Raw genomic sequence first — 63,059 nt, forward strand, 5'->3', positions numbered from 1 at the left:
TCTCTTCCTCACCAATCTCACTTATTCCCAACTTTTTCCCTTTTCTTTTGCATTGAGCCTATCTTCATGCTTTTCTTCCTTTCTTTTCTTTTTTTCATATATTTTTCTTTCAAAACTTTTGAGCTCAATGTTTTTCAAGTGCCTTCCAATTTCCCCCAAGCAACCCCAAACTTGAACCTTTTCATCAGAAACAATTAAGCTCATCCCAACTCAAGGTACAGAATTTCAAGACAAGGGTTCACATCCTATTTAAGGCTAACGTTCAAAAAGGGTATAATATTTTCAAGCACTTTGGGTGAAAATTTGGCTAGAGAAGGGTTTTCAAAAGTGGCCTTGATCATATGACATTCACATGCAATAACTTAATTGCCATTTGATTTGTATATATTATTTTAATTTGATAGTTTACCTTTTTTTTGTTTATCTGTGTGGATCAATGACAGTCTTAAAGTTAGAGTTTGTGATTATGAAGTTAATTTCAACTTATTTGAAGTAATGAAAATCTTGAAGATAAACATCAATGCTTCATAATGTAGGGAGGTTCAACACACACATAAGTCTTCACACTGGTAAGATATTGTCCGCTTTGGATCAAGCCCTCACGGATTTGCTTTTGGTACCACTCCAAAAGGCCTCTCTTACCAATCGAGGTATCTTATGTGTATATAAACAATGTACATCTCTTATTTTATCTGATGTAGGACTTTGTTTGTACCCAACATCCTCCCCTCAAACAAAGGACTATGGTTATCCACCTCCACCTCCCCTACAGCGAAAGTATTTTCTTATCCTCGAGTACACCATGGCCAACACTTCTTTTTCACAGGATCTCTTGTTTCCCATCTCTCATGATCTATCTGGCTATCTGCCACCAGCCACTTGCCAAGGCTTCACCTTATCATGGAGAGTCATACTCGTCTAAGCCCGGTCACCAGACCTGAACCTTGGGCTCTGATTTCAGATTTGTGAGAGAAAAATTCAAATGCGGAATAATAACACTTCAAGTGGAACTTTTGAAATTATACTGCAAATATATTATTGATAAAGAAAATTTTAGAAACAAATTCACTTTTCTCTCTCTTAACTTATTCTTGCCTACGTTTCTTCTCTACTTGTTGGAATGAATTGCAAAGGAATACACAACATGTATTTATAAGTGTACATAAGCAATATTTTCCATTCACTTCGTTTTTCTATTTTTAAGCTTTCTAAAATATTGTTGATTTTCTCTTTTGTGAAACCAAGATTTAAGCATCCTTAATTTTCTCTCAACGAAGGATGCAATTCTCTTTGTTTAGTTGACCAATTCTAACAATCTCCCACTTGAAGACTGATTTTAATTTGTCTTCACACCTTGATCATTACATTAATCTTCTATAATCTATTATTGTAGCAAGCCAATTGAAGTTAAGCACAATTTCAATTTGTCAATGGTTACCACTTTTGTTAACATGTCTATTGGATTCTTACTTCCGAGAATCTTTCACTCTGACTATCACTATGCAAAACACTCATTAGTATGTATTACACTCTAACTATCACTGTGCAAAACACTCATCTGTTGGATGAATACCAACTTTGTTAACAATCTCTGAAGCCATATTAATTCTTTATTGGCTTATGTTACTGTTACACACTCAACTTTTGTAGTGGATAAAGCAACAATTTTTTGTACCTGTGACATCCAACTAACAGTTATAGTACCAATAGTGAAAATGTAACCAATAGTACTTCTTTGGTAATCTACTTCACCTCTAAAGTATGCATCTATGTAAGCTTGTACTTTTAACTCTCCTTTGCTAAAGTAAAAACACTTCTTTGTAGTGCCTCGTAGGTATCTCAAAATCCATTTAACAGCTTCCCAATAAGCTTTACCTGGATTTGACATAAACATGCTAACAACTCCCACTACATGACCAATGTCTGGCCTTGGACTCCAATAGTTGAAGCATACGAAATTTCAGCCATGGACTCCTTTTCCTTCTCTATCTGAGGGGACTATTCTTTGGATAAATGAAAATGACTGGCCAAAGTGTGATAACTACTTTGACATCTCTCATGTTGAATCTCTGCAAAACACGGTTAATGTACTCTACCTGAGGTAGTTGCAAAATACACTTTTTCTTATCTCTTGTGATTTGCATTCCAAGAACCCTTTTTGCTCGACCCAAATCCTTCATGTCAAATTCTTTTGACAATTGTTGCTTCAAACTTTTGATCTCGTCCATATCTAAACCAACTACTAATGTATCATCAACATAAAGTAGCAAAATGATACAATAGTAGTCGACATTACACTTCTGGAAACTTTCAAACTTCCAGAAGCTTTCAAACTTCTTATATCACTGTCTTGGAGCTTGTTTCAAAGCATACAAGTTTTTCTTTAATCTACACACCATGTTCTTTTGAGTTTTACTAATGGAGTAAAGATTTCAGTGTAGTCAACTCCTTCCTTTTGCTGAAATCCTTTGACAACTAGTCGGCCTTTGTATCTCTTGGACCCATCATGATCCTCCTTCACTCGATACACCCATTTGTTGTGAAGTTTCTTTTTTCCCAACAGGTAACTCTACTAGTTCCCATGTCTGTTTGGACATTTAAGACCTCATCTCATCTTTCATGGCAAGCTCTCACTTACAAGAATTTGTCATCTGACATGCTTCCTCATAATTTTCAGGCTCCCCTTCATCAGTTAACAATATATAATTCAGACATTTTCTATTAGGTACATGAGGCCGAGAAGACCTTCGCAAAATAGGAATTGGAATAGAAAGTTTTGGTGTGTCAATTTCTTCATTATCATTATTTTCACATGATTCCTCTGACTAAAGAGTCTCAACTACAGGAGTTTCTGGGACATTATCCATTTCCACATACACTGGTCTATACTGTTCTGAGTTGTTATTGCATGTGTTGTTCCTGTCCTTATACATCACTTTTTCATTGAATATCACATCTCTACTATGAATCATCTTTTGATTTTCATTATCTCATAACCTGTTGCCAAACTCATCTTCACTATAATCGATGAAAGTGCACTTCTTCCATTTAGTATCAAGCTTATTTCTGCCTTGATCACTAATGTGCACATGTGCTACACAATCGAAAATTTTGAGATGTGATAGTTTTATCTCTTTACCACTCCATACCTCTTCTAGTATTTTCCGCTCCAATGGAACTGACGAATCTCGGTTGATTAAGTAAGTTATTGTGTTGATTGTCTTTGCCCAGAACTGCTTTGGTAAGCCTAATTACAAACGCAAACTTTTGGCTCTCTCTGTCAATGTTCTATTCATACTCTATGCCACACTAGTGTATTAAGGCGTACCTGGCACGGTCCTTTCCATTTTGATCCCGTGCTCATATCAAAACTTTTTTAAATCTAGTGTCTTCATATTCACCACCATTATCCAATCTAAGCTTTTTTTATCTTTAATCATTTCTCATTTTCTACCATGGCTTTCCAAATTTTGAAAGCTTCAAATACTTTAGACTTATTTTTAAGAAAGTAAGTCCATACCATCCTAGAGTGGTCGTCCATAAAAGTCACAAAGTATCTCTTACCACCAATGGATGAGATGGTTGTTGGACCCCAAACATCAGAGTGAACAAGCTTAAGTCTCTCTTTCTTTGGGATTCTTCCACTTCTCCGAAAGCTTACTCATTTCTCTTTTCCAAGTATACAATCTTCACACATGTTAAATTCTATTGACCGGAGACTTGGTAGTTTCCCCTTTAAGTGCATGATCCTCATCCCTTTCACACTCGTATGACCTAACCTCTGATGCCATAGGTTAGGATTTTCATTCATTGCAACTGCAATCAAATGACAAGGTCCTTCTATCTTGTAGAGAGTACCACTCTTCCTACCACGAGCAATTGTCATTGCACCCTTTGAAATCTTCCAATGATCACCATGGAAGACTGTTGTGTAACCATCATTGGCCAATTAGCCTACTGAGATTAAGTTCTTTGTTAGGTCGGAATATGTCTAACATTTTTCAATTCCCATACAAACCCATTTAACTTAATCTTCACCACACCTCTACCAACAATCTCACAAGATTGCTCATTACCAAGGTAAACTTTTCCAAGGTTTCCAAGAACATAATTCTCGAAGAATTCTTTTTGTGAGGTGGCATGAAAGAATGCTCCAAAGTCTAACACCCAAGACTTTTCCTTATTCTCTAAATAACATATCAATGCATCTTCTCCTCTTGAGGTTGAAGGAACATTTGCTTCTGTTTTATCCTCGTGATTCTTCCAAGCACTCTTGCACTCGTTTTTATAGTGTCCCACCTTTCCACAATTCAAACACTCAATTGTCTTTGAGTTTTGGAAACTATAGTGATTCTTAGAATTGGACCTTCTTTCCTTGGATCTTCCACATCTATATCCTCTGTTCGAACTTCTTCCTCTTGACTCTATATGCAAAACTAAAGAGGTTGAAGATTCTCTTGACTCTTTTCGTCGAATTTTTTACTAAGAATCAGATCACGAACATCATCAAACTTCAATTTATTACTTCCTGATGAGCTACTCACAACTATGACTGTAGCATTCCAACTTTCCGGTAGAGAAGACAAAAGTATCAAGGCTCGTACTTCATCATCAAATTCGATTCCAACTGAACTCGATTGAGTTGTGACTATATTGAGTTGATTAAGATGTTGAGCTACCATTGCGCTATCTAACATCCGCAAATTAAATAACAGCCTCATCAAATGAACTTTGTTTGAGGTTGACGGCTTTTCATACATACTTGAAAGAGTTTCCATAAGACCCATTGTGGTATTTTCTTTTGCAATATTAAATGCAACATTACGGGATAATGTTAATCGAATAACTCTGAGAGCTTGTCGGTCAAGAAGAGTCCAATCTTCATCCTTCATGTTTTCTGGTTGATGCCCCGAGAGAGGTTGATATAGCTTTTTCTGATACAAATAATCTTTAATCTGCATCTTCCAAAAGCCAAAGTTCGTACCATCGAACTTCTCAATTTTTATCTTTCCATCATTTGTAACCATTTCTCCCACTTAAATCTAACTCCCTTTGAACCGTTGATTATAATAATAGCAATCAGCTCTGATACCAGTTGTTAGCAAATTACACACAATTTCTCTTAATCAGATTTGTGAGAGAAAAATACAAATGCGGAATAATAAAACTTCAAATGGAACTTCTGAAATTATACTGCAAATATATTATTGATAAAGAAAAATTTAGAAACAAATTCACTTTTCCCTCTCTTAACCATTGACAAAATGAAATTGTGCTCAACTTCAGTTGGCTTGCTACAATAATAGACTACAGAAGATTGGTGTAATGATCAAGGTGTGAAGAAAGATTAAAATCAATCTTCAAGTGGGAGATTGTTAGAATTAGTCAACTAAACAAAGATAATTGCATCCTCCGTTGAGAGAAAATTAAGGATGCTTAATTCTTGGTTTCACAAAAGAGAAAACCAACAATATTTTAGAAAGGTTAAAAATAGAAAAACAAAGTGAATGGAGAATATTGCTTATGTACACTTATAAATACATGTTGCGTATTATTTTGTATTTCATTCCAACAAGTATGGAAGAAACTTAGACAAGAATAAGTTAAGAGAGAGAAAAGTGAATTTGTTTCTAAATTTTTCTTTATCAATAATATATTTGAAGTATAATTTTAAAAGTTCCATTTGGAGTGTTATTATTCCACATTTGTATTTTTCTCTCATAAATCTGATTAAAAGGAATTATGCGTAATTTTCTTACACATAGTGCAGATGAATTGATTGTTGTAACAAGGAAGCAAATGCATAAATAAAGAGCCTTAGAAAAAGCATTAGTGACATAATGTGATGTTCTAAGTGAAATTAAAGAAACTGGAAATGGAAGAGAGGGTGAGAGAAGCACGTGGAGGAAGAGAAATTGGAAGTAATTCATATGGAGCAAGATCTAAAACTAGTAGCTCAATCTCCAAGATGTCTAAATCCTTCCGTGAAAATGGTTGTAAAGAACGAAGTTCTGAAATTGCTTAAAGCATGTATGATATCTTATTTCAAACAGTGCTTTGGTGAGTGTTTTTCAAGTGATTCCTATTGACATTGAAGCGAGGAATCACCATTTGAACAATATAATGAAAACACTTTTAGATTTAGAGAGAAAACAACCACACAATTCATAAACATATAATGAAATTATCCAAAATACATTTGTGGTTAGTAATCACCCAATTCATTTTCAATATCATATGCAATTTCCATTATCTCAAAAATCATATATGCAATCTCTTATCTCATGTACACACAATTTCACAATCACATTGTTAACACTTCTATTTTTTTTAAAAGAAAAAAGGTAATATTTGCTCTCCTTACTTAAAATAACGTGTTTATAAGCAAAATCTTTCTTCGACACTTTTGAAAATCTAATAGAACTAAGAAAATAACCAACTATCAACCATACATCAATATCTTCCTTTTTACCAAACACCCTAATAGAAAATGAAAAATAAACAAAAATCTTTAGTATGGATTCAACAACTTACCAAGACCGTGATTTTTATAGTCTACTTTGTTCTTCATCGAGTTATTTCCTCAACATTGTAATGTGGTAATACCTATAGCCTTAATTATTCTCTAAGTTCAGATAAAATTAAGGGAATATAAGTTCTAGGAAAACAGAATTATAAAAGAAATGGCATGCGGACAAAAGTACTTTAATTATGAAATTTCTATTATTTATTTATGTAAAATTTATCAGAAAATCAAACTCGGATATTATCAAACCTAAGTGAATTAAAATAAAAAAATGTAATTTTGTTAACAGTTTTTATATTAATTAGATTATAAATATCAATTAAATTTGAATAAATCACATTACATCAAATTATATATCAGAGATAATAACAGTCAACAAAAGTTTTAAAAATAATTTATTTTCAAATAACGGAAGAAAACAGAATGTAAATTTAAAAGCCAAAAATTTAATACATTTTCAATATGCATTCTATTTTTCTACTATTCATATGAAATATGCGGGTCTTGACCCCGGATTTAATTGGAAACATGTCGAAATTTAATAAATAATTTTAATCATGCGATAATTTGATTGTAAATTATAATTATTTATAATTTTTAAAATAAAAATTACGTAAAATTATTGAAGAAACATTGTTTCTTCAATATTATTTTAGAGAAAACAAAAATATAATAATCTCCACCATAAAGATATAATATTTATTGAAAAATAAATAACAGAGATATTATTTATATACTTAAACCCTTAAATAAAAATAATAATCTACTATGCAATATATTAAAAAAAATCAAATTGGAAAGGACATTCCGGAGCTTGCAGTATCCGTCCTTGGTTAGAAGGAAATTCATTTTATAATATGCAATATTAAATGATTATAATTTTTATTCCAAAAAAGAATTATCTCAAATATAAATCGAAAATATTTATTTATGAAAATAAAAATTTTGTTTTACATAATAATTTATACTTGAATAGCCATATAACAATATTCATTGGATATAATAATTTGTTAGATAATACACTTTTTTCGCTACTTTCTTTTCCATTTATCATACAATTTAGTTAATTGATTATCCGAGTATCATATCATATACGTGTGATCAATTAATAAGAGCGTGTGATAAAAGTGAATCGAGTATTATTAACTAAATAATTAACTAAAATACTAATTGAAATGTAAATATTCAATGAGAATCTTTAATTTCTTCAATGGTATCATTGTTTCAACTTTTAGAATCGCGGGAAGCCATATAATACATATTTTGTTATTTTCTCAAATGCCATCAACAAATTAACTGGCATAAGATACTTATAACTTAATACACTCAACCATTTAAATCTTTAAAATAAAGCTATTCTATAACTTAATAAAGAAAATATATTTTTTAATCATTTTACCGCGTCTAGATAAAATGAATTAATTCTGAAATTAAAATTTTCTATTTTTTAGTCATTAAATTATACACATTCTAATTAAATTGTACAAAAAGAGGACCATATAAGGTAGAAAGACATCCGTATAGAATTTAATAAAAACATATATAATTATTTTATATTTTTATATAATTAGCTAACTTACTAATGCTATCATATATAATCGTGTAAAATAACCTATAATAGTATTCAATCATAAATATATTAAGTTTCTAAATATTATATTAAAAATAATTAAAATTCAGTGCAGAAAATCATATATCCATATCAAAATAATTAACTTTAATATAAATTTTAGCAGACTTGGCTCTTAATTACATTTATACTTTTTTGATTCTCATAAAAAAGGAGACGCGTAAACGAATGTATTTTCAGTAGGTGTAGACACGTTTTTATAAAATTTTAATGATAAAGTTTCGTATATTAAAATTTTTAATTAGTAAGTGATTAAGAATAAGATATAAATAAAGCAATATTATCAATTAAAAATAGAAATATAGAAAAAGAAAAACATTAGACGTACCGTATGAATGGGCATGTAATGATCAGAAAGTGAGAGTAATTGGGTCCTCCTAGGCTACCCCACCACCATCTCCATCTATGCCATAAAACTCATACTCTTCACTTCTCCTTTTTTATCGTCACGCCGTTTTCCATTACTCTCTTTCTCAACAAAAGACACTCACACACCAACCACTCCTACTCTCCAAATTCAATTCCCCGTTCCCTCCCAATTCCAAACCCTAGCTCCATGGATTCCCGCGACTCCTCCCCCCGCTCCCGCGACCCCGACGCCGACAACCACCACCACCACTCCTTCGACGAGGCCCCGCCCTCCCTCCATTCCAAGGTCAAGCTTATGTGCAGCTACGGCGGCCGAATCCAGCCTCGCCCCCACGACAACCACCTTACCTACGTCGCCGGCGACACCAAGATCCTCGCCGTAGACCGCCACATCAAGCTCCCCGCCCTCCTCACCAAACTCTCCTCCCTCGCCAACGCCCCCGCCAATGGTACCTTCTTCAAATACCAGCTCCCCGGCGAGGACCTCGACGCTCTAATCTCCGTCACCAACGACGAAGACCTCCACCACATGATGCTCGAGTACGATCGCCTCTCGCGCACCTCGCCAAAACCTGCACGCCTCCGCCTCTTTCTGTTCTCGCTCCACAACAATAACACCAACAGCAACAGCAACATCAATTTCGCACTCACCGATCCCAAACCCGAGCGGCAGTGGTTCGTTGACGCCCTGAATTCCGTTCAGGTTCCGCTTGTTGAAGGTTCTTCGCCGCCGCATACGGCAGCGCCAAATCCAGATTTTCTCTTCGGATTAGATAAGCAGCCGTCGGCGGCTGCCAATGCTCCTACGAAGAATCCTTCGCCGGAAACAGAATGCATCTCCGAGGATCGTCCAGCGGTCAGAGATGCCGAAACCGAAACGGAACGCGCGCCCGAGTCCGAGATTCGGAGGTTGCAGATTGGTCACAATTCTGAGCAGCAACTCCTGCAACGGAAGATGAAAATAGAGGAAGATAATAACGGTAGGGTTCACGGGGTTAACGGCGCGGACGGTTTCTCTCAAAAGAACACGGAGAATGTGACGCCGTTAGTTACGCAAGGGCAAATGCAGGCGCAAGGTTTTCATTCTGGAACGGTGTCGTTTTTGCAGGAGAGGAATAATATGGGCTATTCGCTGGCAGTTCCTACGACCGGGAGTGAGATTTATCTCATTCAGACGCCTTCTGGAATCTTCCAAGCGGTTCGGCCCGTGACTGGACCGGTTGGGCAACCGGTTTATCTGGTTCCGGCGCCTAGTTCAGTTGGCGTGGCGGCGGAGCGTGGATATTCTGCGGGACAGGGAGGAGCGCGGTGGTGATAGGGTGGAGCTGAGCAGAGAGAGGATGGGTTTAAAGGTGGTTTGATTTGTTGGTTTTGTCGCATAATGAGCGGTGGTTTTGGTTTTTCAATATTTTTTAGTTGTTTTGAAGATTGAATATTGGATATTGGTTTGGAATTTGGAAATTGTTTCTTGTGCATAGGTGCGTTAGGTGCGTTATAGTTGAATGAATTGAGGAATTGTTTTTGAGAGTGTAACTACTTTCAAATCAGTATATTGCTTTTGGTGTCATAAGTGATTGATTGACTAATTGTCTCCCTTATTCCTGCACTGCTGTTCTCTCTCTATTCCATTTCTCCCTCCATCTTTGTGCTTATTCTTTACTGTAAATATTTTATATTCTCTGCATAGCCTGTTTAATGTTTATTACTATAAATTATATTTTCTATTAAAACACGGAATGTTTGGTTGGTACGAGAAAGGAGATTATTTCCATCAAATAATACTTCTTTTTCTCCTTAACTTTTTTTATAATTATTAATTTATATTATAAATTAACTTATTCAATATTTATTAGTATATATATAGTAAAAAAATGAATTAAAAAATATAGTTCCTTCGTAATTAAATTAGTAAAAATACATGTTATACCTATTTATATTACACGGAAATTCTTTTGTGATTGCTTTTCTAATTATATATTATATATATTATGTTACTCATTTTATGTGAATATTAACTTGTTATATTATTTAAAAAGAACGGTCTAATCATTAACAATAAAGATTTCTTTTAACCGTCTTTTTATTTTAATTTATTTTTCAATATAATTTTTACTAATATTTTTATTATATTAACTATCATAATGTTTAATTTTTAATTATATTATTTACTTTTTATTATATAATGGAACAAGTCTTAGGTTTGAAAGGTTATTTTGAAACCTACATTTGTCCTCTATTTGAAGGTCTTTTGATACACACATAAAAAGAAAAGAAAGAAAAAAAAATAATAATAATAATAATAAGAAAGCGAAAATGTATTTTCTTGTTTGTTACCTACCTAGCAAGCTTTTTCTTTATTGAATTCCTCGATAAATGTCAATTAACATTTCATTAACTAATTTTTTTATTGTTTTTTAATCATTTATCTAATCTTAATTAAGAAAATTAAGATAATCTCCTTAAATTGATAATTAAAAGAAATTAATCAAAAAATATTCCATATTCACAAGAGATTTACTTGTTTATGTATAATTATACTCAATCTTTCATGTTTAAATAGTATAAATAGTATATTTTTTGTTATATAATCTTGATGTATATTCTTGCATAATTATTTATGTGGTAAAAGATTTTAAAAGAATTACTTTGAAAATTGAGAAAATATCATAATTTTAACTTCTCAATAACCGTTACAGAAATACTGATCTTATAAATATTAAAATAATATTTATATTATACTTTAAAGTTTTTAAAAATAAATTATCCTTCTCATATGGAATTATTATATATACATATATATCTTCTTCTCAACCTTTGGTGTAATGTCACATAATATTGTGTGATACATTGTCAAGTTTAAAATAATAATAATAACAATTACAATACTTATATATTTTATAATATTTTAGAATGACTTGTAAATATACACTATATGAAATCTGAATGAATATAAAAAAATATATTAAAATATTAATATAATAGTAATGTAAACTTTTATAAATTGATATTTAAGAGAAAAGAAATGAAAAAAAAAACTCTTCTTGCATCTTCCTTCCTTTTTTTCTATTTTCATCTTCGTTCTATTTTCCATAAAATAAAATAAAACTATTGATTTAAATTTAAAATAGTGGGAGAGACTTCATTTATTGAGCAATAAAATCTAACTTGGAGTAGGAAGGGAGCTAACTAGTTTTCTATGTTTATCTTATTATTGTGTTAATTTTAATTAGATTATTGATGAATGAATTTATTTGTTTTGATTTAGTGATGATTATTTAATTATGACATTGATTTATAAGTTTTATGGAAGAAAATTATATATAAAATTATTACTATTTTTAGATTATTTATTTATATTTATTTATTGCTATTTATTTTAATTAATAAGATGTCCTTCACTTCATTTATTATTTATTTATCATTATTATTTGTATTTATTTGTTTAGTGAGTGGTTATAACCACAATTTTATTTACATTTATTTGTTTATTTATTTTGGAGTCTTTTAACTTTTTTATTTATTTTCTTCGTTATTTATATTTATTTTATTTAGTGAGGTACTCATAATCTTATTTTTATTTTTTGTTGGTTTATTTTATTTAATGAGGTATTTACAATTTATTTTTATTTTTATTTATTTGTTTATTTATTTTATTTAATGAAATGTTTTTAATCTCATTTCATTTTCATGACTAGTCTTGAGCATATATCATCGTACAAATAAAGTATTTTTGTGCTTTAATAATTCTCTGATGTGATGTGATTTAGTTATACTCTCTTGTAAATTTTTGTGATCTTATAAATTGAATTAACTAGTCTTGAACGTATTACCGCCATGTAAATCTAATATTTTTGTGCTTTAATAATTCTATGATGTGATGTGATTTAGTTATACTGTTGTGTAAATTTTCATGATCTTATAAATTGAACTACATTCAATTCATCTATCTAAAATATTATGTTTCTGTAGTCTAATTAAAGCAATTTGAATCTAGATTCCAATGCCATAAATTTCACCTCAATATAATTTTTGAGTAAAAAGTTATGATTGAAACCATCAATCAAGGTCAAGCATGAATATGTATTCCTTATGAACAACCTTGCTTTTATTAATCGAATTGCATTTGACTCATTTTTCTAAAAATTATGCTTTTGTAGTCCAATTAAAACTCTTTAAGTATAGAATCTAATCTCAAAAATTTAAGCTCAAACGAATATTTGTGTCAAATGTTATAAATAAAACCAGTTTGCTGTTTATTTATGAAAATGCATATGCATGTAATCTGTCCGATTTTTATTCTGTATTTATAAGTAAATAATTTGACACTTATGAGTTCACAAATGAATTCTTTGACTATGAAAATGTAGGGTTAGAATTAAAAATAACCTCATTTGAAATTTTGTATGAAAAGTTATAAATAAAACAAGTTTAACGTTTTATTATGAGATGCTATACAAAATTTTCGTTTTTTTTTTGTTAATGTTCTGAATTGAATTTTTTGTATTGATACTGTTTTTTTACATCAATCTTGCATAATTTCTTAGTTTAATTAATATATTGGGATTTTAAATGTAAAATAGTTTTATCCAATTTTTTTTACATGTATATTATAAGGACTGAGAACAATCGATTTTGAAGAAAGACAAGTGGTAGCTAATAAGTGGGATAAAATGTTTAAATAAAATAAAAGTGTAAATATATGTTATTTAATAAAACATAACTCATAATTTTTCTTCTATTTTAAGTTTTTCTTCAAAGCTCTATCCTTTTTCTCATATCTTCTTTTTCTCACTGCTTTGCCCTCTCTCTTCTATTACTCTACATTTAGCCTTTGCATATTTGTTTAGGTGGTACCTCAGCAACTGTGACGTAGAGGGCTCCGTTTTGAACCGTTCATTTTCCCCTTTCTTCATTCCAACCGGTAAGTTATTTTCTTTCCTCCTCTGTCGCTGTTTTAGGACCTAGAACATGTTGTTCTACTGGTTGCATGTATCTAGTGTTCCCTTTTTTCCACTCTCTGTTGAATCTTGAGCTCTAAGAGCTGTTTTCATCACCAATGTGGTGGTTGTAGGGTGTTGTCTAGGTTCTTGTTGAGTCAAGCACTGTAGAATGAAGTTGTGAGCTTAATTGTGAAACCCTAAGGTAAGGGGAGCTAGGCCTTTTTCTGACATTGATTGTCTGAATGGTGAATGAGTATATGCTGAATTCTGGGTGAGATGCTATTTGAGTTAAGCTTATGCTTTTGATCAGATTTTACTACATGAATTGAACTGTCAAAATTTGTGATGCTGGAATTAATGACTATGTAGTTGTTTGTATGAAGTGGATATCTGAATTTAAGTATGTTGATGTACATGTTCTATTGCTTGAGTGATTAAGTGGAAGGGAACGAAGGTATGCACTATACTGAGTAAACTGATGTTGGTATGGGTTCAGTTTAGTGGAAGTGAGGTAGTGTAATTTAGAATTAGGGGTTATGGGCATATTTGGGTTGTTGAGACATCTTAGACAAGTCATTTGTGACTTGTAGGGCGCATTAAACTGGTCTAAAACATGTGCATAGTAGTAGAATTCAACTTGAGTCATTTAATTGAACAATTTGGCGTTTTAGGGCTCGAATTGAGTCTTAATCATGTTAGAATTGTAGTAGGAGGGTTTAGAAACATCTAGACAGGTTTAATTAGGTCAAATCACGAATTAAGGGTTATAGAAGTTGGCAAAAAGGCTTAGAATTGGTTAGAGGTGTGTGAGTGCATAAATCTGCAGAATTTGTGTTCTGCAGATTATGCAGTCTCGCTATGCGAATTGTCTCACATAGCGAGACCTTGTAGGAGGGTGCCTACTGTTTGGTCATTCGCTGTGCGACCTTGTGTGTTGTGCGAATGACCAGACAGTCATGCTCTCTGTTTGAGCTCTCGCATAGGGACCTAGGTGTGTTATGCAAGAGACTTGAGGTCCTACACCTCTGCAAGCTAATTCGCTATGCGAATTTAGGAGGATGCACTGTGAAAAACAACCTTGTCTCACCTTGCGGAAGGAGGTGCGCTGTGCGAATTCCCCGTGTCTAGATTTCTCTTTTTGCTATTACTTTGGCTGACTTAAGTGTGTGAAATGATTGGTATGCATAGTATGATGGTGGTAATGTTATTACATTGAAAGTATGTGATTGTATGAGGCATGTTTGGTGGTTGAATGTAACAAAGTGTGATTCCATGATCCTCAAGGAGAGCATCCATGGTGGTGCCCTATTAATGTGGAGAATGATTTGCATGGAAGCTCAGTCTTGGGAGTTATCCTGAAACTACAATGACCAATCATTCTCACTTAGAGAGGATTGAATCATGTCGTGAGTAGTAGCAGGAGGTCTTAGTTTTGGAGGCTTCTAGTATGCTCCAAGGCGCGGTACAGACTAACCTCGTGAGTGTGGTAGGGTGAAACCCATTGGCAACGACTTTGCAAAGCAGTAGATGTCACCACGAGTGCATGACCCACCATAGCTCGACAATCATTCTAGTTTGGACGAGTCAGTTTAAGTGAAACAAAGTCATTGTTTGTGTAGCGTGACATATCTGTTTTAATTTGCATTATTGTGTATGGTTGACATAACATGATTTTTATACCTAGCTCACCCTTGCTTTTGTGTTTGTGCCTTGTATCTGTATGTTTTCTTTTGCAATGATCATTCACTTGGATGCGAGTAGATGTTGAGGAGGTGCCCTTGGAGCAGGTGCTGGAGGATGATGATGATGCAGCTTAGTTCCTTAGGATTTCCATATTCCAACTTATGTCATTTTGAAATACTTTATAGTACTCCTTTATGTCTTGAAGTTTTAAATTCTGGTGTTTCTTGGGATGATTGTAATCCTATACCTTATCTGTCATTTTACTCCTAACGTAGTTCTTTCATATCTCTATGTGGATTTCTATATTGTATTATGTTTTATATATAATTGGGATGTCACATATATGATTGATGTAAGCATATATGTCAAATCATTCTATTTGTAAAGGATAAAGTTAATGGCCATAAATTGTGTGCTACCTTATCATGATTTTTAAATCCATTACATGTGTAGACTTCCTTAAACCTAAAGAAAGAATTTCTTGAGTCACTTTATAGACAATCATGCTTTGATAGCATACATGGTAAACTCTATGTATTGTTCTTTCAACTTGTAGTTTTGATTGTTATTTGGTTGCTTTATTCTACAGTGTATGGGTCAAGCATATGATGTTTGTTTGTCTCTATGTAAGTGTTGTATCAGTTATAATTAGAACTATATGCATGTCAGAACTAGGCTCTTTTGAGTCTTGTTTAGACTATGCTCAAAGTGGCTCTTTGAGCGGTTAATTATATTGGCAGGTAGCTTGGTTGAATGGATGGTTCTTAAGGTGTTGAGTTTAGAAGATAGATGACTCTTGTCAGAGAACTCTGAGAACTATGTTTGGGCCTGCTTGATATTGAAGAGTCTTTAGAGTGTCGAGTTTGGAATACAAGTGTTTCTAAGCAAAAAGCTTTACAGACTAGCATTTGGTGTTGGTTTCTTAGATTGTCAAGTTCAAGATGGGTGTTTCTAAACAAAGATCTTTAGGGACTAGTATTTGATTTAATGATTGTGATATAATACTATTAAATGAATATTGCAAGATAATATGACATGTTGATTTATTTTCATGTTAGCTCACCCTTTTGTTTGTTTATGTTGTGTTTGACTACGATGATCATGATTTATTATGGGAGCTCAAGTGGAGATGTATAACGGTTAAGAGTGAGAAGAATTGAGATAATAAAGTTTAAGAACTATCTTTTGGATGGTGTATTGTATTCTACTACAATAAAACTTGATGTAAAAAAAATTATTCTTGTCATTTATGAAATTTGAATTAGTTTGATATATCATAAGTTTTATTTTCTTATGTGAATTAAGGTTAGAAGTAAATACTTGTGTTTGTAGCACTAAAATTTTGTAATGTATAATTGTTTGTTGAGGATTCAAGGGATTGAAACTTGATGAGTTATCATAGGTTTATTGTCATTAAGGATAGAGTTTGAGTAAATTTGTGAATTGATTTTGATATGAAATTAGAATTCAAATGATTCTGAATGCATGAAAATGAAGTTGATGAAATCTAGTCTTGAACATTTTAAATACTTTATGTTAAATTTTAGATGCAAACCAACTTCATGATGAAAATACAAAAAAAGTTTTGTTTTTTTTTTTTTTTTTGTAAACATTATTACCTAATTAAGTTATGGATTATACAAGTTGTAATGTATTGTATAAGTTTCTTGAAAAAAAAAATATATTTATCACTTGTTACATCAGAACTCATGCACTTGTTATTTCATACTAACACTCTCACTCTTAATAATATAATCTAAATATCTCAACATAATATTTGATTCCTTCCTAAAAATAACTATCTTTGTAATTCATCACATTAAATTCATACATAACTGTGTAATCAATATTCTACTTACATTTATGTTTAATATTCACATCCAATAAATTAAAGTGACATTTTTGTTAACTTAAGCAAAAATTGCTCAATTTGATAGAATTTCTTTGCTTCGAAAATAGTACTAAAAAAAAAGATTGATTTTCTACTCCATTTTTCGATAGAGTGAAAAAATTTAGCTTAGAGAAAAAATGGAGGTGAAAATTAATGTTGACTTCCTGAATTGAGCAAAACTAAAAAAAAAAAAAAAATAAGATAACAATTTAGAACTTCTATACAAACTTAAACGGACAAAACGTACTATAATTTACTTAACTTGCACTTCATTAAACTCATAAATAAATTCATGATAACTATAAGAAATTTATTATTCTCATAAAATATCGTCTCTACTGCAAAATGATTATTGTACACATTGACAATTAAAATTGGTTTAAACGCAACTATTATAACCAAAAACATATGGTGATATTTTAGTAATCACAGTACTATCATTAATAGCTTCATTGAACTTACACTGGCCAAAAGTACTATAATTTACTCAAATATAACTTGCACCTCATTGAACTCATAAATAAATTCATAATAACTAAAAGAAATTAAATATTCTCATTCAAAAACATCACTACTACAAAATGATTATTTTACATTGAGAAATAAAATTAGTTTAAATGCAACCGTTGTAAGCAAAAGTATAGTGCTATTTTTGTAATTACAATATCAAAAAATAAATAGCTTTCCTTACTTTTCTTTTAACATGCTAAATCAAATTTAAACACTAATTTCATTACTTTAACAATAAAATTAAACATTACATAAAAGACTTTGATAAATAATCTAAATGTAGTCTCATGTTATCTGACAAAGAGAGATTTACCTTAACCTCCAAAATTAACACATGCGAACACTAAAACATAAATATGCAATAAATAAAAAACTAACTTAAGAAAAGAGGATAAAGAGAAATTTACTAAAAAATCAGTTCTAATTAGTCGATATCACTAAAATGGGTTTAATATAAGAAAAGATGAACAAATTCTTCACTATTTTATAAAAAGACAGAGAAAAAGTACTTTAAAGAGATAATATTTGTTTATAAAATAAGTTTAAATACTTATATTTTTCATATTTATAAGCTTTTCAATTTAATTAATAACATTCATATTTTATCTACTTTAAAATATTTCTACTTGTAACAATGTACATACCTACATAACAAGATTCCTAGGTTTTATAATATTTATAACAATATATAACAATATTCTTATATTTTTATTATTTATAATATTTATAACAATATATAGCAAGGTTCCTACATTTTATGTATAATTTTACTTTTAACTATATTTTAAAATAAAAAAAAAGAAAAATATATAGAAACCATCTACAGACAAATTATTTATTTCTTCAATGTCTTAACACATTACAAATCACATTGTTATTTTTATTCTTTCTTGTTTTCATTATTTTTCTCATTTATGTGTCCAAAACAACTTTTATTTACATTCCTTTTGTAAGACTCCTTAAATTCTCTCCTTTGTAATGGAGACAGAATGTCACGTTTCCTTTTAAATTTTTTAGGTTAGTGAGGACAAACTGTCATGTCCATTAATTTCTCCGTCCATTGATAACCATGTGGGAGGCAGTAGGGAGAGTGTGAGTTTCCAGAAAGTGGAAGACATGTGGCAGGCAAGGAGTGAACTTAATTTTTTTTTTTGGAGGCAGTATTTAATGTGAGATTTCCAAAATTGGTGCCACTTCTCTGCATGCAAAACTTCGTCTTCAACCTTCAGCAAGCCATTTTCTCCTCCTTCTCTCTAAAACTCTCCATCTTCTCTCTAGATTTCTGACCTTGTTTCTTCTCCGATCATAAATCCGTTTCAGATTAAGTCTTCTCGGTGACAAGCTCTTTCAGTTGCACCGATCAATTTTCCATTTGAACCGGTAAGATCAAATCTCCTTTGTCATTTGAAGTTCTTCACCTTCCTTGCATGCAAGAACCGTTTCAGCTTGCATGTGTTTGTTAATTCGCTCTCTGAACCCGTTTTTGTGTGTTTGATTCTATGGGGAATGCTTTTCACCGATCAGACCTTGGATTTGAAAGCCATAGAAGTAGTTGAAGTAAAAGACTTAGAAGAATAGCTGGATTTAGAGGTAAGGGAAGCTTATAATTTAATTATGATTTTTGTTCTTTGGATGTGGTATGCCGGAATGATTTTACATGTATGAATTGGTTGAAATTTTGTGATCTTGCATGTCTGATTGAACGTATTGATGATTGAAAAATGGATAAGACTTTGGTAGTAATAAGGTTAAGTTGAAAACTCTGTAAAATTCTGTAACTGTAACCGAGGGTCATTAGGACTGTTCGATTTTCCCCTAATACGTTCGGTCTTGACTGAATCCTCTTCTGTAGGGAATCAGTTGATGATCGATCGGTCTTATAAAAGCTTATATTGATTGTCTTATTACTTAGTTTAGTCTAGCCATTCCAAACAAGTTAAGAAAGTTTCATTCTTAGTTTTAATATATATATATATATATATATATATATATATATATATATATATATATATATATATCATCTATTTAAAACGTTCGGTCATAAACTGAGTGTTCGATCACTTAAGTACTCGGTCTTATATTTATAATATTTATTGTTGAGTGGTCGGTTTTGTACTGACACTCGATTTTGAAGTGCTCGGTCATAGACTAGCATTTCTGTCATTTAAAGTGTTCGGTCTTAGACTGACACGTAGTCTTTGAAGTACTTGGTTTTATATTAATACTATTTCTTTGGAAGAGTGCTCGGTCTTACACTGACACTTGATTTCCCAAAGAGTGTTCGGCCTTGTACTGACACTCGGTTTATTGAAGAAAACTTCTTTTATTTTAAATCATTCGGCCAAAGTTGTATAATATTCGGTTTCCCTAAAGTTAACCAGTTGTTGATCGTTCGGTCATTTCCATAAATTATCTATATCTTATAAGATTTCTCGGTCTTAAATAGTATTCGGTTTTCCCTTGAGTACCTTTTTATATATTCGATTTTCCCTTCAGTATTTGACTGTTCGGTCATTTCCTTAAAGTACCTTTATATATCTTTTAAGAATTATTTCTGAGAGAAATTGTGTGTTATACAATTGGATTTGGATTATATGGAATGGGAAAGATGAAGAATATTATGATCGTTTTAAGAGAATTCCAAGGAGGAATGTCTCATGATTGAAATTGAATGGTAAAGTATGAACATGGCTAAGTTAAGTTATCGCTTATCCTGATATTCCGTGATTACTCCTCCTCATGTAGAGGAGGGTAACTCATGCGTGGGAATGACAAGAGGTCCTTTAGCCTCAGGGTATTTCAATACCGAGGTAGCTCCACTGGACTAACCTCGGGTGGCGGTCTATTGAGTGTATCCCAGCCAAGTCCACCCGGGTGCAAAAGAGTCGTAACTACATAGTTCATACAGTCTGGACAATGTCTAAAGTGGTCGATTATCATAGTTTATACGTTCGGTTTTTGATTGTTATACATGTATAATGATTCTATGATTGAAATATAGTTTTGGATCATTCAACTATTATGTTTAAATGTATGTTGGAATTGATTAATTAAATTACATAAGCTTACCCTTATTTTTCTTGTCATGTCTATGTTGTCGTTCGGCAATTGTCGTTCAGTCGTTCTCTTCACTGCAATGATCATCCAATGGATGTGAGCAGAAAGTGAGTTTGAAGATTCGTTGGAAGAAGCCTTGCAGACCATTCAGCTTGAAGATAGTGTAGGACCATCTGGTCAATAGATTGTAGATAATTTTATTTCCTAGATATCCGTTCGGTATCTTTTTGTATATGTTGTTTTGTAAAATCGTTCAGTATAACTCTTCTTTTGTAGTACCGTTCAGTCTTAATCTGAACCCATGACTGTTCGGTCTAAACGTGTATATTCTATCAGACTTTTAGTTCCTTGTACAGTTTTAAATTCTCAATGATATTTCATTTCTCTTCTCTTTATTTGCTTCCTCTCTACTGTTTTATCTTATTGTTTTTGTTAACTCTTTAAAATAATTATAGTTTTCAACCTATATTTATTGGGATGTTATTTTTTTCCAGTTCTCTATTAGTCCTTCTATTTCTAATCTTCTCTACTAAACAAAGATTAAAAGGCATGCGTGAGTTTTAGTGGTGACTTTTTACTTTACTTTCTTTATCTATTTTTATACTCTCTTTTTTTTTTACCTTTTTTCATTTTTATTTTATTTATCATTTCTTTCTTTCTCGTTTACCAAATAAGCAATATGTTTAGTTTTTTTAAAAATCGCTGAAGAGAGTGAATATAAGAAAACGAGAGTGTTTTTAAGTAGAAATAAGGATTAATGTATTATAAATAATTTAGTGAAATACTAAAAAAAGAAAAAGGCTACACAGAAAATAATATAACACAATTAATTATTTTAGTGCATAAAAAGCAAATACGATGTAAATTATGCTTCCACGGTCAATGGTGGAATAATGGAAGGTTGATTAAAGTTTTTAAATTTAAGTTGTCCTTATTATAATAACAGCAACAAGAAATTCTATTACTGATAAAATAAAAATAGCAAACAAGTAATATAGTAATATTTGTTTATTTTTAAATTAAACAATCTTAACAAAATTAATTTTCAATCATTTTCACCTATTTCTTTATTTATTTAATTTTTTTTTTACCAAAAACCCTTAAAATAGTCAACACACAAAACAAAAAGGCATTTAAACTTGTGGAGAACTTACCTATTGATTGTTCGGAACCATATAAACAAAATACTTGCCTAAAATTATTTCTTGCCTGTCCTTGTTTTCTGAAGTATTGTTATTACTTTAGTTGAAAGGATACGAAAGAAAGAGATAGAAAATATAAAACATCTGACAAAATATTAGTTTATAATGAGCAATATGTTCGTGCTGTCCAGCAGGTTACCCCTTCTAAAAAACGAATATTACTTTTATTTAAAATTCTCGTGACACTTTAGTTCTTTTGGCACATAATTGGGTGAGTGATCTAGGTATATTATAATCTAGGTGAGTTGGTCAAATGAAAAAGTACATTACAGATTGTTTTTCTGAAGCTAAAACTGATTACAGCAAGGTGTCAGTTCCTTAAAAAGTTGTTCTTACCGTACATACACACAGGTCTAAACTTCCCAGAAATATTTTATTGTGTAATTGTGCTGTGCCGACAAGTGAATTGCATGAAATATTAGAAACTTATTTGGACAAGTGGCCTATACTGGGGCGTTTTTCTAGAGGAAAGTGACATAACATTTGCCCATCTGCATTTTTCTGCAGCTTTTTCATCAAATCACCTGTTTCTATTACGTGCCATTTTCTTCCTTACTCTCATTAGTGAATTCTGGAAAATTAGAGAGAATAAATGCAGACAATATCGCAGGCAATACCAGCCACTCCTCCTTTATCTGTTCACCAAACAAACAAATTTTAAAGCTGACACAGACTAGTAATGTTTAGGAGCAATTGACATTAATGAAGAAGTGGAGCTTTTTTGCTAAAATACCTCCAGAAATCCGTATTCTAAATCCATCAAAGCCACTGCTTTTCCATAAGGATATTTTGGAGAGAATTTTACTGCTGTCATCAAACAACTTTCTTCATCATTTCCATAGTTTCTAGTTTCATACTCCAATTTTCTCCCAGGAAAAATAACCAACTGCGAAAATTGAGTGTTAAGATTAACAACATTGAACCTTAGAAGAATGGATCTCTAGCTCAAGCCCCAAATGAACTGAGTGAGATTAACTCAACAATCGGTAATAGATTAAAGAGTATATAGAGAAAAAGAAGGTTACATTCCGAGTGCCTGTGAGCTCAAATAGCTCAAATAAACGTTTATCTTCATCACCGGTCTTCTTTATCTGTAACACCCAATTAGAGTTCATCATAGACCAGACTGTTCCTTTTAACTCGGCAAGAAGATGGGTGTTACCGGATGCAGTCCGGCCAATAACTTTTTTATTGATACTACTCTTTGTGTTCTCAGTTGACAGGTTCCTATATGCAAAAATAACATGAGAAAATGGCAAGAAAAACTATATTTGTTAATTATGATTGCTATGAGAAAACGGCAAGAGAAAGCATCAAAGCTTGTGCTTGGCACTTTTAGCAGAGTGCGAGAAAAGCCCAGTTTTAACTGGTTCAACATTGTTAATTAGTAAGCAACTCAGCTCATGATATTCTAAACTCCACAAGCAATTTGACTTACCCTGTCTGGATGTTGATTATCTTATTGCGTGCTTCATTCACAACATTTATATTTGTCCAACATTTAATTTGCTGGGACCTTCTCGGAAGTAGGAAGGAAAAATAACTTTTTTTGAAAGGAAGCATAGAAACAAAGTGCAGCTCATACGGTACTGAAACTGGAGGAGTTAAAGACAAACCAATGCGAATGCTAATAGGCTTTGACCGATTGACTTTACATCTCAAATCTAACCATTTTTCTATTGGCAGTTTAGATGCTACATTTTGCAAATCCTCCAAATTGATTGAAGTTTTTCCCAATACTTTGTGTAGCTTTAGTCCTCTAAAGTTAAAACTTGGGCGAGAAATGAGTTCAAGGAGTAACTCTCCATTACTTTCACATTGGAAAACAGCAACTTGTTTCCCTTGTGACTTTGAGGAAATGCTTAATTGCTTCTTGGTATTGAAAAGCGCATCTTCCTGTTTCTTGTGGAAGGACACAAATAGCTTGCCTTTATGCTCGGATGGTAAGTTTCTCACGTCAACAATCTCAAGCATCACCTGAATAAGAATCATGAACAAAAAATGTTGCAACAGTTGTCCAAAAAACATGACAAGTTACACTTGTTATTGAAAGGGATCCTCTCCAGTAAAAAAAGAAAACCTTAAGATGGTCAAGTGTTTCGATCTCACCATTTGCTATTCTAAACATCTACTTTCAATAAAAAAAATATTATGTTAATAAAATTATTGAAAGTCTAGGATCTCATGCAGTGGTAAAATAATTAAGCAGGATCCATTTCCCAATTGCTAGTGTCTTCTCCCGCAACAAAGAATATAGAAGAAATAAATATTGGAGGCTACCTGCACAAGCAGTTTCTGTGGAAGTTGAATCAGATTTTGGTTCGTGTTATTGGATGGAGCCGAACAGAAGTGGTGAGTACCAACTATCTTATACTTATCAACAGTAAGAGGAGAAGGGGGGTTACCCCTGTACATTGCTCCTGCTTTCCAGTATCTTGAACCAAATGTCTCTTCCCACTGTCTGGTGGTTTCAGAAAAGCCGACATCCAGCTTTTGGCCCTTGGTCCTATTAGAATCTGTGTCATCATGTTCTAATACTTTGCCCATAATTGTCACTAGATCGTTACAGTAAGACACGGGATGCAATTGGTGAGAGTGCCATATGAGGTCAATGTCATAAGTTGGAACACTGAAGCGGCTTACGTGCCTCTCTCTATTCCTCTTTATCAAATGCAGAAACCCCTTGTATCTGGCCACAGCTCCTTCAAGAAAAGTATCCACTTTCCAATAAGGCCTGGAAACCTATCATTGAAGTTGGAGACCAATGGATAAGCATAAGCTGGTATTGCTTTCAGACATTTTATTCATTGAGTAATTTCAGTATATACTTTACTTGAATACAAATCACCTTTACTTTCATTGAAGTGCTAGTAATCACTTTACCCATAAAATGTATGAACAGCAAGTTAAAATAGCATGACACTGGATTATTTGTCTATACTACAGATTGAAGGCTAGGTAGGTATTGACAAGGCAGGCCACTCCAATCTAAATTTCTTAATTACCTGATAGAAGAAAGTTGTCTGTCTTTTAACTGCTGAAATCAGATCATAATTGATGGTACTTTGTTTGGCTTCCAAGAAGTTTTCAGCAAAACCTTGTAATGAGTGATTGTTTAGACCAACAAGTTCATATGGCTCACTTGGATACATTGAATCCCAGACTTTCTCACTTTCCTCTTTGCTGGTTCCCTGAGTTGAAGATAACACATTCGAATTGCCTAAAATTCTCCCATAAAGTTCCATGCAGTCAGTTTTGTAACGCACCTGACATAAATGTTGGAAAAGGGAGATTCCAGAAATACAACTTCAGAAAACAAATTCACAAATAAAAAGAAAACTTGTATGTAATTTTGACTTCAGTACTCAAGCTTACCGGATTAAGCCTATGACAGTGCCAAATCCATTCACAATCAAGAGGCACAACCAAAGGGATTTCTGTCACAGGTGACTCAGTATGTTGGGCCAGTAAAGGAAGCCAACAATATTTATACCTAAAGACACGCACAAATACTGAAGATTAAAACACAATCTATTTAAATAAAAGGTGAATGAATATACAACACAGCAAACATGCACATTGCAAGCACTAGCATACATCATAGGATTTTAATTACACTTGGTAAGAGCACGATTAAATAGTTCCTTAAATTACCGAGAGCTAATTAACTTTGACATAAAGTTACAAAAATATTAAACAATTAAAATGATAAGACATCAATTATTTAAATCATCAGTTTCATAATTTTAGAATTAAAAAAGGAGTGTAATCTATAGCATAATAGCTATAAATATTTTATTATGTCAATTTATTAAAAACTACTATAATCACAAATTTTAAAATAATTACAGACAATAGAATCCATGAGTAAATGGAAATATAATTTTTTATAAACTGTAGAACTTTCTAATAAAACTTCCAAACTGTCTTGAATTAACATTCTCTCTCTCTCTCTCTCTCTATATATATATATATATATATATATATATAAATATATATATATATAATTATCTTACATGTTAATTATTTTTTTTAATAACTTTTTTATATTTGTAATCATAGATTAATTTGAAAAAAATTGTTAAAATTTCATATATATAGAAAAATATTTTTTTTAACAACTTTTTTAAATTTATCATTAGTGTGTTTGAAATATTTTTTTAAAAATAAATTCAAGCAAACAGTGACACCGGTATCAAAAAGTTGTTAATTATCAGCATCGATACATATACATAGAGAGAGACAGTATCTCAAAACCGACGAAGATTAATAATATATCAAGATTAATAATATATGTTTATCAAATGTTTCCATCGATCCTTATTGGTGTCAATTAACAGTAAAAACACCAAGAGAATTGTAGTGTAGTAGTTTTAAGAGTTAAACTAAACGAATATTTTAGATACTAAATTTATGGATTTTTAAAATTTGAGGAAATAAAAGATACCTGTAAACAGCCATGCGCAACAATGGGCCATCATCATAAAGGTCACGATTTCTATCAACCTCTGCAAGAAACTGAAGCTGTTGTTTAGCCGTAGCAACGAGGTTTTCGCTTAACACGATTTTCTGTGCTTCAGCCCACTCCAACTCTTGCCGTGTCTCCATGACAGTTGCTCAATTTCACCTTCAAAGCGCAGAACAAATTATAAATATAGCTATTTAAAGCTTTGAATCAAGTAAGAAACTATGATTCCTTTCTTTTTCTGCCCTCAATCGTGATGATTTTGAAAATTTTCCTTCTCATTCGGAAGCGGTGACCCAGTTATAGGGAAGAAAAGTAAAACTCTGTTGAAACTTCACACGCTACGCGGATACTTTAGATTAGATTTTGAGAAGAAACCTGTGATTCAACTTCGTTCATTCTGACTGAGAAAACTACTGAGGTGGGTTTTATTGTGGGGGTTTATAACTATGAAATAATTTTTAATGAGTTTAAAACTGTCTTCGCTAATAGATATTAAAATTTAAAATTAATTTTATATCCAAAAGAATAATTTGATTAATTTTATGAGGTTTAAATATAAATTTAGTTCCCATATATTTACTGTTCAACGTCTGTTTACTTTTTTTAATTTACTTTTTTAATTTTTTTAAAATGATTTAATTTGATCAATACCGTTAAATTAACCGTAATGTCGTATCAATGTAATTTTTTTTTCATATATTTAAATTTTAAAAAAAAAAAACTTGAATGTTATGTGTTTGTTTTTAATTTAGTTCACATATTTATAATTTAGGTTTTTTTATATTAAAATGAAATAATATGGTCATCAAATAAATATCTTTTTTAAAATTTATACATAAATTCTTTAAATATTCAAATTAATTTATTTTTTATATAAAAAATTTCTATTAAAACTTATAATTTTTTAAATATATTAAAAATGTAAGTGTTAAATAACATTTGTAATTTTTAAATGTTTAATTTAACAAATATGTTTAATGTAATAAATGTCACTTTATATTAACATTTTTAATATTTTAAAAAATTATAAGTTTAAATTGGGATTTTTTTAATGTAAAAAAAATTGAATTCTTATGTATGAATTATAAAAAATAGGATTAAATGTTTCCTTCGTCTCTAAGGGGGTAAAATTTTATTTAGTATCCGGTTTTAAAAATGAAGTTATTTTGTCTCCATGTTACGAATTTTGTAAGACTTCAATCCTTTTCATTTAACGGCGTTAGAATTGAAAACGTTGAGCTGACTGTGGATGTGGATGTGATGTCGGCAAGAAATGTGGTCATGGCAGTAAGGTGGGCTACATTACTTGACGTGGCAGCCAAAAGAATACATTACGTGTTTTTAAATAGATGAAAATAAATAATTAGAGTTTTAAACCGTGTAAATTAAGACATTACGAAAGTTAGGTCATAAATTGGGGATTTTTCAATTGTTGAATTGGTTGATAGTGTGGAAGGTATGAGGTTCTCAGAGGATTGACGTTGTTGAAGGATTGACATTCTCGAATCGAAGGAGATTGTTGAGCGAAAAGGATTGGTGAAGGAGATTGTTCAACGAAAAGGATCAACATTGAGGTGGTATTTCTTCGAAGCGAAAAGGTGGAAAGTGCGCTTTTTTTTTTCCTTCTTTTATGTAGTTTCTTTCCCCATAGAAGTTGTCTTCTTGTTCCCTTAGTATGTTGTGTTGTGGTTTCCCTAATAACGTTGGATTTGTAGTGGTCCTGTTATTGACTGCTTTTGTTTTTGTTGTGCGTACTGTTTGTATGGTTTTGGTCCCCAATTAGTGCAGACTGTTTTATGATATTGTCCCATTAGTGCGTACTATTTTGTCTTTTGTAATGTTGAATTTGTGGTTGTTGTTTAAGTTGTGGTTCATGCATATTGATTTAAGCTTTAAGACAAAATGGAATGTTGTAGGAGAAACAGTGATTGCATGTGATAAAGTTTAAATTTCTATGCCTACATGTGTAACAGTTGTTAGTAACGTGGCATGTTTACAATGAAGATGCATGTGAAGATCATTAAATTATGATAGTAGATGCATGTGAAGGTCATTAACCAAGTGCATGTAGTCTGACACTTACTTTTATATAGGCTTATAAATAGTTGAGAATTAAAGAAAATGTCAAACTCTGGTATTGAGGTGGTGTTTCACCATGGGGGTAAGTTGTGAATGATGGGTCATTTAGATACCATGGAGGTGACACAAGTACCTTGATCATAGACACAAACATATGGAGTTATTTTGAAATCTTGGTCATACTGAAGGAGATGGGATATAGAAATGTTAAGGAGTTGTGGTATTTCGTGGGTGGTCGTGTATTAGAAGATAGGTTGAAATTGTTAAGTGATGACAAGAGAGCAATGCATGTGGTGAGCATTGCGTTTTTGAATGGTAAAGCTCATTTGTTTGTGGTTCACATGGTGTCAGAACTTGATTATATTCATATGTTGCAATATGATGTTGGTGAACATGGTGAGGACAGTGAAGGTGAAGGTAAACTTGGAGAAAAAGGGTCAAGAAGAACATGGTGAAGGTGTTAAAGATGCTGAAGTTAGAGATGTTGGTGAACATGGTCATGAGACAGAAGATGCTGAAGTTGGTGAAAATGGAGAACATGGTGAAGGTGCTGAAGATACTGAAGTTAGAGATGTTGGTGAACATGATCATGAGACAACAGATGCTGAAGTTGGTGAAGTTGGAGAACATTGTGACGGTGCTGAAGATGCTGAAGTTGGTGAACATGGTCATGGTGCCATTTGCCCAAAAATTTACAAGAGACTACAGAAGGAGCTACAAAAGACATAATATTGGATACATAAGTAAGTAAACTAAACAATGAGTTACTCATTTTCCATTTTACTGTTTCCATTATAAATTTGTTGTTAATATTCATTTTTTATCCTTCGGTAGTTGGTCAGGGCTGCAAGTATATGAGATCTGCCATACATTCAATATTGCTGAAAAGTTTGTGATTGATGTAGAGAAAAAAGATTGTAGCTGCAGGAAGTGGACTGTCATAGGAATCCCTTGCTGCCGCGCACTCAACCATGAGGTTTTTAAACATCAATCCAGAAGAATACATCCCAAATTGGTTTAAAACCTCCACTTTCGAAGAAACTTACATTCCAATAATTTTCCCTGTCAATGGACCTGAACTATGGCAAAGGACATCATATCCTGATATTTTGCCTCCTCCGAATAGGGTGTTGCCAGATAGACCAAGAAAAAAAAAAGAAGACTGGAAAGTTGGAAGCAAAAGAGGGATGATACACAACTTGGACAGACTGGAATCCCAAAGAGATGTGACATTTGTAGACAACTAGGGCATAAAACACCTAATTGCCCTCAAGCAAGTCAAGAACAACACCAGCAAGCTACATCATACCCCACTCAAGCAAGTGAACAACAAGACCACAAACCTACACCACACCCCACTCAAGGAAGTCAACAAGAAGTCCACGAAGCTACACCACACCCCACTCAAGAAAGTCAGATTACTGAATATCACACTACAACATTACTTTAGATATTGTTGACATTTCTATTGTATTTTGGATATGTACTTTAAACTTTAAGTACTGTTGCTTTCGAATATTGAGGTCATCTTTCACCTTCAATATTATTTTGGATATGATGTATTTTGTACTTAATGACTTTAACATTTTGGGTCATCTGTGATGTATTTTGTTAAGTGATGTTTAATCATCAATATCATATTATTTAAGGTTTTTCATCTGATATTGTCATAGCCATATTACTTTGCCTTGTCTGATATCAAAGTTAAGGACATATAATGTCTCATATTCTATTTTCATATACTAGTTCATGAAAGCAGAACCTCATTTCATCAATATCACAAACACTTGAAGAATAACACAAACATCTGATACCAGTAACAACTTCTTCATTAAGTACAATCTCATTACACGCACAATGTCATTACAACCAGAATCTTCATTAAGTAACAAAATTAAAACAAAAGACATACAAAGATGATGTTAATAAACCCCATCAAACATAAAAACCCCAACAACACCTTCTCCTTTTTCTGATAAACCAAAAGTGATTTTTCCAAAGTAATAATCTTTCTCCTTTGCCATCCAATTGTATTATCCCTTTCATCTATATAATCTTCAGTGCGCCATTTGAAGTAATTACATCCTCGCACTTCTTCATTTCGACTCCAATGTTCCAAACATCCAACCAAAAGCATGTCAGGATAAAGCAAACTAATGTACCCCAAAATAAAAACACAACGAAGATAACAAACCTTGTAATTAGGACAACCCCAAAAATGGTTGCCCTCATTCTTAGCAGTTTTTGCGACTCTTAATACGACAATCTCTCCACAATAGCATACATGGCTACCAACCATTCCTCTTGATGAACCACCACGTGAGGTCCCTCATGAGCAAGACGAACACTAATTCATTGACATTGCCTCAAGGAAGGACACAATAATGCTTCGTCCACACCTACAAAACAACCTCAATCCCAAACAGCCAACTTAAGGCAAAGGAGAACTTCAAACAATGAACTTCAAAAACAACGAACTTCATGTGTTAGAACGAAGAACTTAGGGCGAAGGAGAAATATGAGCTCACCTGCTTCACATGAGCTCCTTCAGCTAAGCTCCTTGGAGATCACCTCAGCTCACCTGCTTCACATGAGCTCCTTCAGCTAAGGTAAGGTCCTTCGAGATAAATATATTAGGGAAAATCCCCTTTTCCATATTAAAAAGATACTTTCATATCTGTCATTGCTAAAAAATGTGTTTTTGCCATGCTGGATAACTCATTTGCCACATAAGTTAACATTTAACGTCGTTCCTACCACCTTTACAGAAAGAACTGAAATCTTACACAATTCATAACATGGGGACAAAATAACTTCATTTTTAAAACCGGATACTAGACAAAAATTCATCCTAACTTGGAAACAAAATAAAAATTTAAATTAAAAAAAAAAAAAAATATATATATATATATATATATATATATATATATATAAATTGTAATTAAGTTTATTTATAAATTTAGTCTTCAAGAACGACTAAATTATGTTATTTAAAAAATAACTAAATTAAATTAAAATTATAAATATGAAAATTAAATTGAAAATAAATCATATGATAATAAGAGTGACACATGTATTGTTACTATCATATGTCGTGACCATAATATGAAGTAGTTTTTGTTTTTTAAAAATAATTAAAAATTCCTTTTAAAGGAATAATGAAAAATTTTACTAATTCACATTGACACGTGACATGTATGGCCATAATGTTAATATTAGTCTATTGAAAAGAACCAAAACCGTTTAAAAAATAAAAAAGAAATTAAATTGAATAAAAAAAATAAAGAGACAAAATTGAATCAATCAAACAGATATAATAACCAAATGTATAATTAAATCATTTTAAAATTAAGCAAAAATGTTAACTTGATATGGTTGATTGTAATCTAAGTCTTTTCTTAAACAAAACTGTGTGTAATTAATCTATAATTTTTTTTTCTAAAAATATGAAAGTTTACTTTAGTTTAAATTATGATTAGTAACATTATTTAAAGACTAGAGCGGTAATAAATAATAAAGTTTAGAGATAAAATTAACAATACATAATAATTTTGGATTCCTTACCTTGAGAGACTAATATAACAATGTTTAAATGTTTTAAATTAAAATAATAGTTTATCCTAAATTTTTGATTTTTTTTTTAATTTTAAGTTCATTGATTATCATTATTAGAATCAATCCGCATACATATGAGGTATTATATACTTTTGAACTTAAAACTTTATCAAGGTTTCGTTTTCAAAAGACAAATCGGAAAGTGAAAAAAATATTTAAATTATTTTTTACCTCAACTCTTAAATGATGTGATACTATTGAACGTATCAGAACATAAGTTTCCTAGTCGAAGTATAAGAGTAATGAAGGTTCATTCCTAATAGAGAGTTAAGGAAATTGATTATTCGTCCTTAAAACCTCATTTTCGACCTCACAGTGGGCGTCAATGTTCCAATCCCAAGTTCATCAATTGTCATCCTTAAGGTGCATCTGAGATATTGTTCGCTTTGGACCTCAAAGTTCCATCATGATTTTGTTCTTAAAAGACGTCTCTAAGAGTGGAATGAGTATTTAAAATGTTTTTGGCCTCGACTCCTGAAAGATGTGCGACTATTGGACACACAAGAACATAAGTGCCACCGTTTAGCCCCACATGGAAATCAGCCTATGTTCTAGCTCCTAGGAGCAAACGTCATTGTTCCGGTCGGGATTTCGTCCAAGCTCCCTTGCACAATTTCCCACTCCGAACCGTCCGGTCCTCCGACTCTTGTTTAATCGCTCTTCCTTGTCCAGCCGTCTGGGTACCTGCTAATGATACTCCGACGCTCAAGTCAGTGTTCAAGTTCTTTTGCAATAAAGGTAGAGATAGAGAGAGAAAGAGAGAAATAAATGAGCATTCAATGTGTTCATACCTCTTACCTTTGACTCCTATTTATAGTTTTCCTCATGGGCCAATGATTAGTGGGGACTTAATCAAGGCCCAATCACAGGCCTGTTAAGATTAATTTTGGCTTTACCTTAATCTCGAATACTTAATAACCTAACTCGAAAACCTTACCGGCCGTCGAGACTGGCCATGATTTCTGGCAGTCACACACACGCCATTGGTGAAGGTTCCCCACTTCGGTCATACGTTTTGCCTTGATTCCTTCGGATTGGTTCCGGCCGCCACAACCGGGCCTCTCACCATTTCCTCGGGTGGTATGACGGTCGTCCTTCCCTCACCAGGCCGTCCGTCCTACCCCTTACAGTACAGTCATGATTCCTCAATTCACTCAGATTTTGTCACTTGTTCAAATATCCATACCCGAAATCTTGGTATGAACATCTGGTGTCCATTGTGGAGTCCTGAAAAAACTTTGCCTATGCTTCAATCTTTCATGGTCACTACCCCAAGTTAAGCTTAATTGTGACACGTGATGGAGCCCAACCCTCTCACAACCTTTCAAAATCAAATGCAAATGGTGATCCAACAAAATGAGCAATAGTGCAAGCACTACGATAAGGAGCTCACGACCCTCCGTACCCAACACTAGATGGAGCTTTAAACATTAAACCAGAAGCTGACCAGCCTAGAGAATGAAAAGCCTCCTCCACATCCCTGTCCTCGGTGGAGGACCTTTGAGTCGATAGTGCAGACATGACACTCATCCGTAAGCAAAAGTCTCCCTCGTAAAAGCATTGTGGCAAGAGTCGGACTTCGACACAGAGGGGAAGCCATCAAAAGGAGGGTTCGCGCAACTCCAAGTCATAGTGTAGCCTGTAACCTCGGCAAGACTCTTGAGATGCAAACCCGAAAAATACAAACAATAAAGACGATACCAAAAAATAACATAAACCACTGTCTTCATGAGGTTGTTTATGTGATTCTAAATTCATGAGCCCTATTATTGAACTTTCTTCACAACATTCACACGCAACTCCAACACCCTACTTATTCCACTTTCCACCAACATTATATGTAGGTTTAATTTTAATTTCCTCTTCACTTTCATCATGTTTCATTTCCTTTTTTAATCTCATTCGACCAAATTTATTTTACTGTTTTGTTTTGAATAAAAATAATTAAGGTCACATTATTTTATATTTATTATGAATCAACATCATTTATATTAAACACAAAAATTTACATTTCTTATCCTCTAAACATAACTAAACAAGATAAATAAAACCATGTCATTTACATAATGATGATATTAAAAATATATTCAATTAAAAAATATAAAATATTTAAATACCCAATACGATAAATTAATTAAAAATATCAATAGAAACTTAAAAGTTATTAGTCTTTGATAGATCTTGTATATGCCAAAAAGGACAGAAGATTATATATATATATATATATATATATATATATATATATATATATATATATATATATATATATATATATATATATATATATATATATATATATAAAAGGATAAAAATGTTCTGACTTTTAATTTCAAATTTCCATATAAAAAGGAAATCTTACTAATATCGGTAAAAAATATATTTATTTATTAAAAAAACATATCAGGATATATTAAAAGTCACGATAAAATTTTTTGTATACTACCATTTCAAGGAAAAACATATTTATAATGTTATTTATTTCATCAAAAAACAAACCTTTAATCAGTATTTAAAAGAACCACTTAAGATTTGAAAATCATAATACATTTATTTGACCAGTACAAAAAAAAGTTCCAAATAAGACAACAGTTTAAAATCTGTATTTAAGAGAAAGTAATATAAAAACTCAACTTTTATTTCCAAAAGTCAACTTTTGTATTTCCTTACTTTTAACTCTTCAATAATTTCTTTTCATTTTCATTTTCTTTCCTCTTAACCAATCATTTCATGTATGTCAAGCACATAAGATATAAACTTATACAACACAAACACTATATCATGGTTGAGAAAAAACTTTCAAATATGTAGTTAAAGACGTCTTCTTTAGATTTATGTGTATAAAAACACATTACTATCCACGATATTTTATTATACATAAATTGAAATATTGGTAGTGATAAATAAAATAAAACACAATTCAAATAATTCATTTTAAATTTATTTTTATATTCTCAATTTAGCGTGAATTAATAAAAGACGGTATAAATAATATATTAATAAGTGGCTAGAAAGTACCAAATTTGAAAATGGAAGGACACAGTGTTTTCATTCAAATGGAAGTGTAGCAAAGAAGATAAAGCATAGCAAGTAACCAAATATTTGAAATTCCAATTTTCAACTTTGTCCCCTCCCTTTCCAACAGGTTAGGCCTAGCTCTTTATTCCCCTGACCTCCTCTGCTACCCAATCACAGTTTTTTCCTCTCTTTCATAATTTCATTGCATTCCTCATCAATAGCCACAAGGATAATAGTTGTTCAATTAATCCATTTTCTTTAACAGTATAAATTAGAAATTGTTCTGTTCACATTATTTTGGTTGTGAGAGAGAAGAGAGAGCGAAATTCACAAGAGAAAGAGGAAGATGGTGTTGAGGAAAGTGGGGAAATATGAGATTGGAAGGACGGTTGGAGAAGGAACCTTTGCGAAGGTAAAGTTCGCTCAGAACACGGAAACTGGTGAGAGTGTTGCAATGAAGGTGCTCGACCGTAGCACCATTATCAAGCACAAAATGGTCGATCAGGTACTCTCTCTCTCTTTCTCTCTTGTTTTGTTATTCATTGAATCGATTTCTGAAATTCAAGCATCGTCAGTTAATTTAGTAATTATAGTCTTGAATTTACGAAAATTGAATGTTCTGTTATGCTGTTATGGTATGGCTAACTCGATCTTTGTTCCAGGGACTAGCAATTAGTTTAATATCTGACTTTGAAATTTATCAGTCAACTGAGTTCGTGTTTGGATTTATGTTGAATCATCCAGAATCAGGTTGAAAGACTGGTTAACTTGGTTTTAGTTAAATTTTAGTGTGTTTGGATTCACTTTCAATCATTCAGAATCTGGATCAAAGATCAGTTAACTTGGTTGTAGTTAAATCTTCGTTTGATTTCATGTTGGAAAATTAATTTTAGGTTTAGAATTTATTTTGACTTGAAGCCATTTTAGATAACTTTTGTGTTAGATGGGATAAAAAAAAAGGTTATACTCGATTTCATTATTGTTTTTAGACTGTAGCAAAAACATAATAAACGTAAATTGAGATGAATTTTAATGGAATTCTAGATGTAACAGAAAAACAAGAGATGAAAGAAAACTGTCTTCTATTATGAGAAACTTACTTCTACAAGAATTACAAGTTGCTTCTTTTATAGAAGCTTATTAACATAACAAAGTGACGGCTGTCCTATACGTTAATAAATTTCACCAAATCAGTTTCGTTCAAAATTTTTTATGGACTCATACACACTTAATTCTTAACATGCTATTTTTGGGGATACGATTATATGCCGTTGTGTCTGCGATCGAATCGCCTGTTAGTTTTAAAAATCAGGTTCAAATTGATTGATAAATGATGGCGCAATTTGCGAAATAAAATTGATTGACGTTGAAGTTCCCTTTCTTAATTTCAAGAACAGGTTTGGAATATTCCTCTTTATTTTGCAGCGTAAAAGGGATGACAAATAATCATTTCCTTTTCTGCAAGTTCTTTTAACAAGCTATTAAAAAGGGTTCTTTAAAATAAATTAGTTCTGATATGCAATTTTTATTCTTTTCATGTCTTTTTGGTATAGTAGAAAAGCACAGGGCTTAAGCGTCTTCCCTCGTCAATTCTTAAGCGAACTCGTGCATGGCTTAAATGCATTTTTGGTTCCTACAATTTTGCGAATGTGTAATTTTGGTCCGTGCAGAACTTTAATTTCACATTTGGTCTTCTAGTTTTATAAAATTAAACAGTTATGGTCCAATGTTAATATGTTTTTCAATATGTTAATAACAAACTTAGTTACCTATTTTTTTTTAACGTAGAATATTAATAATCATGTTTAATTGTAAGCTTTAACATTATTAAAGCAATAAATACGTTATTTCTTTGGTTAGCAATTAGATGGTAAATTATGGTGATCTGAAATTGCTTAATTCTGGAAATTTGGAAGACTAAATGTGCCATTTAATTTTATAAGGACCAAAATTGCACATTAACCAGGGCCAAAAGTTTATTTAAGCCTTAATCCTTTTATGATGAACTATGAATATTAATTAATTTCTTTGATGCTGAGTGAATACTTTGATTGGATTAGACTTCATGCGAGTGAGTACGAGTTTAAGACGTTTTAGGCCTTGGTTTCTTCCTTTTTAAGATATGAGAGGTTTTTGGTACAATGGTGGCAAGGAGGTTTAAATCTAAGAACTCATATTAACTTTCCAAGCCCCTCACTAGATGCTAGAGGTTTGATAACTATATTTGTGAGTTATGATTGCTATGTATGGTTCCTATTTTTGTTTTGTATTTTATTTTTATTTATATGTTTATTTTTTAATAATGCAGATCAAGAGGGAAATTTCTATTATGAAGCTAGTCAGGCATCCATACGTTGTTCGTCTGTATGAGGCATGTGATATTCTTTTTCCCTTATATAGTATGTTTGAAATAAGCTATTTCTGGGCAAAACGGCTTTTAATTTAAGGATTGCTCCAAGAGATTGTGGTTAAGAAACTCATTGAAGTATTGGTACTAGAGATTTTTTCTTAAAGGGTTATTAATTACTTGTTTTCCACTTCATGATGAATTGATGATTATCATTGGAGTGTTAAATATGGTATCAACTATCAAGTTTTAGAACTCTTTTCTGGCAAGTAATGTAAAATCAAAATTATAGAAATCTCCGTTCATTAATAGATTGAGAGAGGAACAATATTGGAAAATCATTTCAGAATCTGTCTTGGTTTTCTGGTACACTTTTTTCTCCTGGAATGTTACAGAAGAAGGTGCACAATGTCTAAATATTTTCTGTGATAAGTCTTTTAATGTTTCTCTGTTGTTGGCTATCATCACTCAATACTCAACTCATTCTTCTTTGATATATGACTTTTTTTCAGGTTCTAGCTAGCCGTACTAAGATTTATATCATATTGGAGTTTATTACAGGTGGTGAATTGTTTGATAAAATTGTGAGTAGCTCAAGGTGGATTTATGACATAAGCTTTTAGTGTGACTTTTATCAGTAATTTTCTCAGTATTAAGGTTGCTAATAAATAAAGTAATGGTGTAGGTAAGCCATGGGCGTCTCAGTGAAGCTGATTGTAGAAGATACTTCCAACAACTTATTGATGGTGTAGATTATTGCCACAGTAAGGGTGTTTATCATAGAGATTTAAAGGTTTGTGTTGAATGGGATCTGGAATTCTGTCTTCATATTTATCATGATTTCAGCTAATTAGTATTGTTTTTTGGCTGCAGCCTGAAAATCTTTTACTTGATTCACAAGGAATTATTAAAATTTCAGATTTTGGTTTGAGTGCATTTCCAGAACAGGTGAGAGATTGCTAACAAATAATTCTTAAAATTGACATTAATTCATGTGTCTGATATCAAATATTCAAGTGTTTTCATACTCTTGTTCAATGTTGTTTTTTTGGAAAATCTCAGGGGGTCAGTATGCTTCGGACAACTTGTGGGACTCCTAATTATGTAGCTCCCGAGGTAATACGTGATTGGTTTTCTTCTATTTTAATAACATGTTCGTATCAAACTTTTCCATAAACACTTCTAAGTAGGGGTGGCAAAAATGGCCAAACCCAGTAGCCTGGCCAAAAAAAGTGGGCTGGGACGACCTCTTCAACCGTGTAGTCTGACACAACCTATCCCGACAGCCCAATCCAGTGGCCCAACATCACTAAAAAAACTAAATGTGAGGAACTTGCCTTCACCCAGCTCGACAGGCCACAACCCTTCATCATTAAAAAAAGGCTTAATACCTCTATTGGTCCTCATATTTGTGTGCAAATTTCAGTTTGGTCCTCAAGTTTTGAACTGTCTCAATTAAGTCATAATTTTTGTAAAAATGCACACATTTTATCCTAACCGTTAAGTTGTCTCAAACGGCGTTAATTGATGCTGAGATGATTTTTTTATTTTAGGCTTAATCCCTCTCTTGGTCCTTATGTTTGTGTGAAAATCTCAGTTCGGTCCTCAAGTTTTGAACTGTCTCAATTGGGTCATAATTTTTGAACTGTCGACAACGGCTACATTTTTTAGTTTGAGAGGGAGAAAAGGTGTGAGTCGGGGGGTTTGAGGGTTTGAGGGTGGAGGAATGAGTGAAATGTGATAAGTGATTGGAAGGAAAAAGAAAGACCATAGCCACGTGGATTTAATGATTTTAAAACATAAAAAAAAAATTATAGCTCAGTTCAAAGTTAACGTCGTCTCAATACACTTAACGGTTGGGGTAAAATGTTGTAAGATGTTTACATTTCATAAGGACTTGAGGAAAAAGTGTGATAAGTGATTGGAAGGAAAAAGAAAGACCATAGCCAAGTGGATTTAATTATTTTAAAACATAAATAAAAAATTACAGCTCAATTCAAAGTTAATGTCATCTCAATATACTTAATGGTTGGGGTAAAATGTTGTAAATTGTTTGCATTTCATAAGGACTTGAGGAAAAACTTAAGGACCGAACTGAGATTTTCACACAAACATAAGGACCAAGGGAGGAATTAAGCCTAAAATAAAAAATCCATCTCAGCATCAATTAACGCCGTTTGAGACAACTTAACGGTTAGGGTAAAATGTGTGCATTTTTACAAAAATTATGACCCAATTGAGACCGTTCAAAACTTGAGGACCAAACTGAGATTGACATACAAATATGAGGACCAATGGAGGTATTAAGCCTTAAAAAAACCCTAATTGTAAGGAACTGGCCCAGCCCTACAGGTTTGCTCACCCAGCCTGGTAGGAGTTTCCTGATTTATATGATGATGTTGATGAAGATGGAAGAGTGGTGGAGGGGAGTTCTTCTAATGTTGCATCTAATAATCCTGAAAAGGAAAACAATGAACACTGAAAGAAGAAATGACGATGGAGCTGATTCTTAATTTTTAAAATTTTTCGTATTATTATAGTGATCGAATGATTGTGCGAACTCATTTAATGTATGAACATGTTTTAATATATTATGAGAAATTCAAATGTAGATAAGAATGTTATATTTAATTGATAAATTATTCAAATGAAATCTGACATCTGACAACCTACCTAGTAGCGTGACAACCTACTTAGTAGCCGGACATCAGCCTATCAGCCTGCCACGTTTCAGTCTGCTACTCCATAGCTCGGTATGTCAGGTTGTAAAAGTCAATCCATTATTAAGTGACGGGTTGTCCGTTTTTTGCATACTAAAGTCAGATCAGACTTAAATGGGTCGAGTTGACCTGTTTTGCCACCCTTCTTCTAAGAAAAGAAAAAGCGAAATAATTTTTTTCATAATTTAAATTCAGCATATAAATGAACTAATTTGTGTAAACTCTCTCAAATTTGATTATGGAAAATCATATTTTTAATTTATGTATAAGCTAGTTTTAGTTTATGGGGAAGTTTTTAATTTTTTTTCCTTATTTTTTTTAAAGTGCCTGCAGAAAATAATGACTCAAATAGATGTAAATGATTCCATGTCATTGTCTGCTACTGACTATTTTTTGAGCTAGGCCTTTGCATTGAAAACTTATCTTTGTGACTTCAGGTACTCAGTCACAAGGGTTATAATGGTGCTCCAGCAGATGTTTGGTCCTGTGGAGTTATCCTCTATGTTCTATTGGCTGGATATCTTCCCTTTGACGAACTTGATCTAACGACGTTGTACAGTAAGGCATGAATTTTTATACACCGAAAATATATGTTTTACTGCATAAGATTGGATCCCCTGTTGTAAATGTCTTTTCTTGCTCATAGTCACTGCTGTTGCTGCAAGTTCTTGTGATACAGACTTTCTTCACGGTGTCAAATGCTCAGGAAACACTGCTTTGTCTAACAATTTCTTTTTATCAAAGCTTTTGTTCAAAATGAAATCTTAGATCATTATGAAAGCTGCTGAACTCTTTTTCTTATTCTTGTGTAGATTGAGAAAGCACAGTTTTCATGCCCTACTTGGTTTCCGGTCGGAGCAAAGTCTTTATTGCACAGAATTTTGGACCCAAACCCTGAAAATGTAAGAATCGGCTTTATGGAGTAAATTTTATTTTTACTTTGTCAGAAGAACGTTGAGATACTGCCTTTCACTGTTAATTTATAATTAATGTTGTCTGTCTGATTACAGAAGCAGAGAAAGAGTTTCGTCTCTGTGATTGTTGTATTAGGATTAGAACGCATCTAAGAAAGCCTAATAGTGTGATGGTATGTAGTTGTCAAGCCTGAATATGATCTTGACTACGTTCCTTCAAAATTAAATGAAAAAATGTTTATCACTAATAAGTTTACCCTATGGAAATAATAACTTTAGCTTACGGAGTAATCAGGACGAAATGAAAGTTGCAAGGATCTGATTTTATAAATTTAAGCTAGTATGGAAAATGCATAGAAAAGTAATATACTACTAGTTTGTTTTTTTTTTTTTTTTTTTTTTTTTTTTTTTTTTTTTATGTTGAAGGGAAATAGTTTTTGGGGCTCAACCTTTTAGTTTTCATTATTAATACGTATGGGAGGAAAAATGATATTTTGTTCTTCTGCGTGCACCAAGTGGTCATTAGATATACATAACATTTTCTAATTTTACTTTCTGTTTTCTCTTTTAACTACTAAAATGTCATTTTGTTTGACTTTTTGTTCTTGTTTTTAAAACCAAGAATTGGAAACAATGAAAAAAACTAACGAAAAGTTGTTTTCATAGTTTTCTATATAAACTTTTGAAAACTGAAAATAAAAAAAATATATGATTATATTTTTGTGATTAAAAAGTTTAAACAAAAATCATTTTTTTTTCTAACCAAACGGCTTCATATTGTTACTGAGAAATCTGTGCTCTCTTATAAATAGAAAACGGAAAAAAGGGAAATAATAGATGTTTTCTATTCAATTAAAAGAAAACGACAACGAATAAAGATATGTGATGCTTTTTGTAACAAAAGTAAAAATGCTTTTATGAAAGGCCTTATCCTGGTGATGAGTAATATTTAGGCTCTTCGTATAGACAAATTAGAGGAAATTATGTTTCACAAAATACTTCTTGTTCCTGTTCTAGATTATTGGTTTAATTAATATCAAGAACATGCTCGATTCATTTTTGCCTTTCTAGGATGTTTTTTTCCATTTTCTGTTGCAGGGTATGCTTTAGTTTACATGGATATGATAAGTCCATAATGTATTAATCATAATATTCTAGTGGATTTATTTTTCCTTCTAATACTTGTTTGTTTCTCACAACTCTCTTTCCCATTCTCATTGCTGTTTGTGCTTCAGCGTATAACCATTCAGCAGATAAGGAATGATGAGTGGTTTCAAAAGGAATATGTTCCAGTCAGTCTCCTCGAGTATGAAGATGTAAATCTGGACGATGTTAATGCTGCATTTGACAATGTTGAGGTCTGTCTACTCTTTAATTCTGCTTTAGGTCAAGTTTAATTTTATAGGAAACCTGTCTATTTAAGCTAATTCACCCGAACTTTTCCAAATGTACTCAATGAATTTGGAATCCTAGAATGTACTTATATTAATATAAATGCTCTGTTCTTCTATCTTTCTATATACTTTTCTAGAGTAGTTCAACTTACAAAATAACAGTATTAGCAAATAAATGGTAGAGTATTAATGTACTCAAATTTACGGTGTAATCAAATATCAAGAGATCAATGATGATGGAAATAACAGAAAGGAACTGATTCAAATGCAAAAACTTTTACACTGTTTGTCTTTGTTAATTTTTCTTCTCTTCAATTCCGGAAGCTTGCTTTTTCTTTATACATTCATATGGAATGTATCTTCTCAGTCATGTTAACATATTGATTATTTTGCCACTGTAGGATCAGATCACTAATCAGCAATATGAGAATGACGACATGGGTCCTCTAACTCTTAATGCATTCGACATGATAATTTTATCTCAAGGCTTAAACCTTGCAACCTTATTTGATCGCGGAGAGGTATTTAATCATGATATTGTAATTGTGTTTATGCCAATTTCTGAATAATCATTTGTGCAAACAGCCAAATAATTGCCGATGTTAACCTATTAATAAAACTTTGCATAAGCACTGCTTGTACTTGTAATCCCGACCAAGTATAATAAAGTGCATTATTGCACATCCCATCTTCTGTATTTTGATGTATGAATCATGTTTGTTTCTCTTTTATCCTTATAGGACTCTGTTAAATACGTAACACGCTTCATCAGTCAAAAGCCACCAAAAGTGGTTTTATCGAGTATGGAAGTTGTGGCACAATCAATGGGGTTTAAGACGCATATTCGCAACTACAAGGTTTGTAACCTGTAATGCTGTTTAGTAAATTGCATCGGTTTACTGCTCTTACACCCTCCCAACTTAGTTGTTCTTAACTATTTTTGCTTGTTCACTTGTTTACTCTGAAAGTCACTGGTAGATATTATTATACATATTTTGATAAAATGTACTGCTACTGCTTTCTACCAATTAACTGCTATAACTGCCCCTTACTCTTGGTTCCCATCTACAACCTAAATACTTAAAAAGAGCTAATTCTTTTGAAAGTAAAACTTCCCACAGTTTCTTAATTTAATTAATCTGAACCGATATTTCTCTACATTTTCAGATGAGAATAGAGGGTATTCCAGCAAACAAGGCTTCTTATTTCTCCGTTATACTAGAAGTAAGTTCCTATTTTCTTCTAGATTTTCAGACTCCCTAAACACTGTGGCTAATAAACCAGTTCATTTCCTGGTCGTTTTTTCTCGTTGTTTAAGCAGGTTTTTGAAATTGCTCCTACTTTCTTCATGGTGAACATCCAGAAAGCAGCTGGAGATTCCAATGAATATCTCAAGGTCAGTTTTTGAGGTTATCATTGTTGGTGGTCTCACCCTTCCCCCCCCCCCCCCCCCCCCCCCCTCTCTTTTTTAATTTGTACTTTATGACAAAAAAGTAGCTCGTGGATGTTGCAGTTCTACAAGAATTTTTCTAACAATCTTGAGGATATCATATGGAAACCATCCCATGAGAAAAGCAAATTAAGGAACTTCAAGACTAATTGCAAAGAGCAGTAGTTCCATCACCTGCTGTATCATATTCTATGATTGAAAATTGGAGAAAAATCAAACAGACAAAACATGGTTATAGAGAGCTCCTGAGCCTTGCACGTCTTCGAGGTTAAAAAGCCAGCTCTGCTAAGCCCCCTCTTTAGTATTTTTAACCATTCCAACCCTTTGTTATCCCTATAGAGATAGATAGCCAATAGAAAATAGGAATCAGGTATAAAAAACATACATCTAGAATTTTATAATGTTAATATTTGTAAATTTCTTTTTATCTCCCGTTTTCTGGCCCTGCCATTACATTGTAATATGTTCGTATAGGGAAAATAGTGCTAGAGATTATTGAATTGTAATAATCTTCTTTTCAATTTCAGTTACCACTGTTTTAAGTATACTGATTTCAAGCACAACTTATGCTAGTTCCTTACCGAGAAAAGAGATACAATTTATTTATCGTTGTTCTGTATGGATGTAAAATTACAGTACTGAAACTACTTCATCGTGGAGGTTCTTCTGTTGAAAATGCATATAACTTTACTTTACCTTAAGGTAAATTTAAAAAGACACTTAAAATATTAATTAATTATAGAATATATTGTTGTTCATTATATACTTTCTCTATGATTAACCCATGTTTTAAGTATCTTTTTTTTACACTTTAATGCTAAGTTATATGCAACTTTTTGACATTGCCACTCTTGAACTACGCTTTGTAACACATTTTAAGTTGATATAATTTATTATTATGCTGGTATTTTTTTTTTTTTTTTTTATAAATGTTACTCTGCAACAAAAGAGAAGAGATCTAAGTATAAGTGCAATGAGTGATGCGACGAAGAAAGAGAGAAAAAGTGTTGTATAAATTATGATGGATAACATAACTAGATTCACAAATTAGATTATTTTAAATGATTTGGATTCAAAGGACTAGTTATAATTAAACTTTCGAATATCATGACCATTTTGCAAAGTGTAGTATGGCTTTCGATTGAATGTCTATCAACTCAAGAAAATTAAACCGTAGTTTCATAAGTCATGAGAGAAAAGGAAACTGATGCAGTATATACATTAGTGGCAGTTATTGTGTCAGCTGTAACTGAATTGATGTTACATAATTAGTTTTTGGACTATTGGACATTCTATTGAAGCTTTCATTCCGTACATTCTCAATCAAATAACATACGTGTTTGGGTTCCATTCAATTGTTGGAATCTCTACTTCATTTGATTATTCTTCAAAGACCCTCTCCCTTCCTAGAACTTCCGCAACAAGTGGTATCAAAAATTAAACTTCGCAATCGCTAATAATACCCACAATCAAACACTTTTTCAAGAAATTGAGGTTTTTGTACTAGAATGGGACAAATTTGACAAGGATATTACGGAAATAGACAAATTTGTCATAAATTACGTAAATGGGAAGTCGGGGGGGGGGGGGTGCACGACTTCTAAAGAAGAAGCAGGAGGGGCACAACTTCACATTGTTCACATGAATAGTAGTGAAGTTGTGCACCCAAAAACGACTTCTGGGCCTGGTAATCGATTACAACGTGGTAAAATCGTGTCCCCCCTGCACGACTTCAGCTTTGTAGGCAAATATGGGTCTGGTAATTGATTACAGATCCCCTGTAATCGATTACCAGTAGGATTTTCTGTAGTAACAGCCCTGGTAATCACTTACCAATGTGTGTAATGGGCAAAAAGTCCCTGGTAATCTATTACGAGATAGTGGTAATCGATTACGAGAGTAATTTGATTGTTGAACAACATTTTTATGAGATGTTTTAGAAATTTTTATCATGTTTTTTGTGTTAGACAAATAAGATATTGTCCTTAATATTTATTTAATAAAAGAAGGAAATTAAAATGTAGAATAGAATTTGATATGAAATATTAAAAGTACTAGATTTATTATTGATTGGATTACAAAATTAACTATTGACGAAATGGACAATTTCCCCTATGATGACCTTCGTTGCGGCAGTAAGAGCATTTTTTGGGCTGATTTGGAGTGGATTGATCCATCTCATTAGGAATCCTTTTTGTAGACGGTCTTCCGGATGCCTTGCGTCGCATATGAGGATCTGGTATGAAATTTGGACCTGTATACGCAGACCAATAATCTTCATTTTGGATTGGGTGAAATTGTACTTCGTATGACTTGTAAATGTTATTAAGGCTATACACTGGATCAATTACTTGGGTTAGTGGTATATGCGAATTTGTGCAAATGGCAATGACATGATGACATGGGAGACGAGTAGCTTGGAAGTTACCACAATCGCACCACGATTCATTTAGCCTGACCTTATAGGAAATTGGATGTGGGAGATATTGGTGAGGTGTTGAAATTTCTTGAACATCAAATTCTGAATTTTCACGGTTGTAGCAATGAACATGACAAAATGCTGATTTTTGTTGATTTTTCCTAATAATGTCGGCGAGAAATTGGTGGCCTGCTTGTAGCATGTACTGTGCTTTTAGTCCTCGTTCAAGAAACCATGATTGTGTCCTCTCAAATGTTGTTTTGATGAGTGCACAAATTGGTAATGAACGTGCTCCATTTAAAACGGAGTTCATGCATCAGCAAGATTAGTGGTCATATGTCCATATCTTCTCCATCCATCAAAAGCTTGAGACCATTTATTTAATGGAATTTTATCTATCCAAGCAACTTGGTATGGGTAATGGTGTCTTAGTGCAATAAGCTTTGCTGTAACAGTAGGTTGCTTGAACTCGTAAGCTATACGGATGTAGTAATTTTGTACAGTTATGTTAACTGAATATAAACAGTAAATTGGTAGGAAAAAAATATAGTAGTACCTAAATTGATGAATTGCTTTTTGAGGTCGTGATTTTTGAATTTGTTGTTGAAGTTGNTATAAACAGTAAATTGGTAGGAAAAAAATATAGTAGTACCTAAATTGATGAATTGCTTTTTGAGGTCGTGATTTTTGAATTTGTTGTTGAAGTTGGAAGCTAGATGACGTATGCAATAAATAGAGTTCAAACCATCTTCTTCCCAACCAACTTCTTCTGATCTTAAGGTGGATAAGATACCCTTTCCTCTGTCAGTGATGATGCAAATATTTGGTTGAGCGCAAACATGTTCTCGAAGTAGTTGAAAGAACCATATCATGGCCTCTTTTGTATCACCTTCTACAATTGCAAATGTTACTGGAAAAAGATTTTTATTGCCATCCTGACTCATGGTGGTGAGCAAAGTTCCATGATATTTGCCCGTTAGAAATGTCCCATCGACTTGGAGAATGGGTTTACAATATTTGAATCCTTGTATGCAAGGATCGAAAGACCAAAAAGCTCTTTCCATAATGTAGCAATTATTGTCTGTTTGTTCATCAATCTCCACTGGAGAACCAGTGCACTGTGATATTGTACCAGGGTTTGCTTTCTTCACCGCATGCAACCACCTCGGTAGATGGTTATAAGACTCTTCCCAATCACCAAACTCCATAGCAAGAGCCTTTTACTTTGCGATCCAAGCTTTTCTTTATGACACGGAATATCCGAATCGAGCTTTAATATCTACAATCAAACTTTTGATGAGAATGGAGGGGTTTGTGCGGACATAATTTGATACAATTGCGGCAATGTGAGTACTATCAAGATTTGTATGATCTTGAGATAGTATGTTTGAGAAACAGGTATGTTGACCCTCAATATTTTTGATTTCCCAATATTTATGGACTTTGCTATAGCCTGCCCTCAATCGCCATTGACAGCTGTTGTGGTATTCTAGACATCGAATAACATAGATGTTAGGCTTGGATTCAACAACGCTGTATTTGTAACCGTTGGTGATGTGATATTGTTTGATTGCAGCAACAATTTCCTCCTTTGATTGGAATTGCATACGCTCATGCAGTTTTGGAATGACATGCTGAGATGACTGTGTCATTTGATCGTCATCACCGTGTTCATTGCGAAGTAAGTTGTTCATTTCATCATTTGTGCTGAAATCATCAACATTATCTAGTATCAAAGGTTCTTGTTCATCAATGTTTTGTGATGAGGAAGATGCTCTGAAGTTCCACGATGCCATTACGTAATGAAATATGTTGAGTAATGCTGTGAAGATGGATTGGTCTGAAGATGGAAGGCAAAGTAGTGAAGATGGAATGACAAAGTAGTGAAGATGGAATGGTCTGAAGATGAAATATATTAGTCATGCAAGTAGCCAAGTACTGGTTTTTCTTGGAACCATGACCTACGTTTAGGTTTGCATGCATTTTTGCATGCATGGTTGCAGGCATGCGTATTAAATCTTGGACAATGATCTTTCATTTCTACACAGAATAGAAATGATTTGATTTGACGAAGGTTATGTTGGTTGATGTGTACAAGTTATATATTTAATATTTTTTCATATCATTTAACCAAATAAATCATTAATATTACAAAACAAACTCATAAATAATTTCAAAAAATATTTTTTCAATTTCAAAAAATAAAGTATGTGTGTTTTACATGTTGTATAATTTTCTAATTAATTTTTTTATGCTAAACATAATTTTTTACAATATTTACAATTAAATTGATATTTTTAATATTTTTAAATTATTTTTTATTAAAATAAAATGATTTAAATTAAATAAAAAATGGAAAAAGTGAAGTTGTGGAGGGGGGGAAGTCGTGCACCCCTCACAACTTCACTTTTTCCATTTTTTATTTAATTTAAATCATTTTAATTAAGTTAAAATTAATTTAAAAATAATAAAAAAATGTTAAAAGATGAAAATAAATTGGAAAAATAATTAATTGACCTTTTTTAATGTTGAAAATAATTTTGTGATTATGAGGTTAATTGTTTCAATTTTGTTTGAAATTTTGAGTGAAAATTAGCATTAAATCATAGATAATTCCAAAAAATATTTTTTAAATTTCAAAAAATAAAGTATGTGTGTTTTACATGTTGTATAATTTTCTAATTAATTTTTTTGATGCTAAAAATAATTTTTTACAATTTTTACAATTAAATTGATATTTTTATTATTTTTTATTATATTAAAATGATTAAAATTAAATAAAAAATGAAAAAAGTAAAGTTGGGGGTGCAGGACTTCAACTATGGAAGTCGTGCATCCCCCTCACAACTTCACTTTTTCCATTTTTTATTTAATTTAACTCATTTTAATTAAGTTAAAATTAATTTAAAAATAATAAAAAAACGTTAAAAGGTGAAAATAAATTGGAAAAATAATTAATTGACCTTTTTTAATTTTGAAAATAATTTTGTAATTATGAGGTTAATTTATTCAATTTTGTTTGAAATTTTGAGTGAAAATTAGTATTAAATCATAGATAATTTCAAAAAATATTTTTTAAATTTGAAAAAATAAAATATGTGTGTTTTATATGTTGCATAATTTTCTAATTAATTTTTTTATGCTAAACCTAATTTTTTACAATTTTTACAATTAAATTGATATTTTTATTATTTTTATTATATTAAAATGATTTAAATTAAACAAAAAATGGAAAAAGTGAAGTTGGGGGTGCACAACTTCAACTATGGGAGTCGTGCACCCCCCTCACAACTTCACTTTTTCCTATTTTTATTTAATTTAAATCATTTTAATTAAGTTAAAATTTGATTTTAATCATAAAAAATTACAAAAAAATTCTAAGTTATTTTATATTCATTATAAGTATTTTATTATAATAAAAAAAATTCATTAAAACAATTAATGTATTCTAAAATGTTGTATATAAATTATGTACAACTTAAATAATTAATTAGGTGTGTGTAGTACTTTGTAGGTTTCCTATTCATGTGGCATGTGTTTGTGTCTCCTCTGTGTTATCCGTGCAATAATCATTTCATTTCACCACTTTTATTATTCCCACCTAACATTATTGATGGACCGTCAATAATGGTGCACCCATCACGTGAAAGAATTTGCTCCATAAATTCATGTGCGAGGAACCTTTTCATTTGCACCAGCAGAACCATTCTTTTCTAGAGAAAGAATTGCATTCTTCTCCTCTGATTGAATTGCATTTTTTTCCGTTATGCAAAAAATATTCGATATGGCTTTTGCACGTCATCTTCCCGTTGATATGTCTCTTTTGCATCTTCAAGACAACCATGTTGTTAAGGCAATTTGGGAAGGAAGTGAAAGAGTTCTTCGACCGAGAAGACATGCATTATGGATAGCGAAGCATGTCGATGAACTAGATGGAAGAGTGATCAACATACTACAAGCAGTCGGATTTAACCATATTTTGAAAGTCTCAAATATGGAAATAAATCACGTCCTAGTGACTGCTTTAGTGGAAAGGTGGAGAATTGAGACTCATACTTTCCACTTGCCTCTTGTGGAAAGTACAGTAACATTGGAAGACGTTGCATTGCAACTAGAGCTTCCGATTGAAGGTCATGCTATCACTGGCATCAACAGTGGACCTCTGACATTATTTTGCCAACAACTACTAGGACATGTTCCACCGGTAAATACTATCAGGGGTAACAGAATAAAATTGTCCTGGCTGAATAATACATTTCGCCAGTTACCTTATGACGCCCTCGATGAGGTAGTGGAACAATACGCTAGAGCGTACATGTTGTTGATAATTGGCAGCATACTAATGCCAGATACTTCTGCAAGCATGGTACATTTGATGTATCTCCCACTTTTAGCTGACTTGCAGATGGTGACAAACTATAGCTGGGCATCTGTAGTTCTGTCCTGTTTATACCGTGCCCTTGATCATGGTACAAGAGTTGATCAAGACAATATCGGCGGCTGCATGATATTGTTACAGAGTTGGGCATGGGAAAGAATAACATGTATTGCTCCGCAAATACATGAGGTCAATCAGGACGACATTTATGGCGGTGCTGTTTTTCCACTGGCGAAAAGATGGTGTCGAACAACACTATCAATTTTTCACGACACCACAACTTTACAATAATTTCGTCAGAAATTGGATGACCTTACACCGAAACAGGTATTCTACATTTCAATATTTCGACCCAAATATACCATAAATTATTTTCTAACCAATTATTAAAATATTTCAGTTCCTATGGACTCCCTACCGACATGATGAAATTCGTCACATGATTCCAGTCCAACTACCCTCCACTTCTCGAGCAGTTACGCCTTTTATATGTTTCTCAGTTGTAGAATTCCACCACTCAGACCGTGTTATGCATCAATTTGGATTTTGACAACTTGTCCCACAAACATCGATGAATCTGGACGACATACATAAAGAGGATATGAGAGGACGAGCAGACTGGGATTGGCAAGAACACCATAAACAATGGATTGATTTATGGAATGACCGTCAAAATCGTATCTTTAACGGTGTTCCATTCCACAGAAATGGTCACTTGCGTGACGATTCTAAGTATATGCAGTGGTACATAAGTCATACAATCCGTTATTTAGCTCCAATTGAAGATGACTCATCGGACGAAGAGGTTAAACTATATTCGTATTTTTTCATTATGTAATGTTTATTATTTCTTGCAAAACTAACCTCAATATTCTTTTCAGTAGTATGACTTGGATCAACAACAACATTTTCAAGCACCATCTGCATATAGTTCATCACCACCATACGACGTCCCACAAAGGTCTGCCTTTGACCACCTGCAATATCCATATCCAACTCAGTATCCTCAAGGTGGACACTCTTATGGTTATTATTCACCATCAACACCACACAATGCAGGTCCGTCAACATTTACTGCGGGTCCTTCGCATCATTTTGGAACGTCTACAATGACTCCATCGTCTGCATACGAACATGCTTCTTCGTCACAAAATGTTTATCGACCGGCAATGGATTTCCAAAACGAACAACATTCCATTGAAAGAGAAGATGAAGGTACGCAGTCTCTGCAACCACAAAGACGAGGGCAACGCCAAAGAAGAAGACCAACTTGTGGGATTGGAGGACATAGATAAACCTTAACTTCAATTGTATTTCATCATCTACCATGTATTTTTAACAAATAATAAAAATTTATTCTCATAAGAATATTGTGTAACTTTCAACTAAGAATATTGTGTCATAGAAATTTATTCTCATAAGAATATTGTCTAACTTTTAACTAAGAATATTTTTTCATAATTTTTTTTTTCATAACAATATTTTCTCTCCAAAAGCACTTTAAATTTCCACACTATAAATACCACCATACCAATACAAACTTACAACATACAACCTCATACCATACATTGATTCTCGTTCTTATTTCTTCGTACTTCATCCCTTTTCAAAAAAATAACATGTACACTGATGATGTTTATGGCATGAACGCCACGTCCACGGAAAACATATATAACTCATACCTTGCTGCCTTATTTCAAGACGGTGAAATTAGGAATAGGAATGATGGGGTTGAGTTTATATGTGACCATCCAAAATTGTTTCACATCCCATACGACTGCACCCACAAACTCCTTAAGGAAAAAGTTTGCATAGCATCTGACAAACCCACTAACACAGGCATCAACAACTTGTACTTCCGTCGAACCACAATTCAAGTTGATCAAACAATCTCCTATGAAGTCGTTAAGCTACGATCAAATGAAGATGTCACACAAATGATAACATGTAAGTCTCACTTTTCCTATTAACGCAATAATAGAAATTTATGTTACATGGGTAAGATCTCCGGACCAAATCATGGGTCTTATGATTCCAACAAATGCATCATCTTCATCTACGGCTCCAACAAATGACATTCCAAACGCACCAGCAATAATTTATTTCGGAGGTCAACTTAAAGGCGTTGGAATCATAGAAAGTTGGTCTGGTTACGGGCTCGAATTCCGATCAGATGCAAAAGTCACCACCTCAATCAATCACAATATCTCATTCAATGAACTCCATTCTCAAATAAGGGAAATTGTGCAGTGTGGCAACAGAAGAGTTGTCACCTATATCGACTATCATCGTCCAGTCAAGGTACGTAACAACCATCTAATTCATGATACAACTTCCATAAAATGTGATAATGATATTGCACAGATGATTGGACGTTGGCAAAAAGCACAAACTATTGATAGGTCTGTTAAACGTCCAAACACATCTCAGTATATTGAACTATTCGTCCAAACAATAGATATACGTCCTCCAACTCAATTTGAGCACTACGAGGATCTTAAAGATTGGACTTACATGGACGAAGACAGACAAACAAGAACAAGATTCATATACCCTTTACGTCAATGGTAATCTGTAATGTTTAACAATCTTTCCATTACTTTATACTATTTATAAGTCCTTATAACACTTCTACTTGGATGACTGTAATAAGTACTTGTTATGCTTAATACTTGACTTCAACTTCGATTATTGTAATAATAACTTGTTATGTTTATTATTATTTCATATGTTCACAATGTATATAAATTTAAATGCAAATTGTTAAACTAATATTTCTATCCAAATGATATTATTTCCTTCTCAAATAGTACAACCAAATAAATTTGTATGCAAAAAAACCCCCTGGTAATCGATTATAGGGACACTGTAATCGATTACCAGAGCTTCTATGTCATCCCACTACCAGAGGCCCTGGTAATCGATTACCCTAACCCTGTAATCGATTACCAGGGCCCCCCGTAATCGATTACAGCATTCCTGTAATCGATTACGCGCGAAACCCTGCCCTATAAAATCAACTTTTTCTCTCTCATAACGCACACCCAAACCCTATTTCACACATCAGTGCCCTAAACCTCCATTGTAGCACTTTAGAAAGCTCCAAAATCCTATCTTTTCCTACTCTTTTAACTTTTAAACAACATTTTCACATTCTACTGTCCATTCTCTTCAATTTCCACCGATTGAAATTCGAAATGGCGGATTCTTCCAAGAGGCAAAGGGTTCGGGGCTCATCTTCTGCAACTGCGGGACGTTGCCGCCATCAACCTTCACCGATCGAAAGCTCGCCGTCACTCTCAGCACCATCATCACCGACTAAATCACAGCAAATTCATCAGTTTTCAAACCCTGCACTGGCTGAAAGGTATTTCACACTTTTCAGTGACCGTGAGGTCATTGAACCAAAATGGCTTGACAATGATTATTTCGAAAGCGAAAATATGGAATTTTTCCACATGCTGACAAATCTGAGCTTGATTGATTTTGTGTCTGATGGAACATATTACTATCTTGATTTGGTATGAATTTTTTATAGTAATCTGAAAATTTCTAATAATGGAACCATTAAGACTGAGGTTAAGAATGTTAAAATTATTATCAAACCCAGTCTATTGGCTTCCATAGCCAACCTACCCTCTTCTGGATTGAATTTTGAAGGAAAAATACTAGATCAATGATGACTTGATGAGGGGGATCAATGATCTCAGAACATTTGTGGGGGAGAACTTCAACACATTGAATGAAAGACTTGAACAGCTCGAGCTCAACATGGGAGACTGCTTCGATACATTGGACACTCGAGTTGATCATTTAGAGCATGAGGTTCTGCATCATCATTTTGGTCCACATGGTGGACCTTCCTCCTAGATAGTTACCAATATTATTGTGTTTATTTTTAGTTTTTATCGTTATGTAATGCATTTTGAATACAATAAAATACTTCAAATTTCATTTCTGAGTTTCGCTTCTGCTTTCCAATTGTAATTTCATTCAATAAGAAATGACTCTACCGAAACATAACGATACATCATAATGTCATAAAAAAATTAAATATTTACACATATATAACTTATATATAACCTCTAATGATACTCTACAACACAAATAAAATGACTTAAACACTCTGGTAATCGATTACCATTGGATTGTAATCGATTACCAAAGACTTTTTGCCTATTACGCACACTAGTAAGCGATTACCAGGGACTGTCACTGCATTCAACCTGCTGGTAATCGATTACCACTGCCTCGTAATCGATTACCAGAGACTTTTTGCCCATTACACACACTGGTAAGCGATTACCAGGGCTGTTGCTACATAAAATCCTGCTGGTAACCGATTACAGGGGTTCTGTAATCGATTACCAGGCCCATTTTTTCCTACAAAGCTGAAGTTGTGCAGGGGGGAACGATTTTACCACATTGTAATCGATTACAGCTCCATGTAATCGATTACCAGGCCCAGAAGTCGTTTTTGGGGTGCACGACTTCACTACTGTTCATGTGAACACTGTGAAGTCGTGTAGGGGGGCACGACTTCTTCTTTGGAAGTTGTTCTGGCCCCCCACGACTTCCCATTGACTTTGCTTTTACCCATTTTGGTAATATACGATGCAAATTTGCCTACCGTGGTGAAAAAACCAGAAATTGAAGACCGTCTCACTACACGAATGGAAGAAAATTCATGGAGATTGGTACTTTATTCACGCCACGAACATTCTTCTTCCTCCGGTTCAAGTTCTTATTCTCGCCCTTCTTGTAGCACCCAATTTGCCCGTTTGAATTTTCCCCGTTTTAATGGTGATGACGTCAAGAATTGGATCATTTAATGTGACACGTTCTTTTTGGTTGATCAAACCCTTGAGGAATATAATGTCCGATTGGCCGCGGTCCACTTTGAAGGTAAAGCTCTCCATTGACACAATGCGTATGTGAAAAATGAGGGTCTTGACAACTTGCCTTCTTGGAATGCCTATACACAAATCTTGATTGAAATATTTGGAGAAGTTTGCCAGGACCCAATGGTTGAACTGATGCAATTACCATATTGAATTTGATCCTATTGTTTCAAGACTTGACTTGTCTGAAACCCATTAATTAAGTTGTTTTCTTGGTGGTCTGCAAACGAAAATTCAAATGATGGTGAGAATGTTCTAGCCCACCTTTGTTATGAAAGCTTTTTCCTTGGCCAAGATATATGAAAATGCCAAAAACATGCATACCAAACCATTATCCAAAACCCTCAAACTCCACCCTATCGCTAAGTCACCTCTCTTGCCCACCACTTCCACATCCTTGGAACCCACCAAACCTAAGCTACAAATCACTAAACAACTAATTTGGCCCTGCTTATAAATACCACATAGATTTGTCTATAAGGTGTAATTTCATGAATACCAAATCTCCAATTTCAAAGGTCCTGTTAGATCTACCCTTGTCAACTAGGTTTTTCATCCTTTCTTGTGCTCTTTTGTGAAACTTGACCATCTTAAGTTGTTCTTCCCTCCTTTGCAGACTTCTAACAACCAGTTCAATCTTAGATTCCCTTAGTAAATAAGGTAAGTAAGTTGGGGTTGATTGTCCATACATGATTTCATAGGGATTGATCTTAATAGTGTTATGATATGTCGAGTTATACGACCATTCAATCAAGGGAAGCCATTTGGACCATTCTTTAAGATCATCTAAACACATACACCTTAAATACGTCTAATGCATCTATTCAATACCTCTGTCTAGCCATCTATCTATGGAAGGTAAGCAGTGGAAAGCTGAACTTGAATTCCTTGATAAGCCATGAAATCCTTCTAGAACTGATTGATAAAAACTAGGTCCTTGTCACTTGTTATTGGTGCTGGACAACCTGAAACTTAAAGACATTATCTATAAAACATTAGGCCACACCAGATGCAATATATGGGTGTTGTAACACTATGAAATGAGCAGCCTTGCTCAGCTTGTCAACCACAACAAAGATCACTTGTTTCCCAAAGGAATGAGGAAAACCCTCTATGAAATTCATAGTAACATGCTACCAAATCAGATCAGGGATTGGAAGTGATTGTAGAAACCCCGGAAAGGCAACATTATCATACTTACATTGTTGGCAAGTGGGGCATTGATGGACAAACCTTTTGACATTCTTAGACAGTCCTTTCTGGTACATCATTGTTTTGATTCTTTGATAAGTGACATCACTTCTTGAATGATTGCCACATGAAGAAGAGTGCAACTAATTGAGTATTTCCCTTCTCAACTCAAAATTTATACTAATGACCAGGTTCCCTTTCCTCCTTAATCCTCCACTAGCCCAAGAGAAATCCTTATGTGAAGAAAGATTTTCCATCAATTTAACAATCAACCGTTTTCAAGTATTATCACTCTGCCACAATACTGTGATTCTCTATAGTAGATCAAAATGTGGTTGGTGTGTGGAAATAGTAGTACATTTAACCCTTCAAAGTGCATCAACAACTTGGTTTTTCAATTCCTTGCTTATTGATAACGGTTTAAAAACCGTTATTTTCATGCTTAAATTTCATATCAAAACACGCCCTTTGTGGCTTAGAATGAGCTTAGAATCAAGTAAAACACTTAAGTTGAGTCGCATGAGAGTCAAAAGTTGTTTTTAGAGATATTATGCTTGTTTTGCATTGTTTTGCAGGGCTTTGATGGGAATTAAGGATGGAAGTGAAGTAGGAAGGTCTTAGACTCAGGAAAGAAGAAGAAAAGGGAAGAAAAGAAGAGTCTATGCACCGCTGAGCGTCAAAATACAACGCTGAGCGTCAAATTCGAGACAGAAGCCACTGTTTGGTGCCCAGGCGTTGAAGCTGAGCGATTTTGCGATTAGAGGCAAACCGCTCAGCGGTGAAACAGACTGCTGAGCGGTGGCGCAATTAAGGGGAAACCGTTGAGCAGTTAAATTTGATGCTGAGCGGTTGTCCTCTGGGCTTGGGCTTAAATTCTGTTACTTTTATGCTCTATAAATAGCCCTAGTGCGATTCAAATTGTATTCTTTTGGCAGAAGAGACGTCCATAGCACATCTACACTCCTTGGCGGCGGTTCCTTGGATGCTTAGGCTCCAATATACCAAATTTAGGGTTTATTCTTCCATTCTTTCATTGTATTCTATCTAGTTTCACCATGTCCATGGTGAACTAAACCCTTTGTTGTTTGGGAACAATGTAATATTTTGAAACTCTCTTTTATTGAAATTCTTATTTTATTTATATGCCTGCATATGCTTTGATTATCAATTGTTGGGTTTCTTATCTATGCTTAAAGCTTTTATCGTTTAACTCATTCGATATAAAGATATTTGCCTTTGTCGATACGGGGACGTACGGGGAAGTCATGAACTGATAGGGAATTCCTTGATTAAGCAATACCACCTAGGGATAGGGGTAGGACGATCAATTGTATTTTGCTTCTATGATACTTGCATTGCTAGTTACTAGGGGAAACTAGGGATAAAAAGCCAGTAACTAGTAGTAGGCTCTTTTCGTCGAGGGATCGAGTTTAGGGTAGACTAAGAAAGTTTGCATGACAATTAGATAATAAAGCAGATTAAATAAGAAGAGTAGATATAAGAGAGTGGATAAGATGAAATTGTAAACCCCAACAACTCCATTCATCCATATCTTTTTCTTGCCAATTGAATCACTTGGATGTTCATATTTATTTTCGTTCTTGCATACACCCGCAAGATTTATTCCTTTACAAGTCTTATAAAATTGATTTACACAAAAGATAAGGCCTAAGAGTCCTTTGGGAAAATGATACTCGAACTTACCCGTTCTATATAACTTGATAACGATCTGGTACACTTGTTAGGGACGTAACAAGTTTTTGGCGCCGTTGTCGGGACTCGTGGTTTAACTTTTCTAGTAGTGTAAATTTATTAAATTTGACTTATTTTTATATATTGTGTTTTTGTTTTATTGTTTTATTTTTAATTTTTTATAAAAAGTGCTTCTAGGGTATTTGTTTCTTGTGTATGCAAGAAGCTATACATACTAGGAGTAAGAAAAGCCAACAACCGCTTCTTGAAGGAATATCAGACAGGAGAGGAAGGAGAGTCAGACGCCCATCTAGGGAGTTGTTTCCTTCTCCTGAAAGATTGCTACAATCCATACCAGAAGTTCGTATAGTAAATTCTGAAGAGATGACAAATGAGCAACATCCTCCCAGATGCACACTTGGTGATGCATCTAATGTTGTGGGCCCATTCCACTTCACCAGTATAGCCATGCCAACTAATAATACATCCAGCATGGTGATGAATCCTGCATTAATCCATCTTGTACAGGGCAACCAATTTCATGGCTTGTCAAATGAGAACCCTTATGATCATTTGACAACATTTAGTGAGATTTGCAATACTGTCAAGATGACTAGAGTATTAGATGAACGAGTAAAGCTTAGCCTATTCCCTTTCTCATTGGGAGGTAGTGCTAAGACATGGTTGAACTCCTTTCCAGAAGGAACGTTTACTACGTGGGAGACTATGGCATCTAAATTTGTCAACAAATATTTTCCGTAGTCTAAAGTCACCCAGGGAAGGTTGGAGATCTCATCATTTAAAAAAGGAATGGAGGAAACTCTCGATCAAGCTTGGGAAAGATTTAAAGGCTTATTGAGGAAGACGTCAGTCCATGGTTTTGACAAGACCACTCTAGATCTTGCATACGTTGGAGGTTTAAACACACAATCTAAGATTATGTTGGACGCCTCAGCTGGAGGTGATATAAAGAGGAAGATCGAGGATGAAGTCTATGATTTGATTGAGAGTATGGCTGCTAATGAACAGGAGACCTACAGTGAGAGGGGCACACCAATTCAGAAGAGGGGAGTTTTGCATTTGCCTGCAGATGATGTCATGCTAGCTCAGAATCATCTTCTAACTCAAAAGCTAGACAATTTGACAAAGATTCTCTCACAACTTCCAAAGGAGATTAGGAATGTCTCCAATGCACACCAACTTTGTGATTTCTGTGGTGGTGACCATATTAGTGGTCAATGTGTTGTGCTAGAAAATATGCAGCACGAGGCTAATTATATGGGGAATCAGTTCAAATATGGGTAGGGAGGTTTCAATCAAGGCAATTCTAGCCAAGGTTGGAAAAACCATCCTAGTATTGGGCAATCTCAAAATAACCCATCTGGGCAATCAGGAGGCTTCCTTAATAACAGGCCGCAACAGCCATCACCCTTGTGGCAACAGGCGAGCTAGTTGACAGAGAGTGTTAGAGGTTTTAGTGATAGATTTGATAAATTTTTGAAGGTTTATGAGTCTCATCAGGCAAGTAACCAAGCTAGTTTCAGATCTTTGGATATGCAAATTGGTCAACTGTCACAAAGGGTTGAGATCACAAAAAAGAATCAATTTAGGGTTAATACTGATGTTAACCCTAAAGAGGAGTGCAAGGTTGTGTTAAAAAAAAGCAAAAGAAAAACAGAGGAGGAAGCCATTGAGATAGAAAGTAGTGAGGAGGAAGATGAAGAGATGAGTGAGAATGTGGAGAGCGAGAGTAGTGAGGAGAGGAAGAAGAAGAGAGGTTGGAAAAAAATGTTGAAAGTGAGGAATGAGGAAGTCACTATGAGCCATTTAGAGAAATCTTTAACCAGGTGACTATTGTTCCTTTAACTGAAACTCTTCCTCAAATTCCTGTTTACTCTAAGAGAATAAAATATTATCTCGGAGAGGTGATAGATCTTGATGAAGAAGAACAAGAAATTGCTATTCAACCTAGAAAGAAACATCATCCACCAAAAATGAAAGATCCAGGATGGGTGACTCTTCCATGTGTTGTTAATGATGTGGATGTAGGAAGGGCTATGATAGATTCTGGATCTAGCATTAATATGGTGCCTTTGAATTATCTGAAGAAAATAAAAGGGCTAGTATTAAAAACAACTAATATTTCTCTGACAGTGGTGGATGGTTCAACTAAGAAGCCATATGGTATAGTGGAGGATGCGATTGTTCGTATTGAGCAGCTGGAGTTCTTGATTGATTTTGTGGTTGTGGATCTGGAAGATGATGAAAAGATTCCAGTGATTCTGGGAAGACCCTTTATGGAAACTTCAAAATTGCTTTTTAGTGTCTATACCGAGAGGATCATACTAAGAGATCAAGAACATGGGTTGTTGTATGATGGCTATAAAGAGGATAACGTCAAAATAAAGAAGAGAGCCAGACATAAAAAGTCCAGAAGAGAGGCTGCATCTGAAGAGAGGAAAGGTATTGATACTGATAGCTGTAATGTTTTGTAGGTACCTGTGAGTGAAGAAGGACAAACAATCCATCATGAATCAAAAGAAGACCCATTCCGACCGGGAATAAAGGTGAAGTATAAGAAGAAGGAGTGGGTGGTAAAAGAGCTGAAAGAGAAAGGAGTGGTGGAGATTGAAGCACCATACTCCAGACGTACCAAGAAGGTGGATAGAAGAAAGCTGAGGATTTGGTGTACCAAAGACACCAACACAAAGGAGAAGACATGATTTGCTAAATGAATCCCAATTGTTGTAAAACATTTTTTTTTAGTTGTAAGGTTATTCTATTTGGACATGTAACCTTTTTGGATATTTAAACAATTTTTGGGTAGCATCTACTGAGGGATGCTAAATTTTATGTATCTACTGAAGGATAAAAGTAAGAACACCTACTGAAGGGTGTTGGGAAGCACTTACTGATGAGTGCTAGACAGGTTAGGGTCAGGCTCGTGTCGTTAAACAAGCGCTACCTAGGAAGGAGGCAACCCAGTTGAATATTTCTTATTTTAACTTTGTTCTAAGTACATTATATGTTTGAATGTTGCATTTGAGAGGGGAAAGGCATGAAATTGAAAAGTTGAAGGTTGAAATCAAGTGATACAGGTTTAAATCATGCAAAAGCAAGCAAAAAAAATGAGGAAGTGATTTTTCACGCCCACCGCTGAGTGGTGCATTTTGGACCGCTGAGCGGTTACGACGCAGACCACGCTTGGGCTTTTAAAAGCTCAGTGTTTTTGGGGTTCTGCACATTTGAAACTCCTCTTTGAAGCTCGCCCAAGCGTTCTCTGTGAATCCTAGCACCCAATTTTCACTTTCAAAGGTTTTCCAAAGAGATTTCCCCACTTTTTCTCATCACCCATTCATTAAAACTTCATTTTATACCATTCTCTTGTCAAAAGTTTGGGGTTTTTGGTGAAAGCCTTGCATCGGGAGGCATTCATCATCAATTAGGAACAAATCTTGCAAGCATCTAGTATCTCCACTCAAGTAAGTTGTGCAATTTCATTCCTAGGGTTTCTAAATTTGAAATTTGATGAAGAACATGTGTAGGAACATGATAAATTAGGGCTTTTGATTTCTGTGCATGATTTGATGAAATAAAAATTGATTGAACCGATTGAATTGCATGAATTTGGTCTAGAATGATGAAATTAGTGATAGAGTGGAGATTAGGGCACTTTGAAAAGGATTATTGAAAAACCCTCGTCGTCGCCGCTTAGCGGTGACGCAATTAAGGGCAAACTGCTAAGCGGTCTGCTTGGACGCTGAGCGGTTTGTAGTATTTTTGTGTGGATGCTTGATTTTTGATGCATGGACACTGAGGGGCCCTATTTTTCCCTCAACTCTGGACTATGCTTGGTTTGGAATTTGATTGATGATTTGCTAACCTCTAATGATGAATTCCTGTGGTCTGTTGAACTTTATTTTATGCAGGAATGTCATCATCATCAAGAAGGGAAAAAACTCCTGGCAACAAGAGGAAGGAGCCTGAGAGGCCCAGAAGATTCTATTCTCCTATATTCCTTTCTAGGAAACATGAGGAGCACTATGTGACTGTGCAGGAGAGAAGACTGCTGATGGAGAGGAAGGCCACTTCTATCCCAGATTTGGCTCCTGAATTTGAAGTAGAGATCATGATGAGAGACTAGGAGAGGCTGGCTACATATCCTGCACCAGCCAACATTGAACTGGTAAAGGAGTTCTATACGAACGCCTTGACCAGAGGAGGAGTGTCAGCTGGGAGATACAAGAGCTATGTTAGGGGGCAGACCATCCGGTATGACCCTGACACCATCAACAACTTTTTAGGCATTGAGTGGCCAGGTGAGTAGTGCCAGTATGTAGCACTTGTAGGGGGGTTTAGAGATATTGCAGATATTGATAGGGTTATGTGCCTTCCTGGAAGGCATTTTCAGAACAACCCTAATGGAGTGCCTTTCAACATAAAAAAGGGCAGACTTGACGCCTTTGGCAAAATACTGGATGACATTCACTCATGCCAACATTCAACCATGCTCCCATGTTTCCGACATCACCATGCACAGGATCATCTTCATCTACTACATGCTGAGACAGATGGATGTGAATGTGTTGACAAATTGGCAAGTGTACCAAATCGTACAAGTAATATAAATGGTAAGACCAAGTATCGTTTTCCCAAGAGACTCGTATG

At 33.5% G+C, this 63,059-nt stretch overlaps 6 protein-coding genes across 9 annotated transcripts; 3 read left to right on the forward strand and 3 right to left on the reverse strand.

Moving 5' to 3' along the window:
• The first annotated feature begins 8,455 nt into the window (after positions 1 to 8,455).
• LOC106764239 lies at positions 8,456 to 10,145 on the forward strand. The gene has a single exon (XM_014648494.2). It carries the CDS (start codon positions 8,713 to 8,715, stop codon positions 9,838 to 9,840), a length of 1,128 nt encoding a protein of 375 aa, XP_014503980.1. The 5' UTR covers positions 8,456 to 8,712; the 3' UTR covers positions 9,841 to 10,145.
• Positions 10,146 to 22,081: 11,936 nt separating this feature from the next.
• Positions 22,082 to 26,710, reverse strand: LOC106763025 (glycine-rich domain-containing protein 2). Of its 2 annotated transcripts, XM_022782132.1 has the most exons (9): positions 26,652 to 26,710; positions 26,256 to 26,435; positions 25,184 to 25,301; positions 24,814 to 25,074; positions 24,089 to 24,550; positions 23,247 to 23,785; positions 22,834 to 23,035; positions 22,542 to 22,694; positions 22,082 to 22,443 (listed from the first exon to the last, which is right to left on the reverse strand). In XM_022782132.1, exons 2-9 carry the CDS (start codon positions 26,414 to 26,416, stop codon positions 22,342 to 22,344), a joined length of 1,998 nt encoding a protein of 665 aa, XP_022637853.1. In that variant the 5' UTR covers positions 26,417 to 26,435; positions 26,652 to 26,710; the 3' UTR covers positions 22,082 to 22,341. The 2 variants fall into 2 exon arrangements, with proteins under 2 accessions (XP_022637853.1, XP_014502669.1); XM_014647183.2 differs by having other exon boundaries at positions 26,256 to 26,676.
• Positions 26,711 to 34,998: 8,288 nt separating this feature from the next.
• LOC106763810 (CBL-interacting serine/threonine-protein kinase 8) lies at positions 34,999 to 44,458 on the forward strand. 3 transcript variants are annotated; one of them, XM_022782133.1, is made up of 15 exons: positions 34,999 to 35,112; positions 35,251 to 35,490; positions 37,294 to 37,356; positions 37,845 to 37,916; positions 38,018 to 38,125; positions 38,206 to 38,280; positions 38,395 to 38,448; positions 40,490 to 40,615; positions 40,865 to 40,954; positions 42,202 to 42,324; positions 42,762 to 42,881; positions 43,101 to 43,217; positions 43,528 to 43,584; positions 43,682 to 43,756; positions 43,874 to 44,456. In XM_022782133.1, exons 2-15 carry the CDS (start codon positions 35,332 to 35,334, stop codon positions 43,973 to 43,975), a joined length of 1,341 nt encoding a protein of 446 aa, XP_022637854.1. In that variant the 5' UTR covers positions 34,999 to 35,112; positions 35,251 to 35,331; the 3' UTR covers positions 43,976 to 44,456. The 3 variants fall into 3 exon arrangements, with proteins under 3 accessions (XP_022637854.1, XP_022637855.1, XP_014503448.1); XM_022782134.1 differs by having other exon boundaries at positions 35,010 to 35,490; positions 43,858 to 44,458; XM_014647962.2 differs by having other exon boundaries at positions 35,011 to 35,490.
• Positions 44,459 to 45,897: 1,439 nt separating this feature from the next.
• On the reverse strand, positions 45,898 to 46,542 carry LOC106763467. The gene has a single exon (XM_014647655.1). The coding sequence runs from the start codon at positions 46,540 to 46,542 to the stop codon at positions 45,898 to 45,900; it is 645 nt and encodes a 214-aa protein (XP_014503141.1).
• On the reverse strand, positions 46,539 to 48,025 carry LOC106763469. Its single transcript, XM_022782189.1, is given in 2 exon segments — positions 46,539 to 46,741; positions 46,882 to 48,025. Coding segments are annotated over 2 exon segments (1,347 nt in total).
• A 1,988-nt stretch (positions 48,026 to 50,013) lies between these two features.
• On the forward strand, positions 50,014 to 50,898 carry LOC106763470 (protein MAIN-LIKE 1-like). The gene has a single exon (XM_014647657.1). The coding sequence runs from the start codon at positions 50,014 to 50,016 to the stop codon at positions 50,896 to 50,898; it is 885 nt and encodes a 294-aa protein (XP_014503143.1).
• The last annotated feature ends 12,161 nt before the right edge of the window (positions 50,899 to 63,059 follow it).

Source organism: Vigna radiata, chromosome 6 (genome assembly GCF_000741045.1).
Source record: "Vigna radiata var. radiata cultivar VC1973A chromosome 6, Vradiata_ver6, whole genome shotgun sequence".
Classification (NCBI taxonomy): Eukaryota; Viridiplantae; Streptophyta; class Magnoliopsida; order Fabales; family Fabaceae; genus Vigna; species Vigna radiata.

Excerpts from the sequence above, each read along its gene's own strand:
- LOC106763025 (XM_022782132.1), bottom strand. The coding sequence starts at position 26,416 with ATGGAGACACGGCAAGAGTTGGAGTGGGCTGAAGCACAGAAAATCGTG. Across the intron at positions 25,075-25,183 it reads ACTGTCATAGGCTTAATCCG|GTGCGTTACAAAACTGACTG; the intron begins GTAAGCTTGAGT and ends CATTTATGTCAG. Across the intron at positions 24,551-24,813 it reads AGACAACTTTCTTCTATCAG|GTTTCCAGGCCTTATTGGAA; the intron begins GTAATTAAGAAA and ends CTTCAATGATAG.
- LOC106763467 (XM_014647655.1), bottom strand. The coding sequence starts at position 46,542 with ATGAACTCCGTTTTAAATGGAGCACGTTCATTACCAATTTGTGCACTC.
- LOC106763810 (XM_022782133.1), top strand. The coding sequence starts at position 35,332 with ATGGTGTTGAGGAAAGTGGGGAAATATGAGATTGGAAGGACGGTTGGA. Across the intron at positions 37,917-38,017 it reads GTGAATTGTTTGATAAAATT|GTAAGCCATGGGCGTCTCAG; the intron begins GTGAGTAGCTCA and ends GTAATGGTGTAG. Across the intron at positions 43,585-43,681 it reads ATTTCTCCGTTATACTAGAA|GTTTTTGAAATTGCTCCTAC; the intron begins GTAAGTTCCTAT and ends TTGTTTAAGCAG.
- LOC106763470 (XM_014647657.1), top strand. The coding sequence starts at position 50,014 with ATGGCTTTTGCACGTCATCTTCCCGTTGATATGTCTCTTTTGCATCTT.
- LOC106764239 (XM_014648494.2), top strand. The coding sequence starts at position 8,713 with ATGGATTCCCGCGACTCCTCCCCCCGCTCCCGCGACCCCGACGCCGAC.